This window comes from Nesoenas mayeri (genome assembly GCF_963082525.1).
Source record: "Nesoenas mayeri genome assembly, chromosome: 1".
Taxonomy (NCBI): domain Eukaryota; kingdom Metazoa; phylum Chordata; class Aves; order Columbiformes; family Columbidae; genus Nesoenas; species Nesoenas mayeri.
This window is the reverse complement of record NC_137541.1, coordinates 138,494,264-138,566,352: the sequence shown is the minus strand read 5'-3', so window position 1 is coordinate 138,566,352 and position 72,089 is coordinate 138,494,264.

Genomic DNA, 72,089 nt, shown 5'->3' with positions numbered 1-72,089 from the left:
CTCCTGACTTCAAGCTTCACATGTTTTCTTCATTTGCAAAGTGCAAAAAACAGCAGGAAAATAAATCACCAAATCATGCATACAGATGAGGAAATATCTCCTGGACCGCTATAATAAACAGTCCTGCCTTCTCCCACCCCCAGTAAAAGGGGGGGAAAATATTAGACTGACTTTCCTGATTTCTGGAATTCCTTCCCACAGAGGGTTCCCATGCATCTTTCATCCTTTCTGTCCACCCACTCATCTCTTTAAGGCATCCATCCATCTCCACCATCTCAGTGCACCGTACTGCAATTAAGATTCCACAACAGGCTTTAGTGTGGGTCTCCTCATTTCTCTTACTTTTTGGCAGCTTTGTTTGCTAAATTCTGTGTGTTTGTTTGTATGTGGGCATATAATTTCTTGTTTTCGGTTACTGCAAGCAGACTCTGACTAACAGGCAAGTCCTAAAACATACTTGGAGAAATAGTTGATCTTTGGCTCGGTCTTCTCTCTGCTATCCATCACCACTATTAGGGCTGTCTCTGTGTCACATCCTTGGCTGAACTTTCATCACAAGAAGTCCAGGATGTCAAAACTTGCCATGCAATTTTGGAATTTGTTTGTCACTTAACACCTTCTGAATACTACGATTTTTTTCCCCTCAATGGCGAGTTTGTGGACAAGATTCCTATGCTCAGGGACGTATAAATTCAGGATAAAGCTTCATCTGTTTATCTGTTCAGGAATATCAGCTAGTAGGCAGAAAAAATAAGAGATGCATGAACAGATATTAAAAGACAGGCTCTGGACTTTGTTCATACCATTTCCACTTAAGATGGTTGATCCACTCCTCACCTCATTTGAAATATCCAGTCTTCTAGTAAGCAAGAACAGAACTCTCATCAGAGCAAACGTTTTCAAGAGAAGACTTCAAATTCATCCTGCTTCTGGTTAGCTTAGAAATAACACAAGAACTGACCTTATCTGAGCATATCAGGGCTCCCTGATTCTAGTATCTCCTGACACCTGGACATTTTGAAGTGCAGTGATAATGAAAAAAAAAAATATGAAAAAGTTAATTGAAACTTCCTTAACCTCAGAAGTTGTTCAGCCTGAGATCTGGAGAAGGTTCAAATTCAATTTATATTGTAGCTGATTAACACTGTTCATCCTAAAAATATCCCTAACTATATTTCACAGTTATAAGATATCTGAAAAATAGCCCAAAGAAAATGCTCAGAAACAACTGCTTGAGTAGTTAAATGTTTGCAATTCAATTCACCCACCTTTGCACACTGTTTTAAATATCAAAATTATTTTTTCTTTTACTGGCACAAGAAATTTCAGCAACTAACTTTAAATTTCTGTAGGCAAGTATTTACACCAGGACCTCCAACCTGCTTGCTGCCCTTAAGGAAAATGTAATATTGTGAGTTAGATGATCAATCACAACTGCAGATTGAGTGAAGAGCTATGAGGTGGATGGGGAAAAAATAAAAAAAAAAAAAAAAAGAAAAAATAAAAGAGAAAAAGAAAAAAAAAAGGAGTAGCAGAATTTTCTAAACAAAGAATATGAGTTGAACAATGTCAAGTTCGGAATCAATTCCAATCTGCCAGTTTCAAAGGCAAAACAGATTTAAGAAGATTTGTAGCAACATCTACAGTTTTTGCCTCGAACTCATGAATTTCAGGTCAACCACATATACATTTTATCATGTAAACCCTTTTTAGTTCAGCAAAATCATTAACATCATTTATTGCCCCTTTAGAAATCAATAGTAAGTCACCACCTCTGCTCTCATCCTTGCTGTTCAGAAGAGCACAGGCTTTTCTCAGTGAATGGATGAGGCAGATAACCATAGTCCTTCACATGTATGCAGCCTTCTAGCTATATTAAATCCAAGGCATGCTACTACTGCTGAGTGAAAAGCTACACTCCAACGCATTAGTTATTCAATTTTGGTATGCAAACAGAGGATGCTGTTTTGCAGGGCTGTCGATCCAGCATGAAACTCACTTTGGAAAACTGTTTTTAAAGAAGAGAATATCTGCATGAGGGAGGGAAGAAGGTGGAGGGAAATAAATCTCCTGGTACTTCTGTTCATTATTTAAAGCAACTGTTACTTTCTCTCTCACTTTTGCTTTCGAATTTGATATCCAAGAGACAAGATTTCTTCTACAAGGCACCACTGGGGGAAACAGACCGTGCGATCAGAGTTTCAGAGAACACTTCATTCCAGCATTTCAGGCAGAAGGAAGGTGCAGAGGAGGTGGAACAAGAAGCAATGCGGAGTCTGAAAAGACTTTGAAATGCAGCCCTAATCCCTGCTGGTTCAAACTCCACACGACCCACTGTTTCAGGTGCCTATGTACCTTGTCTTACCAAATACAGAATGCAGGGAAGGGATAACTAGAAAGTGGGATCTGTTAACAGGAGTCAACTTATCAGGGCTCCTCCACCATTACATGCAGCCACTGTAATGAGCATCTGACCAGCACGCTCAGCTCCCTACATCTCTGAAATAGTCCTGTGGTTCACCACTGTCTGCTCTGCCCAGGTCCGGTCTCACCAGGCTGCAAAATACAAACATTACAGAAGCTACGACTCCTGACTGTATACATCAGTTTCCCCCAAGAAGGTAACAGCCCTGTTTCTCACAGGACTTCAGGTGGTGCTGGATGAGAAGCTAAAAAACTGGTCTTCACTGAAAAAATGCAGCCTGGGCTCAGACCTGAACTTAGGACCTCAGAGTCAGCCCTGATGATATTTGATGCAGTGTCAAAACTAAACTTTGCGCCTGGTCCTGTCCCTGTAATGAACCAAACAGGTACCTGATCCAAACATGCTTCTTTTGCACTTATGCATATTTATGTATTTACTTTTTTGAGAGCAGCAAGTGACCAAGGTAATTCATGCACTATAGAGAAGGCCATCAGATAAATGCAGACTGTATTACCTGGTATGCCTTTAAGAGACAGAGAAAAAACAGTGTATCATGGGATTTCAGGTAGGGAATACAGCATCAGCAAGCTCGAAGGGAGAACATTATTAACAAAGCACTTTCAGTGAGCTACTTGATAACTTTGGATGAGGTAAGATGAGTCTGGAGGATAGGCTAACTTTGTGCATACACAGAACGGGCAAGCCTCGTGACTGCTAATGACTTTGCTAAATCATTTCTCTTAGCAAGTCTGTCTGTAATAAAGGATTGCTGCAACTTCCCTCATTTTTTAAGCTGCTTTGAATCTTACACATGGAAATTGTTAAGTGTTGGCATTACATCTGTAAAATTAAGGCCCTGAAAAGGTCAAAGTCATCAGCTTAATTTTTGCAAAGAGGATTGAGCAACACTGGGATCTCAGGGTATCTGATTAGTCAGACCTTACACTTTTTTTCTGTTGTCAAATCTACCTTACTTTGACTATACTTTCTCTCCCAAAAGTCTGTGGATGTTTTAAGTTAATTTTGTAGTAGCACAATGTACCAGAATGCCAAACTTCAAGAATAAAGGGATCCTGCATATTTAGGTTTGCAAAAGCAATATCCTCACTAGCTTCTCTGTCCATTATCCCACCCCTCTTTCCATCATTCCTTTCACACCGTAAAAAAAACCAAAAAAGTAAAAAAAAAAAAAAAAAAAGAAAAGCAAACAAAACCCCCAAAGGAACAGACACCCCCCTCCCCTCCCCCCCCAAAAAAAAAAACCCACCAGCAATTACAGTGATAAGTGATTCACAGAAGGTCTGTCCCAGACCTTTCTGGCTAAATGCCCAACAGGAAGGCTATTTATATCAGCAGATTTATTTTTTTCAGGAGGTAGGTGAAGAGCTCTGCTGTATCTTATCTACCCATCTGATAGGCAACTAATCAGCCATCAAATCATAATGATTTTCAGATGTGGAGCAGGGTCAGAAACAAAAGGTGAAAAGCATTAGACATCCTACAAATTTGCACACATGTAGCCACATGAGTGCTTGAGCTCTGGAGGGTAAAAAGTAATATCCACAAAAATGAATGTGAACAATCAAAAATGTGAATAGAGAAGCCTCTGTTTTGACCATCAGCTCTCTCTCCAAATCATAGAATGGTCTGGGTGGGAAAGAACCTCATCTACTTCCAACTCCCCTACCATGGGCAGGAGTAACTTCCTCTAGATCAGGTTGCTCAAGGTTGTTTGAAGGAAGCAGAGATGTTCAGGTTGACAAGCGAAGGAGGTAACATCCACTGCAGCACTCTGTCACTGTGCCACAACCAAAAAAAAAACCAACACAGCCAAGCCCTTTTGGTGTGCTACAATTACAATACCAATAATTTTTCAGAGCACACTAAACCTGAAGCCTTTGAGAAACCTACGGACTCTGTCACCTTGGAAATCACAGCTTTATTGGATCAGTACAAGGAGCCATTGTGTTATTTATCACACAGGAAAACATTGCTCTGCAGCACCATCAATCCAGCCTGAAATTCACTGTGTTGGAAGAAAAGGAAATCTGCATGGTGAAAAACAAAGGCAAAACAGAAACCTCCCAAAGATAGTTGACTCCAGGGGGAGCAAAGACGTGGATGTTCTCTCTCAAGGCAGGAGAAAGAGTTGTCTATGGTGGGTAAAGGAGGGGAGAAATAAACATGCTGTAGAAATGGTTCTACCAAATGTATTCAAGGTTAGGTTTCAGAGAAAATAAATGAAGTCAATTAAGATGACTATGTACTCCCTAGAGATGTTTCAGGTTTCTTCCAAACTCAGGTGGACACCACTACCCATCAGAGTTGATTCCCGTGGATCTAGTTTTCACTTCCCCTTCCAGTAGGAACACTGGAAATGGAGAGGGCCTCCTATTTCAGTACCAAAATTTACCACAAATAGTGTTTTCAACAACCAGTAGGCTGTATAACCAATCCAACCACTTTCATGCTCCTTTTAGCCACATAGGGCTTCTCTCTTGGGGCCCACTGACCCACTTTCTTCAAATCCAGCTTTAGAATCTATTCCTTCTTGTAGTCTCCCAAGAAGCCAGTGTAAAAGCCTTTTCTCTTAAGCAATAAAATGTGGCAAAAGTATGTTGATACAAAAAAAACAAACAAAAAAACCTCACCTAACTCTTCTAATGAACATCACAACATTTGTCAGAGAAGGAAGAGTAATAATTTGCTTCCCACACCTGTCATACTACTAGCTCCATGAACCTGTGCAGAAGGGCTTTTCTATCCATGGCAGAAGGAGCTTATCTCTCTCCTTTCCCCAAAGAGGAGGACACAGGAGCAGAAGGCCTCCTATAGCTCCTTTCATCAGGCAGGCTGGCTGAAGCGAACTGCCCTTTGGCAATGAGAATCACAGCAACTCTCCACAGTGTAGCTAGGGTGATGACTTCAGACCTAGACATCTATACTATAGATGTTTAAAGTCTTGGCATATGATGCTCAGCCTCCATGTCCCATGAGATACGCTGTCAGCCTGCAAAAAAAACCCCACAATCTCAAGGACAGAGTTCACTTTAGGAAGCCAGCCTTCATTGACACCCAAACTACAACTTTTTTATATCCTACAGCAGCACTGTAGCATCAAACTATCCTTAATTTTAGACTAAATGTTTAGCTTTCCCTCTTCAGAAAACTGTGCTTTCTATCACTGGCCAAAAAAAAAAACCCTACCAAAACCAAACCAAACAACTATTTTTGCCATTAGATCATGGAGAAAAATCAATCTGACAGAAATCAGTAGGCATAAGGGTTACTTTGTACATCTTTATCCAGCATGTAAAGTGCTGTACACACTAACACCCACCACAGAGCAGACAACAAAAAATTCGAGGCAATTAAAGGAACAAGATGGATCTTGCAGAAAGTTGGAGACTCTCAAAAATTTCTAATACATTCAGAAAACCTTGTTCAGGAGAAAAGGGAATCAGTGACCTGTGACTCATCTATACTTGTCTCTTCTCTTGCTGTGGCTTATAGTTTGATAATACAGTGGAATTCTATTTTACTGAACTTCCCTTGAAGGGATCATTTGACTCAAGAGATGAAAGTTGACTTCCCTTCTGAAAAATAGTCTCTGTATGTGGGCAGATGTCTTTGCCCTGTTGATTACAGAGCCATCAGCTGGACCAGATTGGAGGTGATTTCTTTCTATGCTTTCCAAAGAGAGAAAAGAATTAGACATCTTTTAGGTAAGGTGCTAATTAAAGCCAATTAGGATCCGACTGACCCATGATGGTGTTAAAATACCTACAGCAGAACCAAATTATGTCCTTGCAAAATGGGGATTTTGTATTTCTGCATGCAGCTCATGGGGAGGAGAGAGGATGGAGGGAAGCTCCCTGCTGTGCAGGTCTTCCATCCTTTGCCTGAAATGATCCAGATGGGTACACCTGGATGGCATTAATCACAACAAGGGAATTCAGCTCTATAGGAACTTCAGCTGGTTTTATATTTGACTGCTTAGATGGGGGATTCCACCTGTATAGGAACTTCAGCTGTTTTTATATTTGACTGCTTAGATGGGGGATTCCACCTGATGAGCATTCCTCTCACATACCATATCACAAGTGATAAAATGACAGTCAAACAAGTAAAGGAAAATAAGAAGATCTGCCCCCCAGAACATCCATCTATTGTTTATATAATTATCTGCTTTTCACTTATTTACCTGGCCTCCAAAGCTTCATACCCACCCACCTTCCTAGAGAAAAGTCCCTTCACAGCACCTCTGGACATGCACTGGCCCCTGACTTTCAGAAGCAGTAGGGCCATGAAAAGCCACACTCTGTACTAATGCCACTTGTACACTTACAGGGGAGACACCAGGCTACAGCTCCTGCTTTAGTCCTGGCCAGAATGGCACACGTGCTATGAGCCACATGCCAAAGCATGCTTAAGTCAAGATTGTGAAATGAAGGCACAGGGTGTCTCCTCTTTTTCAAGGTCATTACAGTACTTTACAGGAGAAGCAGGACCTGACCTGGGCTCTGTTAAACCCTAGGCTGACATACCAGCCACAGGGATGTTGTTTTCCTCCACAGATTACTCAAGTTGCTACTTATATTGTTGCTGCTCTAGTTACAGAGGAGGACAAATGGTACAAAAGAGTACCTGAAAACTTTAATCTGAATAAGACCAACCCAGCCTGCTTCTAGGGATTTGTGTGCCCATATTCTTCATTTATCTTCATTTCACACTGTTGTTCATGCCAGATAGGTTGTCTCTGCCAGAAATCTCTTGGAAAGAGAAAGTGTCATGAGAACCACTGCAGTTATAGATCCAAACTCACACCAGCTGGGTCACTGCAGCCATTTCAAAACGTTTTTGTGGTTAGACCATGTGTTCATATTAATATACCTCTATTTTCCTGCATGTCAGTTTCTTCCACTTTTCTTTGCTAGGGAAAGGCTACTGCTCTCCACGAATTCATCACAGTTTGCTGCCAAACTCCAAACATTTTCAGCTTTGGGATATTTGCAGCAGACTGAAAACAAACTTGCCGTGCAAATGCTGAGTTCATGGAATGGGTGCATTTTGGTTCTCCCTGAACTCAGTGCAGGGAGGACATACAAAACAGTCTTTAGTAGGCCCATGAAATTGCACTGAGCGGTAACACACAGAAATGTGGCGGATGAAGTAAGGAGATAAAGGAGGATCCTGAAGAGCTGTAGGAAGAGCTGGGTTTTGCCATAGTGTTGTCACAGGGCTTGGTGTAAGCAGCCACTTAAATGTAGGGTTTCACTTGTTCCTTTTCAGGAGACTCAGCTTAAAAATAGACCTGGACCCAAAATGTGCCTGTTTGTCTCCACTAACTACACAGGCTGAATGGTATAGTCTAACTTTCAGTCTACCCCACATGAATCGACTAACAGCTGCTCCAGGATGGCAGAAATGACAGCACAGGGGGCAAGAATTGTTTAAAATACACCTTGTCCACATACAAGGACAGCCAAATAGCCCTGGGAAGGCACACCCTTTATTTTCTCATTTGCCTATGTCTACACATGCCTCATCATGAGGACAGAGGAGTGCAAGAGGTAGTGTGATCAGTGCGGTGCAGAGCAGTTTGCATCCTGAGCAGGGGTCAAATGGAGTCAGCAAGGCAAAAGCAGGGGGTGGGGAAAACAGCCTGTGGCTGCTCTAGGGTGAGTCTGCTCTCTGAACTACTCCACATCATCTAAGCACGGAACAAACCTTGAGGCAGTTCTGGTCTGCTGACTTAGAACATCTCAGGGGCGTTCTTCTGGAGCATGCTCTTGAGTACATACTGCCTTTACACAGCATTATGCAGGTTTGCTGTGCAGAAGCCTCCTGGATTCTATCACAAAATGGAAATTCAGGGATGAAAAAACCCAGTGCTTTCAAAAGGAGTCATACCCTGATTTATGGCTTTATGCCCAACCAATGCTACCTTGGTTGGGAAATTCAGAGCTTCTGCAAGGAGAAGGTTATTTTGAAACCTTCTGAACTTTTCTGAGTCAGAAGGTGGTCTGAAAGAAACACCCTATTTTATTTTCGTGGTGCTCTCTCTGACAGTCCCCCAATGAGACATTTGCTAGCCAGCAGGAACAGGGATTCAGTCTCTCTGCATCAGTACAAGATACAAACAGCAGTATATTCCTGCTGGGGCCAGGTCAGGGCAGGTTGTGTGGACCTATCACAGGAAAAGCCAGTTTACCAGGCATGCAATAGCTTAAGGGTGCAATAGTCCCACATTTGCAGTATTCTATCCACCTCAAACAGTGTGCCAGGGGAGATGCGGCAGTGCTGTATGCAGAATGCATGGCTGCACCCAGGACTTGATTGCACAGACCTGACAGAGAACCTCCAAGGCAAGTGAAACAGGACTAGAACCCTTGCATAGCACAACCACTTGGTGGAGGCCACTGCAGTGTCCCGCTCTGCAACAGGCTGGACTTAGAGTCCAGAGCACCTAAAAACATCCATATCAGACACAAAACACGATGGGTTACTTATTTTTACAGCTGCCTTTTTTTTCCTCCACCTGGCACACCTGTTGTCTTTGTTCTGCCTCTCCAAGATCCCCTGCTGCATGCTTGTAGGAGAAAGGATGTTGTGGTCAATCTGGCTGCCCCTTCCAGCTGCCTCTTTTGTGCATTGCTGACCACGAGGAACCCTCCCATATGAGAAGCCTTCTTCAGGACACTCAGGCATTGCAGTAGGATGTACCTTGCACACACTAAACCCTGAGAGACAGCCCTGTCTGTGCAGCATGCTGTCCTTTACCTGCACATCTCCCAGCGCATCCCAGCCCCTGCACAACATCCACTCGAGTGGTCCAGTCATTCCCATCACTCTTATAGACACTTTGACTTATGGGACGATAGACAGAATGCACCTGTGATTGTCCCCTGATGCCCACAACCCTCCCTCTCTTTGTCCCTGCCAGGCATAGATGATGTCTGGTGGTTTCAGAGCACTACTTTAAAACCTCATGAGTCAAGCCATAGTATCCCTTAATATTTGCTCCCAGCATGTAAGTGGTGCCTCATGCTATTTCCTTCCGTGACCTCAATATCCAATTCCTGTTCCCCTTGGTTGCTTCACTTGCAGGAATAATACCATCTGTAGTGAAGATAATACCCTGTAGCAGCTCCTCAGTACATGTGGTCATTCCGATTTCTTCCACAAACCCCCTACACGGCAGAGCAAGGTGCCATGTGTAACCCACATGTTCAGATATCACAAAAAGCCTTTAACAGCAGCTCTTTTAAAACCTCACACTAATCCTATTAACTCCTAGCAGCAGGTGCGAAGGGCTTGACACACCCAGTCCTATGCCTCCCACAGGTACAGAGATGCTCATGGTGTGCTCATACCCTCACAGGCAAGCACACAAATGTTCTCCCACATGCAGACTTGTTCACACACCCACACCATACAGCGCTCACACGCAGTTCTGCTCAATAGCGTTTTACTGGGAGAGATAAGCTAAACATACGTTGTTATGGTGCAAAGAGAAAGCAGAGCTCCCGGTCTCCATCAGAGGAAGGCACAGGCTTCTCAGTGCAAGGCTTCAATGCACGGCTGTGATTTTATCTTCCATGTCCATTTGCTGTTAGCATCAATTGCTGATTTGGTGGCATATGGATAGCTTGATGCCATCGCTGTTGCCTCTCTCCTTTCCCCTGGGGTTAGGCTCTGCTTTTTCTCATTACTTTTTTGCTGAAAAGTGTTTATCACGGCAGATAATCTGAAAGAAAGCTCTTTCTTGAAATCATTTGTCTTTTAGCCATGGGAGTAGGAAGTATCTCACAGTTTCAGTCTCTTCTCTCATTTCAGAGTTTGTCTTTCTTACACTACTGTACTTCAGCTCTGGCCATCCAGCTCTAAGTTGGTCTGTATTTTTGCAAGTGTAGCCAAAAAGAGAAAAAAAATAGACTGGCATAAAAATTTTGTGTGTAGGAGAAGCAGTAGAGGGGGCACATTCCTTTGTTCAGGTTCCCTAACTGCCTGTTGGACTAAGTCTATCTGCCTTCACATGGCAGGTTTGATGTTGGCAGTCACAGATGCCCTCATCCCCAAGTTGTCTGTTCCACTAGTAGTGTGGTTAGGCAAGTGGGCAGAGCTCTAGAGGAGAAGACACTGCTTTCACTCTGATTTCGGTTTTGAATAGAGCTGGCTGCTTCAAATCAAGCGACATGAAGTACAGCAGCCTTTTTTGTGCTTTAGTTAGGAGTAAGGAAGGAAAACAATTCTGTTTTGCAGATAATTTTATAGGACTCGCTGTGTAATGCAGAGAAAAACTTAGTAAGATTTTTTTAATCTCTTAGGAAACCTGAGGTTTTTTTTTCGTCATAAGCTGGTGAGGAAAAGTTGAAATTTCTTTTATTTCCCATGGAATGGAAATCCCAATTCAGAATGTTGACATTTTCGAACAAAACAAAGCTTTTTGATAATCTCAAAATCGAAGCATTTAGTTTTACAGAAGTAGCATGAAATGTTCTGTTTTAAAAGGTTTCAACAAACTAAAAGTCCTTATAACACAGCTGCTTACAGGAATTGCTTCCTGGCCTCATTACAGCTCCAGTAACACACTCTGGGACGCAGGACTCACACAAAGTGCTGCTGCCTCAAGTTCTCCAGACAAAACTCACAGCATTGCCTTATGAGTTTAGAGGTTTCTAGTTGTACCTAGCACATCTTAGAGAAGGAAGTGTTGGAGAGGCAATCTGTGAAAGCGGTGCATCCTAGGGAAATACAGCTTGGAATCAGTTCAGAACAAATCTGCATTCTTTCTGGAAAAAAAAAAATGAAAAAGCATTTGTGAGGAACATTTTTACACAGGTCTAGTACAGATGGCAGTGGGGAGGAAAGGGGAAGAGGAGGAGTATCTCGTGTAAATATATCATTATAGAATTCTACTGCTACTGTAATAGTTTGTTATCTTTAAAAATCAGCCCCACTCTGTGGCTGTGCATGGCAGAGTGGATCCACATGCCACCTCTTGTACAGGGATCCCTGTGCAACAATCTGCTTCTACATGGACAGGTGGGTCAGAGCTCACCTTGCAATAGCTCAAACACACACCACAGAGAAACTTGCAGGATTCAGACTCCTACACAAAAATCAAGAGCAGGAGCAACATACCCTGATATCTTATATACATATATATGGTCTTACACACAGCCACGCTAAGGTGCATGGAGGACTTACAACACCTTTCCCCATATTTTCGTGGAATTGTCTTAGGATCAGACGTACTTACTAGTTGGTTTCATACCAAACACACATTGCCTTCACTCCTGACACTCACAAATCATCTCAGTTTCTTTGGGATCTGACAGCCCTGTCTTAGCCGAGGCAGAGGCTGCGGTTTGTGCCAACAAGGAGAGAAATCCCGCCAAAACCTTGAGAACAGCCCTCGGCTCATTCACATTTTCTTCTGTGCCTGAGGGGAAAGAATAAAAAAAAACAGCTGTGAATTTATTGACTCTCCCTTAGGAATCCCTGGAGCGGTAAATTCCACCTTCATGGCATTGGCTAATTAGGCATTTATTTAACTCTGTTGCTGTGTTTTTTTAAATGACTCTCTGCTGTTGTTTGAAGTTCGCTGTCTATTATTTGCAATAAAAACCTCTGTCATATTTTTGCCTCATTATTCCTAACAAATAGTGCATTTCCTGCCCACTTCTCCCCTCTCCCTCCACATTGCTCCTTGCCACCCTCACCTCTCCGACGAGCACTCCCAGAGTTTCAAAGACCAGCTGTTATCATTTTGTCAGTGGAGTGCTTTTGAGAAACTTCTGTCACCGGCTCCAGCACAGCGGGGGCTGCTGAATAAAATATCAGCCCTTCAGAAGGGAATTAAGGCAGAGAACAAAAGCATCAGGGAGAACAAGGAGAGGAGAGGCTGGTCCTGTGGTCCCCTCACACCCAGCAGTTTGAAAGAGGGAGCCCTTCGGTGTCACTCCAAGGCAGTGACCTGCAGATGTATGGGACAGCTGTGGTGGTCAGTTACTCAATGATAATTGACTTAGGCAGGAGAGAGGGAAGAAGTAGTGAAATACTCTCTGTAGTTCAGTAGCATCGAGTTCTTGAGCACAAGTTTTATCTGCTCCCAACTACAGCTTACACTTGCCCAGGCTTCACTATGGAAGTGTTTCTGCCAGTCCCAGAAACGCTTTTAAAACTTCTTCATATTTCTTTCCAGGTAAAACACAAATTTTCCCGAAACAAGCAAGTAAGACAAAGGGAAGTGAATTGATGCACTTGGTTCCCACTGATCATTTTCAGATCTGCAGATGTCACTCCTATCTTCAAGAAGTGCCAGAAGAAGTAACCCCATACACCAATACTTACTAGGGTCTGACTGGTTGGAAATAATTTCTGCAGAAGAGGTCTTGGAACTCTGTTGAATAACAAGCTGATGAAGAGCCAGAAATGTGCCCTTGTGGCAAAGCCAGCCAACAGCCTCCTTGGAGGAAGAACATTGACAGCAGGCCAAGGGAGGTGATCCTTCCCCTCTATACAGTATTGGAGATACCATGTTTGGTGTGCTATGCCATGATCTCGGATCCCCAATGCAATAAAGACAGGAACATACTGAAATTAATCCAGCAATGGTCAACTAAAATTATTAAGAACTTGGAGTGTCTGATATATGAGAGGCTGACAGAGTTGGGATTGTCTAGCTTCAAAAAGAGAAGGCTCAGGATGACTCTCATCAATGTATATAAATACTTGATGGCAGGCAGTGAAGTTGACAGAGTCCTCTAGTCAGTGGTATCCAGTGAAAGAGCAAGAGGCAGCGAATGCAAATTGAAATGCAGGAAATTCCTTTCAAACATAACAAAACCAAAACCATTTCACATCGAGGGTGTTCAAACACTGGAATCAGTTCTTCAGAGAGGCCATGGAGTCTCCAGCCTGGGAGGTTTTCAAAAGCCACCTGAACACAAACTGGAGCTACATGCTGTACTTATCCTTGCATGGACAAATTTCAGAAGAGTCTGATGAGAACTAGAAATCCAGAATTTTTCATTTAACCTAAAAATAAGATGTCTGAACAAATTTGGAGTGATTCCAAGTTGAAGAAATTGTCAAAACTCACCCCTTTCACCACAGCTTCTCTGTGAAGAGTTTGTGCAATAACAGAAAAGTGATTCATTGAAACCATTCCAAGCCTGCTCTGCCTATGCTATGCCATTATGCAGCATGTTTAACTGGAAGAAGAATTATTGGCCCACTTGGAACCCTTGGCCAGTGCAGGAGAGTTTCCAGACAGAGGGTTGTGCACCCCCATTTGCTGCTGCTCTTTTTCAGGCACATTACAAAAGCCTCATGGTTCAGAACACCTTCTGTCTTACCAAGAGGACCAGTCGGGAAGTTAAGACATCTGACCATTGTGGAGTTTTCTGTCACCCATTGTGAAATTTTAGCCTAGGTGGTTATTAAGATGTCTTAATCAGGCCTATGCTTTCCAGGTTTTACAGCTCTCCGAATATCTAGATGATTAGCTTTCTTCATAACTTAGCCAAGTTTAACGTATTTAAATCCATCCTTGTAAATAAGGCCACTCCAAACCTTGATTACATTCTTGCTCTGTATTCCATTCAACCTGACAGATACTCTGGAAGTCAGGTGGCCAAACTGCAAAGCCACACTTTAAAAGTGGTTGCACCAGAGTTACGTAAAAAGGGTGTTCCTCCCACCTCTATGCGATGACACTTTGACACATGAAGTCTAAAATTGGAGCACTCTTAGATTTACGCTCTGCTTAGCAGCTGTTATAGCCACTTGGAGCATCACCAGATGCTGCTTTTTAGTTTTGTGCAAAGTAAATGCATGTCTTGGATGGGATATGTAAACTTTATATGTGTATATAGATGTATATACACATATAAAGACATGTTACATACATGTCTGCATGCACATATATATATATGTTCCTCCTACTTTTGAAAATAAGTGATTTGGAGCAGAACATTTCTGGAACTAATGTCCAGATCACCCAAGTATACTATTTAAAAAGCACTTTTAAATTTCACCACATCTCAATTCAGTGTGTTAAAAGCGGAGCAATGTACTTTGAAACAACATTTTACTTAGAGTTCTACTAAATTTTCTCAGAACTTTAAAAGCAAAACAAATCATTCCACTCAGAAACTAAGAATGTGTTGTCTCCTCCAAAAAAAATCCTGAAACTTTCATGAGCTTCTCTCATAATACCAGTAATTTCTTTAAAAAGAAGAAAAGCACAGACTTTTTTTCAGCTCTAATTCTGTATTGAGCCTTAATCAATTACAATGACTTGTATTTACCAATTAAATGTCATCTCACTAGTTTCTGTTTTCTCTAGTGATCTGGCTCTTCATTAGTGAGTTTATACCAACTTTTCCACCATATTCAGTGCTCACAAATTGTTACTTGCAATATTGTGCGTAGTTTGGCAACATGCTGCCACAAGGCAAACACAGATCAACTACAAATATTCCAGTGGAGAACAGGCATGACTGGAGGTCTGAAAATAGAGCTATGAATAAAAACAAAGGGTTGGGCTTGTTCAATAAAAGAGAAGAGACAGAGGCAAGATGACATGTAAAACTTCGTTAAAACCTTGAATTATTAAATGCTCTCTATATGTGTGGTAGACCAGCAAGAACCTCCAGGATATAACCACTGTAAAAGAGATTTGATTTAAACATTAGGGAAAGCTCTGTTGCTGGGAGGATAGATGGAGACCAAAGCTACTTAGCTGGAGGTGGAACTGAGGATATAAATCTGCAAAGCATAGTGTTGACTCAGCCTTTGAGCATGGTGGGGTAGCAAATGAAGTTGCAACATCACAGCCATGATATGAGACCTCAGAGGAGACCGTGTCTGTTTCAAAACCAAAACTGGTTTCACTCACACTCTCTTTGCTACCTGTTCACAAATTACTGAAGTATATGAGAAGAAGCAGTCTGTTCAGCATTCAGGCACCAACACGAGTTAGTTTATCTGCTTACCTTCCTGACACCATCCTTCATAACTTGAAGACTTTCATTTTTGTCTTCTCTTGACCTAAACATCCTGGGAAGCTGGAATTAGGTAGGCTGGGATCTGAATGACCTGCTGCTCCAGGTGCCAGCACCATATGCCACTCTTACAGCCCACCTTCTGCTGGTCATTCTGGTCCTTCCACATCTAGACCTTCCTATTACCTCTACATTCATACCAGGTTTGGCGTATCTATTAGTTCTCTTCAATCCTTATCAGTTATGTTACCTTTAATGCAACTTCACTACTTCTGTTCTAACATAAGTAATGCACATTGTTAGCCTTCCTCTTTCCAGTCTGCCCTGGTTCCCTCAAAACAGCTAGGGAAGTCCACAGTGAGGACATACAAAGCAAGTGTAATCATCAGGGACACACTGAGAATTTCCCAGAAGGCAGTTTCCTGGTTCCTCTGGCAGAGAAGAAAGCAAAGTACCAATCTAAGAATCCCTCTCCTAATATTAATATCTGCACAATATCAGAGCGAAAAGGCATTTTTACACCGTCACTTCTGGTTTAGTAACACAGGAGTTGAAGAGCTACACAGAGTATTTTCCTTCAAAGAAGGCTAGCTGAAGCAGGTCTGTGAATACCAAACTGTAAGGGATGCCACTCTCACATGAGCAGCTGGATGAGTGCATGGTGATTTGAAGCACCAAGTCTTGCTCCTGGACAAAGCAGACAATACGGATACAGAGTGGCATCAGCACACATGGCTCTGTGGCTAGATTTATTGACTTACTGTCTATGAAGAGATGTGTTAAAAGGTTGGGAGATGCAGCTGGACTGTGGACAGGTAAATAAACAAGAAGCTGCATTTCTGCCTAAAAGAGATAAGACCAGCATTAGGGGACATATAAACATCAAGGCAATCCACACCACAGTGAATGGATCCTTTTGTTGCAGAGCTTAAACACACAAATGGGAAAGGGAGAGTGGAAAGACCATATATTACCTCTGCCTATAGTCTAACAGTACTCTTCACCTCAGTCCTTGGAGCCCTGGTACAGACTGTTCATGGGAGAATCTGTGAAGGGTGACTGTGAGAATTAAGTTTCTTACCAATGGGGCCTAATTCACCACACCCAGATCTATGCCACCACTGGAATGAACACATCTGCAGTGTCCACGAATTGAAAGAGGCTCAAAATTGTCACTCTAATGACAACACTTAAATTGTCGATCAGGTTGGGATTCAGGAAGCTAAAATTTCAATTCCGAAATATAGCCTGAGGCCACAGCATGTCTGAAGCACAGGTTTGACAGAAGGGGCTCTCATAGTGCTTCACTGACTAATGGGATTAAAGAGTTTTCATTAAATCAGTTGTAGTTATAAGGCTTTCACCTTATTGCACTTGCATCTCAAAAAGGTGTTACTGTATGATTTGAAACATTTGACTTGGAAAAGATTAGCAGACAGTTTGAGGTTTTCTGTTCAAAGTAATCCAGTATCAAAAGCCTCACTTGAACCCCAGGAGTTGGGGAGTGAGTCTGTTTTGAATTTTGGTATTCAGACATGGACAGAGATTTTCCCTTCTGGCTTCTGATTAGTTGAAATGATTTCAAATGAGAGCAGCCCATATTTAAAGTTCCTATAGGTCCACCCATGAGGACGTTTGATTTAGGTCTGTAACCATCCCAAATTACACAAGCAGTGATAATTTTAAGAGTTTTGAGGCAAATCAGGTCACTGGCAGGAATTTGGTAAAAAAATGTAGGAAGACAGCTGATATAAAACTCTCACTTATCAGTCAAATGCTGGATTTCCTCCATTTCTGCTACACTACGCTTTCCATAATGTCTGAGAGATCATCTACTACCTGTCTGTACTCTACTACTGGAAAAAAATAATTCTGAAATTTCACAATGGATTTGATGATCAAACTCTAAGACAGACACTGAGCACAAAGAAAAGGTAACTTCACTAGTGGCTAACGATGATGAGGAATCAGAGGATGTGAGCCCAAACTTAAGAGCTCTGTCAGTCACTCAATACCATCTCAAATCTGTAGCTTCATTTCTTCATTGCACCAGAGAGGCTGAATTAGCTATGCACATTAATAAAAAAACCTCAGCATTCTGAAGTACCTCATTAGGCCAATAAAAGGCAGGGGGCAATTTATTAACATACACATGTGCATTTCCCCCAGTATATTTCCTCAGGTGGGTGGATGGCCCTGTTGTACCTACATAGCATGAAGTTTACACCTGCCATGGGAAAGATGTTCAACATGACAGCTGCAGCCTAAGCATCTCACATGGGTTGTTAGTGAGCTGCTAGCATTAACAGAATATGATACCTTTTTCACTGTAGTCTCTGCCTACTGAAGCATTTGCAAGACACATTAGAATGCAGCAAGATGTACATGGAGAAGGCTTAATGTTATATTAGAAAGTGACAAGATCTCCTCAGGCAGTCATATCAGCAACTGTATATCATCACTATACATTTAAGGAAAAACAGTAAGTACCTTTTGTCACAATTCCCCATGGTCACTGCATTAGCTGTAACTGCTAGTCAGAAACTACCCAGACTACAAACTACCAGCGATTTTAACCCCACCACCATCCTTCTTTACCCCACCCTCAAGCAGCTACAGTCCAGATTTTCTGGACACCAAGTCAGTAGGACAACAGGCTTAAGCCATTTAGGAAGAACACATATTTCAAAGTGTCAGCAGATGTTTTACTGAGCATCTTGAGCAAATTTCACGGTACATGGCTGTTACAATTAGCAGCACAGTATTAAAACAGAATATAGAAGTATGCAGAAAAAACTTACTGCATACTACAAGAGTGCTTCACACTAAGATTCTGACTGAGTGATCCATTTCAGCTGCTCTGTTTCCTGCTCAGGATGGCAGTATGGTCCTTGTGACCTGTACCATTCCTGATGAAGGCTGTATGAAGTACCCCCAGACCATGGGTCCCTGGGTCTTCATTTGCCACGGGGGCAGTTGGATACCACCTCAAGAACAGCCATAGGCGATATCCAACGCTGCAAATAAAAGTTGCCCAGGATATTCAGAAAGGTCATTTTGCAAGGGACAAGACTGCTACCTCTATGTCCTACAGACTTTTTTCTCATCTCAGGAAGACCCTCTCCCTCTCTTCACAGTAAAGACAGTTGCCTATGTTATCTCCATATTCACTGGAACAAGAGTGTATATCTGCTACAAGAGAGCTATATCAGGTAGTATGTCATGCTCTCAGAGCTCACGTAACCACAGGGAAAAGCAAGATTAGCAGTTTCTGTTGCCTGGGCCATGCTTTTCCTTCTAACCAAGAGGTTTCCAAATCATGACTTCAAACAGTTCAGTTCAGCCACTCATACATTCATTGAACTACCATGGCCTTTTTGCTACTGCCCAGTTTCTCTGGAAAAATAGCCTTTGTTGAGGCACAGAGTGAGAGACTGAGCAAGTTACTAAAGGAAAGAGGAAAGGCAGGAAAATAACATTGAGATTCTTCTACAACAACTACTTTTAGAATGGTAACCGAAAGCAAGTCATTGACAGCAGAGGTGAGAGGGAAGGAAAGCATATTTCAGTGGAGAGATTTATTGAGGCCTGTCTTTCCTTTAACTGCAGCTGTACACAAGATTGACATCTCCTGTAAGCTACCTTTGATAAAGTCCCTAGTCTTGCTGCAGCAATGCAAGGAAGGCCATTTCATCTGCAGTGCATTTACAACAGTAGTTTACAGGATTTTCTACTTTCATATCCCAGCCTCAGTTGCTAGCTGTCTCTCAGGTCAGTGTTTTACTAGCTTGTAGTTTGTCAGTGAGTGCCTGCAGTATCCACTTCCTAACAACTCTTCCAAGAGGAAAAAAAATTATAACAGAGCAAGGTAGAGTGGAGCAAGCAGACGATTCTTGAACCCTGACCTTGAATGGGAGACCTACAAGTACGTTTGTGTTACATTGATCCTGGAGACAAGCAAAAAGGTGGGCAGAGACTGTAAATTCTGGATATACCTCCAATACTAGCACCCTGGAGGACAGTCTTGGCAGCACAGCAACTGTATGGTCCCTACCCAGTGAATGCAACTTGCAAATAGAAAGGAAAAAATTGGAAACTGGCACAGGAAGGTCCCAAAGTCACTACTCATTTTTCCTGAATGGCAGTTTTGATTTAGAAATTAAGAATATCTTCTCTTGAGGTCAAATGAAGCAGTCATAATCTGATTAATCATTGACAGATCATGAACACATAGAGCTGGAAAGCCCTTTCTATCCTTGCTTTTAGAAGCAGAGAGAGGCCTGCTGTGGCTATTTCTGAAGATTCTTATCCAACCAATTAAAAAATAGTGAGGGTGATTCTAATGCCTTCTTGAGGCACCTATTAGAGTGAGTTGTCTGACCTTACTTCATATTCTCCACACTCACACAGAGTTACTTAACATTCCCTCCACTGCCCCCAAGTGTCCAGTAAATGAACCCTCTCATGTTTCCATTTCTCTGTATTCTAATGCTTCCTCCAAGAGGCTGTCCTCACAATGCTCCTTTTCCCTAGATCACATTTCTCCAAAGCTGTTACCAAGGGTCAACAAAATGCTCCAGCTAAAGCCTCCTTAGAAGTGCTCCCCTCCTTCCCTATATACAAGCATTACTCTAAACCTTCCTTCAGGACTGTTCCTCCCCTCACAGAATCACAGAATGGTTGAGGTTGGAAGGGACCTCTGGAGATCATCTAGTCCAACCCACCTGCTAAAGCAGGTTCACACAGAGCAAATCCTACAGGAATATGTCCAGGCAGGATTAGAATATGTCCAGAGAAGGAGACTCCACAACCTCTCTGGGCAGCCTGTTCCAGTGCTCTGGCACCCTCAGAGTAAAGAAGTGTCTCCTCATATTCAGATGGAACCTCCTATGTTTCAGTCTCTGTCTGTTGCCCCTCATCCTATTGTTGGGCACCACTTTGAAAACGAAATGAAACTCTTGCCATTTGCAGGCCATTTAATCTAACAGGTCTTCCTTAGCACTGCTGTTGAGAGAGTAATCCCCCATTTGTATTCATGTATTTGATTTCTCCTTCTTAAGGGCAGATCTCTACACTTGTCTTGAATTCCATCTGGTTCATTTTGGACAGTATGTCCACTCAATCAAAATCCTTTATGAATTCCCAATCAATCTTCCCAAGCCCTTGCAGTCAGTCTCAGCCAGCCAAAGTAGTGCTAAGAGTCTCAAAGTAGCATGGAAGGAACAAAGAAGGGTTGTACTGCAGTGGAACAAGTATCACTAGGCCATAGGATAAATTGTCAACATAAATAGTCATGTCTTGAGTTGCCACAAGAAAGAATGATGCTCAACCATTATAACACAAACAACAACACATTTTGTTACTATTATAGGTAGGGTTTCTGAATATTAATGTTACTTTGCTTTCAAATTGAGGTTAACCTTGTGGAAGAAATAGTACATGGACTTTCCAATTTGAAGCAGACACATGGTCAGAGTGCTGCAAAAGATTGTAGGGACTCTCCATGCATTTACACAGATGTCTTATGTCACCTACTCACAGAAAAGTGCAACCCATCTGCCTCCAAAGAACAGACAGCAAAAGTGCTTAGGATGCAGTATGAATTTCAGGAACAAACATCAGCACTGATCTAAGAGGCGTCTATTCTTTTCTCCCCACCTGCTTCATACTCAGAAGCTGTGAGATCTCTTATTTTCACGTTCCCCTTAAGCAGTTCTGGGACCTGCCTTTCTATAAGTGTCTGTAGTATATTCCATACCTTTACGATAACACAGGGAACAGTTCAAACTCAACTGCATCTAGTAAGTACCTTGACTTACACACTAGGAAATAATACTAGCTACAAGCGTAACACTGTCCTCCCATTCTGCCTTTGACTTCAAACTCCAAGCTAGTACCTGGAGCTTTCCCATTTTTCAGAGCTTGTTTCAAGGCTGCATTTTGAGATAATCGCCAAATAGGCAGGACTGGACAGGGAAGAAAGGATGAAACGGAATAAGAAAACATTTGATCTCCAAAACATTTCATACATATGGTGTCCTATCTTGTAAGCAAGGGTCAATATTCGAAGTGTACAAATAGGCTTCACACTGAATCTTAAATTCCCCGGACACAAGTAAATGGTATCATGCCCTGCAGACAGTTGACTTGTTATGGACTTAACCAAGCCCCAGAAGAAATACTTCATGATCACAGCAGGCAAGACCTGCCTCTTGTCCTGACCAAGGAACAGGCTGGTGGTAAGAGACTGGACCCCTTTCTGCTTATATTCATGAATATTAAATTAGTAGACCAGCAAGGATCTTATGCTGTCAGAGCAGATGAGGGTGTCTCTGTAGAATGAAAATGCACTTTAAAGGATGTAGAGAGAAGGAGTTTTGAAACAGGTGGAGAGAGAGCAAGGAGGCTACAGAATCAGGGACAAAAGTATCTGGATACAAGAGAGGCAGGAAAAGAAAAAGACCAGAATTTTTTAATATTCATTCAGATCAGATGAACATAGTTTGTGTGCGGAATTGTTGTGTCATCTTAAAATACTTTTAATGTTCTAAACACTTAAAAAAACCTTCACATACAAGGTAGCAATAGCAATTCAAAGATTGTCAGAGCTTTGGTAATTCAGAGAGGGATTCAGGCACATTAGATATGAGAACTAAACCCATCGCTTCGGATAATCCAGAAGTAAATCAATGTCTAAGCAGTGTTTACCTCTAGAGCAATGTAAGCCACTACAAGAGCTGGCAACAGAAGTCTTTTAATGAAGGCCAGAACTGCAATACGAAACAGAGGATCATTCTTCTGCTCCTCAGGATGGCACTGATGTTACAAATATTGGCTGCTATCTGCCAAGGTCAACCCCTTGTAAATATCCACTCTGAAGTCAGAACTAAGACAGACACTCTATTATGGGAGGACTTCCAGTTACTTCACTCACTTGAATCTAAAAAAGGAGAGCCCTTGTAATAACAGCCCATCCAGACTTATAATAAGGAACTTGCAAGTTAATCCCAGGTATCAAGCTTTTCAAACTCCATATCTTGCAGGAACTTCAGGAAGAACACAAGAAATTGAAGAGATCATTAAATGATCCTGTGTTAAGTGATAGGGTAGGCCAAAGTTTCTATAAGATGGACTTAGATCCTGATGTGAAATAGGAGGCAGAATACAGATGGGCTCAGCCGTTCTTCTCCTTCAGGTTAGTTATTTAGGAGCCTATCCTCAAAAAGGACCAATGAAACTCACTAATTAGTTAAGCTCTTCTGTTTATATACAAGGCTTTGCAAGTGCCCATGGCTTTCCATGCCATTTCACATTTTAGACTGAATGGGCTTTAATGCTATTTCATTCTCAAAAGATAGAGTGGTTGCCTAAAAATCAGTACAACTTCACATCTGGTCTTCAACCACAGAGGCTTCAGAAAATTCAGAGAAACTTCCTGGAAGGTTATTACAAGTACACAGATACATAGATAACCTTCAGCTTTTTACACTGAATGGCTTAAGAAATCCCTGCACCGATTTGCGTGCATCCACAGTCTGATGTGGTACCCTATTCTTTCAGGTAAACAAGGCATTTGAAGCCACACCACTATAGAAAAAAGTGTTGGTGACACCTGTTTTGGCACTATAAAAAAAAAAAAAAAGAGCTTTTACCTCTCAGGAGGTCAGTGAGGTATGCAGGATTTCATAGCATCTGCGACACAGGCTGATGCACTACAGTGAAAGTAAACCTAGGAGGGAAGAAGTAGGAACTGAAGTGAATCCACACGGGCTGTTAGCCCCACATTAACTCTTAAATAGCACATTATTTCATCATTTGCCAAATCTCAGATGAGCCCTAACCTTTAGCAGATAACTCAGGAGGAACTAATATTGTGGGGGTAGCTGGGATAGGTTTAGACATTTGAAACACTGATGTGAAAACAGCAAAGTCTGGATCAGTAGATAGTTCAAGGATAGACCTAAAGACCTAATTTTAAAATTAGGAAATACCTCATTCTGTTTTCAACCCAGAGCTCCACAGAACTTCTGCAGAGGAGTTTGGTGCATCTCTGTGATATCACAAAAGTGACGTAAAAGCAGAGCTATGTCTAGAGCTGTGCCACTTCGCTCAGGGTAAAAAATTGTTACGTAGACATCAGAGGGTTCCACTAAACACCCTCAGTTTCTGTCTGTGTTTTCTTTACAACCTGAGCAGCGAGCTTTATGCAGGTAGTGAAGGAATTTCACACTAGACAGAGTGAAACGTTTCAAAAGCTTATCAGTCCATTAAGAGCCTGCTGGAAGGTAGAATCCGCCAAAGTGATAACAATTAAGCACTTTTCAGAAGAAACTTGCAGAGAAAAGAATTTGTCAAGTCACCTATACTCTTTATATCCCCAGAAGGGTTAGGTTCATCTATCATTAATGCCTCTCCTATACAAAACTTCCAATAAGTTATCTGAAAATGCTATGGTGTGTCACAGTCCCAATGTTCTGGCTTCTCACATTGCTGTCTGCCACCAGCTGTTTCTCATATCCTGTGGTCTTCAGCCTCTTGCACAGGAGGAAGCAGAAATAAGCATTACAGAATTGTCAAAAAGGCATAACTTCAGATGGAAATTCAAACCCCCTCATGAGCATCCATCTCTGAATGTCTAGTGACATGGGGAGGGTGTGGGAAGAAAAATGAAAGAGGATGCTTTCATGACAGTCTCACTAGAGGAGTCCAAGACAAACTTAAGGAAAAAAAATGCATTTCCATTTAAGTCAAGGAGTACAGCTGCAAAAGATAAAGGTGATTCTACTAAATTTCTTTCACTCATCTGATTTTTATATCTTAAATATCTGAAAGAGGCAAGAATCTATATTGATGCCTTTCTCAATGGAGGCTGATAGTATTTTATATGACTTACCCCAATCCTAGATTACCTTGAAAATAAGAGTTAAGGTTTTATAGAGAAACCTCCACCGATCCCTTCCTATCCAGAATATGGTTCCACCAGCAGAGAGTGGGAATTCTTACTGAACAAAGGCATTATTTTTGATTGCTGGTTAGCAGCAATCACCATGCCTCCTGGTTAGAGGCAACAAATCCAGGTTAGTGGTGGCACATCCATCACTCTGGAGGCCACAGAGTGGTGGCCATCAGGTATATACTCTGGATTGTCACAGGACAGCAGGCACTCTTTCTAAGTTATTTGAGAGTTGCCATCTGTTCTCTCCTCATAGTTCCCTTTGGTCAAGAAAAAGGAAAGCAGAGCCAATTCTGGTTTCCCTTTTGCTCAAGGACCTGTTCTACACAAATGTCCCTTTCCCTCAAACAATTTACTGTTTCCTACTACTAGCCAGCAAGCAATCAGGCTACATTCCTATAGCGGGTTTCAAGAGACAGGATGTTAATTGCCTGCAGCTCTTCAGGACAGAAATTGGGTTCTATTAGGATAAGTTATACAACATAGGACCAGGAGTTTAACTAGCAGCTGTAGCCAACAACATACTGAGGCTGCCAAGTCTGGCACATGTTAAAGAAATCTCTTGCTCATCTTCCCCAAAGCCTGCAGTTGCTGCCAGTGCCCAGTAGCAAAAGGCAAGGTGGTATTAGGACTACCACAGCTGGTTCTGATAAAATTGTTTCACTTAATGGAGTAAGGGCTGGAAAGCTGTCAGAAAGATGACAGATTTTTTTGCCAAAAAAATTGAATTGCATATGTGATATACATCATTTTCGACAGGAGAATACTTCTGTGGTTTAGAAGACAAGACAGAGGTGAGGGGAAGATCACACCAAAATAACCAACATCCCAGGGACTACACTTTGTGTATTATAGTTAAGTGCCCCTGCCCTAAGCCCCTGCTCTACCAAGTTCAGAACCTAACAGACTCAGTAATGCATCATTGCCTTATGGCAAATGCAAGCCTATAGGTCTTCTGCCTGGACTGTTTCATTACAGGGTCAACATGAGGTGAGCAACTCACTCAGTTGCTTATCTGACCTTTCCAGAAATGGCCATACCCAGCCAGGGCTGGTTTGAGGTTTTGTGTTTTGGTTTTTTGTGTTGTTTTTGTTTGTTTGTTTGTGGTGGTTTGTGGTTTTTTTTGTGTGTGTGTGTGTTTTTTTGTTTGTTTGTTTTGTTTGGGTTTTTTTGTTTTGTTTTGTTTGTTGTTTTGTGGGTTGTTTTTTTTTTTAATGACAGTTTATTCTATTACTTCTCCATTTTAGAGAGTCTTGAAATTACTCCACTCAAGTTATGTGCTTTCTTGCACAATTCCAATCACTGGATATTATATTTAATACTACCTCCCTCCCAGCAGGATATTGAATCAGCTGCTTTCTGAATCAACATGAAGTTCATAGGAAAGGAGGTCTCTGCATTTCAAATCCTAGTTGCAAGCCTGCTTGGGGCAGAAGGGGGAAAGAATATATGAAAAGCTATAGGTTGCTTTCCATAGAAGACATGTTTTTCAGGAATTAATCCCGAAGGGTTTTTTGGTTTTGTTTTTAAAGTACATTATGACAACTGTCTAGCTGCAGCCATCACAAGGGTCACACAGTTGTCTAAAATAAGAAAAGATCACTACAGAAATGGTACAAACAAGTCAGTTTAATTCATGAACTCTTTAGGGATGTTCTAGAGCTATCTGGGAGCGATCTGCTAATGATGAAGGTGGCAAACTATGAATGAATTTTTGAGCAAATGGGATTCTTTTTTTTTAAAGCACAAACTACTAAATTAGGGACAAATGGTACCATCAAATGTTCCGCTCAAAGTGACACTATCTCTACATCAAGATGTCTGTAGAACTATTGCAAAGACTGAAGATCTCTCATGGTTGGGCCTTGGTATCACGCTCCACAGGACCATATAAATAGCTAATTATGAAACTCATTTAGCTCTTCCCCATTACTGACAGTCCATACCATTGTCATTCCAACCCACTCATGTTTCTATAGCAATCCAGAGAAACCCAGTCCCTTGGGTCATACCAGAATCATTTCCTCCACGTCCTCCTCAAGAGGAAAAACAAAGCACGGCAAGGCAGCTTATCAGGGGCAGAACAGCATTGCCGAGGCTGCTCTTTACAGCATCCTCAGCCAGAGAGAGGCAACAAGGGTTTACACCAGCTTGATTTCCACTATGAAGTATGCATGTGGTTTGCAAAGAACTATAGACCATCCTTGTTCTAATCATCTTTACCCTGAGAAGAATTTATTGTACATTGTTTGTTTCAAGTGAAAAGGAGGTCTTTACAGAAGCCCCTCACAACATTTGCAAGTGTTTCTCTGCTACAGGTGTTCTAGCTACATACCACAAGGTAAGCTCAGAAAGCATTTCAGTTCCTCTTCATGGAAATGTATCCTTTCCTTTGATCCGAACGTTATCCTAAGATATTCCAGAGAAGTGAAAAATACCTTAGGCAGCTGTGTGTGTCCTGCCTAACCCTCACCTTATTTCTAAGATAATATGGCTACCATCTACAGGTCCTTTACCTGCTTTGAAGACATCTGTTGCTAGATGTCCCCACCTACCTCGAATTAAACCCAAAGAAGGTACCTTTCTCCATCAGAGCTTTCCCCTTGCATGAACCATCACAGCTATCTCTTCAATTTAGGAGCTGGCAGCTTTTCTCTGAGGTAGTACCTTGTCTTCACACACCAAAAATCACACTGAAGTTAGTCAGTCATGCTGCTTCCACACTGATCTCCACTTCTCAAAGGAGGAAGCAGCAGTTCTGTTCGTCCGGAACAGGGAGCATAGGAAGAGCTAGAATTACTCGCTACAAGTATTTGTGCTGACCAGGGAGCTGCCAACTACTTTTTATTCCTGCCATCAATTCCATTCCTCCAGTATAGAGGTATACATAGCTTTTTTGGCTCTCAGTGGCCACAGCTGGTTTCTATTCCCTCACCCTGGCTGTTGAGTTCTTATCTTCGGAGAAACAGTGAGTTACTTAACAGCAGCTGAGACCACCTTTATTTTTTTTTTCTGAGATTCCCAGGAGTCTTACTAGCCAGGCAACATTATATGATAGCATTCGTGATGTTTCTAAGGCAAAAAAAGCCAAAGCCATAATTCCATGTTTTATAGGCTTTCATTTTCAATGTAAATGAGTATGGAGTTAAACTGCGACCAAGCAACAGAGTCAGCCAGAAGGTTAAGAGCCAGCTCCACAAAGGAGACTTAACACCTGTTTTCTCCATACCTTAAGAGATTTGGTTTGTACCTCCTTTCGCTCCAAATGCTCTAGGAAGAGGCAATGGGCACTGGTGAGACTAACCTAAGCAGCTCCTCTGCCACCACAGCTGATCGCTTATCTGCCCCAACCCAACGCTCAGAGAATGCCAAAGCAGCATGAACAATTCAAGTCAGCATTGCCAAACACTGTCATCCCAGCCATTGACAATGAATTAATAGCATTTGAGATAGTCTAATGTACAAGCCTGGTAGTCATGAGGAAAAGGCTATAATTTTCTCTAGCTTAAAAAGCAGGAAAGATGAAAACATCTTGACAGGGTCTTGAAGCTTTGCTTCAGCTTCAGAAGTTGCAACCTCTCCTTTCCATCTCACAGTCTAGTAGCTAACGAGTAGTGTGTCATGTCACACTAGGCAGTGGCAGAAGGTCTCCTAGCTCAAGAAAAGGTCTACCTTCTAGGTCACTTAGCATGTAGGAAGCAGAACAGCAACTGTTACAGTCCCCCTGCTGCTGAGATCAGATCACTACCAGCAGCATTACGCAGAGGATGAGGCTGCCCTAGAATATCCAGGCAGAGAAAGTGCAGTTAAAATGCCTCAGACTCACAGGTGATGACTACAAGACAACAGCCAAGTTATCCACCTTCCCATCCATGTTCCAAGGGAAGCACTTATAAAGCCATTTCATACATCTAATAATATTTTTAGAAAGCAATTACTGTTTCTCACTCAGGTTTTTGCAATCAGCTAGCTCTGTGCAGAGAGCAGGTTCTTTAGCATCGACTGCAGGTTTCAGTTTTATCATTTCTACCACATGAGCTCAGAAAAGACACCTGCAGAAGAATCCCAAAGCCTGCATTTACAAATGCTGTGCAGTCAGACAGCAAGGATGGTTTTAGAAGCTTGTGCTTGTCCCAGACCTTTCTTCCTTTCACCCAGAAAGGTCACATGCTACTGCCCCCTGTCAGGCCAGTTTTAACTGCTCACATACCGTGCTTGAAAATTGATCTCTGGAGTGAGAGCATGAGAGTTGTTTCAGAAGAGTCTTCGCAGGCAAACTAAAAATTGTATTACAGTCCTGGATTGGAAAGAGGTCATTTTTCTGACCTCCACGGTTAGGGTGGTTTTACTGCTGAAGCCTCTACGACATAGAAACTTGTTACAAACCTACACTTACCTACTATGGAAGCAGAGGCTTAGTTTAGCAAGTTGGCACGCTACTCCAGATCCCCATGCTCCTCTATGTTTACTCCTCTAGCCACATAGCAATCATAGGCTCTTTCCTTATAAGCTTTAGCTCATTTCTGATGCTGGCTCAATGACCTCTAGAGTAACTGGGTGAGAGATAGACAGCTTTTATTCCTAGCTGCTAATGTGATGTACATCCCACCGATTGCCCTTCTGTTAGGAGAAGAATCAGACCTTAAAAGCAGGTAGGATCAGGTCTTAGGGAAGCTTACAGCAATCACAAGCTTAGCTGCTTTCACCAGACAGGGGCTGTTTGCTGATATGGAGCCTGAACACAGATGTGAAGTGGGTACCAAGAGCACATGGACCTTGTGGAAGGAGCCAGATGCTTCACAGCTTTGTCCATGTGCATTATGGGCTCAGTCTTCCCCTTAGAGAAAGCATTAGGAGACCTGCTGCACCAATGAAATGGAAAGAATAACAAGGTCAGAAAAAACTGCAGCCCTTTGGGCTACAGCTTTAGCAAGCAGCAGCCCTCTCCATGGGACAGCCAATTCACACTAAGGAGATAGTAGTCACTTTTTTACCTTGTCCTCACACCATTTTAAACTGCAGTGAAACAGGCTCCACAGGTATGCAGCAGAGAGGACTAAGGGAGGGCAATAACAGATTGGGAAAGCAAAGTTCTCTCAATTTTATACTCAGTCACCCAGCTTTATCTAGAGACAAGAGGAAATCTCATTTCATGTAATTCATTTACCCGCAGCACTCAAAAGGGAAATCGTTGCAATGCTGTTTGTGGGAAGGGTGAGAGGCATGCTTTTCCAGCAGCAGCAAAGGACGTGATGGTCTCCCAGCGTAACCACGTCTTTAAAGCAATTAGCAGCCCCTAAGATCAAAGAACAGAAGCATCAGAGCATCCAAAACGTACTTCCCAAAGAAATGTCTTTTTACTTTACTAACTCCATCCTGTTCTTGCTGCCCAATAGTTCATAAAAAAACCCACCTGCTTGCAGGAGAGCACTTTTATACTCTTAATTGAGCTGCAATTGGACAGAACTAAGCCTTGTGTCCCGTCCCTTTCAGGTGAGGCTGCTACATCCTACATGGGATGGACAGTGAGAAAATCTATTTGTACCTTGCAGCCAGGCCTCCCAGTTTAAATCGTCAGCACCTGCTCTCCATTTGTCCACTTTTATTTGTTCTTAAATTAGTTTCTTAAATCCATCCCTATTTCTTAAAGAAAAATGAACAGATTTCAGAATGGAAACAGAGGAGGCAGCATTTGTAAAATATTCTCCAGTACCATTACTAGGTAAGAATAAGCGTGCAGGGGGAAGGGAAAGGTCTGAATCACACACAAGGCAAAAGTTTTTTATTGCCTTCTCACACAGTGCTGAGCAATAAAACATACTGCCTGACAAATAATGCAAATGCGTCCTAATAGTATCTTATATGCACACATATACAGCATTTTTAGGTTTCTATATAAACAGAACGATTTGTGATCACATCTCAAGAAGAACTTAATGCAGTGTGCTTGTGAATACATAGACGTATGCATGAAGCACAGTGCATAAGGAAATCAGATGCATTCATTGTAAGAATCTGGGAAGTAACTCCACTACCACAGATGCACAGGCAAACATCTACAATCCCTCTGAGCCTCTGTGGCTCCAAGGTCAAAGAGGTGCAAAGAAAGGGAGGTAGTTACCACACTGGGACTTTGGGTGCTTTCACTTTGAGACTGAACACAGAAGGGAAGAAGCAGATTAAAACTTTGAAAGCTCACCTGAAGAGAAAAACAGTCCGATGCAAAAAAAAAAGACCCAACTGAAACAGAGAAAGCCTGAGATACCAGAGAAGGCTTGAGGAAGAGAAAGAAACAAAGAGCAGATCTCAGCATATAAATACTGGCTTCAGCCCTACTGAGGTTGCTTTGCTTCTCAACCCCTTCCCGTCCAATGGGTAGCTGGTCTAGCTACCTGGAGTGGCTTAATACTGTGGGAGCCAATTCGTGGTTGCCTCCAAGTGCACACTCTTACTTCAGTTTCTGGATCACATCTACAATGAGGTAAGTGCAAGCAAAAAAACCAAAAAAGCTGCCACAGAGCAGTTAACACACATTTACAGCATAGCTTACCACACAGTGATTCATGTCTGTTGTTGTACTACATAGCCAGCTCAACTAGATGCAAGAATTGAAAATACAAAAAGGTGCTTGTTTATACAGCCAGCCTACTAAATTGTCTTGCTTATGGTATGTTTTGGGTTTCCAAGGTGTATCTCTGCCTACAGAACCACAGTCATTCTGTGAGGCAGAGCCGAGTAGATGTCACAGAGGACACAGATGTTTTGATCTCTTCAGCTGAGACCCTTTTACATTTTTTTTTTCTATGTTAATGTAAAATAGAAACATTTTACATTGAAAGGGCATGGAAAAGTCAAATAAAAATATGATTACCTTGGTTATATTGTGCAGAGGAGGGGAATACAACAAATAAACAAATGACAGATAGGAAATAGTGGGAATAAGCTTGTTCAAAAAAGAGGTTTCTAGTTTTAGTTACATGAGATATCTTTTGTTTATTTAAATAGTTCATTTTGTGTCTGAGCTGCCTTTCTTGTGTGAATAAAATCTTCACCTTGGGAATCTACTACTACAGATTTTTTTTGCATAGCGAGTGGTATCTTTGAAACACTTTAACATTAAGTCAGTTCTGTTTCCCCTTGAAGTCAAGAAGTGGCATTTTATCGTCAATGGCAATGAAAAGAAAATAATCTAGAGTACTTCTGAAAATCACCTGCCTACACGTAGTTTTCCTCATCTGATGGTTTGCACCCATGAATGTGTGTGAACCAAACACGCTGAGGTGCTTAGGAATTTGGGACACAAAAGTAACATTTGTGGTTCAGATCCATGTTAGAAATACATTTCAAGGAGAAAAAATATAGGAATTGCACATGAACAAAAAAGAAATGAAGAGGTTTTGTTCAGAACTGCAGAAAGTGTCTCCATGTGAAAAGCTAAAGTAGGAATAGACTGACCCAAGACAGACTACTTAAGGATAATACGATAAAATTAAACCAGAAGACATTTAGTCTGAATGAAGGCAAAATATCCCTCACTGATATTTGTAAGCTAGATTTTGGTATTTTTTACAAGAAGGAATAAAATAAACATAGTTCTGTCCAGTTTGACAGTTGCATCCAAAGACAGTGGCACAAAATTTATTATCTGTAGTTACAATTCTGCATCAGCAAACAATGTGCTGCGGTGTGCAGGAGCCTCAGAGTTGCTTTAAACTTTGCTGGCTTCTTGCAGAGACGATGCTCAGCATCAAGAAATAAAGGAATATTATGAATGATGGTAAATTCCTTATTTTATGTCCAAGAAAGCTGGTACAGAAAAGGAAAACGATATGTCCAGCAGTCTAAACCAGATCCCAGGTTCACAGATTTTTTTCTGCTCTCAGTAATGAGCAGGACATTTGGTCCTTTCAGATTTGCATGAAGTGACTGGTTCTTGGGTACTGTGATTTTTAATTCCTGCATTCCTGTGCCTGGTGCGGTGGAGAAGAGGCAAGGGACAAGATAAAGCTGTCTCTAAGCTTGTGCCTGAGAAGACAAACTCAGCTTTGTTGCAGTGTGCTCCTGTCCCAATCCCCCACAGCTCAATTTATGCGGGCAGCATCCTGAGGGGATGGTTATTTCTCATTGTAAACTCTCTTTATGCTGCCTGAGCAGCACTGGGGGCCATGGTATGACAGCGAGTTGCACTTGTCATCAACATTGATGCAGGACGAGGAAAAGCCCCTGCCACTCTGACCATGAAGGAACAGGGCAGCAGAGATCCAGCCCTACAAGCCTGACAGGCTCTTTTGTACATTAGCAGTGGCTGTGCGTCTGGAGCAGTGACAGAGCCAGGCCACAGTGCTGGGGCTTGTTTGATAATGTGTCTTTGTGCTACAAGCTGTGCATTTGAATAGGGCACTTCCAAGGCAAAGGGGATGAGCTGGAAACACATCTCACCTTTCCTGTTGGAGATCTAAGCCAGGGAATAAGAGTAGGAAAAAGCAGGAAGCATTTTCTGACAACCCAAAAGAAAATCCTGAGTGCCTTGGTGACCAGAGAGAGTCATGGTCAGCACTGCAGAACATTGGGACATGCTGTCAGGAGACAGGAATAGGGAGAGGCGGAAAGAGGCCAGAGAGACATTTGCTGGTGTTGCAAGTATCTCCTGGGCATGTGTGTTTGCCTCTCTGCTGTGAAGAGAGCAGTCCCTGCCCCATCTCTGTTCCTACCTCTGATCGTGGAATATTCATCAGCTTCCTTTCCCCATCTGCATGTGGAGACTCCAATGGCAGCAGCACCACCACAGCACCTCCAGAACTGAGGCTGGCCGAGCACTCGCTCAGTAGTGCATGAAAGGGAGCCAAAACCGAGAGGACTGGGAAAAGCCCAAATATTGAGGACATGCTTCATTTAAAGGACACAGTATCATCTTCTGCATTGGGCCTCCTGGAGCATGTCTCCTCCATGGCTTTACGCTGGGTTCATCACAAGGGCTGCTTCCCCAATTTTACTCCATTTGGGAGCAGACCACAGGCATGCAGCATTGCACAGGACAGCTCTGCCAGCACCCCTGGAGTTGCTCAGGGCTTTTCTTCAGCTGCCCGAGGCTGCAGACAGCAGTGTTATGAAGGGGCATAGCTCCCAACCCTTTTACTGCACAGCTTTACAGAGAAAGAAAAGTGTAGGTTTTCCTTGGGGCTGCAAACATGTATGCTCTATCCTCAAGCTAAAGCACAGCTAAAACAGGGCCCTTTGGTTTTGCAGTGGGACAAACCTGCTGCATACAGAGTGATGCTTTTGCCTGGGTTCACTGAGGTAAAGTGGAAGCACTGCATTTCATTGTTTTCCTCTTACTCATGTGCATTATTACAATGAGGTTAAAAATCCTTTCACAAATCTATTTTTGACTCTGTGTGTGTGTGTATGCGTGTGTAGACACACAAATTTAAACCTGGGGTTGCTCATCCTCTCCCATTTCCTCCTCCCCATGGCATCTGTTTTCCCACTTCCTAAGGCAGGAAGATATTAATTTTTTGCTCTGCTAGTCAGAAGATTAGAAGTATTAAGATGTATGCAGCATAACAGTGTTTATTTAGTGGGGTTTTTTTATCTGAAGGCCAAAGAGAACTTAATTTAATTGGTGGGAAGATAAAATAGGGCTGCATTTACAAACAGGTTATCTTTCTACTGTCAACTCATCTCGCCTGCTCTGTCAATCGGTTGAATTTAATTGTTCCAGGCCTCCCAGTTTCATAAAGCTCTCCCTCTCCTCTCAGTTCTGATTACCCTGCCTCTGCATAATACATTCTCTTTGCAGGTGACTGCGGGTCTGTAGGAGAGCCTTGAAGGAGGGCATGATTAAAAAAAGACATGTTAAGCAATGCTAGAAAAGCCTAGGGCCAAATACTTGCACGTACTATGCTAATATTTTACTTGGAAGGTATAGCACATTATCCATCTGCAGCTATCATGTCTTGAGACTGGTTATTTTTTTAGAGAGCTACTCACAATGACTGAGAGAAGAGGTGATGGTTTTTAAGACAGCCTGGTTTTGGACATGGCTAGTTCAGTTGGACCACAATGGTCCATTCTGTCCCTAACTCTGTAATGCTGTGGGTAGAGAAGTGTAGGCAAGATGCAAGCAGTTACTGGAACACTGGAAGCCCTGGAACAGGCTGCCCAGGGAAGTGGTTGAGTCACTATCCCTGGAGTTATTTAAAAGATATATAGATGAGGCTCTTAGGGACATGGTTTAGTGCCAAAGTTAGGTTAATAGTTGGACTCAATGATCTTGAGGGTCTCTTCCAACCAAAATGATTCTATGATTCTATCATCCTCCAGCAAAACGAAGAAACAAAGCACTCTGGCATGACTAAGTGACAGAAATGTCAAAAACTCTTTTTAGTCTAAATTCCCTGGAGTATTTGATGCATAGTGGATTGAATTCTGTCTGTAGCAGAGTCATGGCAGCACAGAGCTGAGCGTGCACAGTTTCATGGGCAGGTTTTGCAGCCTGGCCTGGTCTCTGTGTTGCAACAGCTAAAGCTAGCTGTATGTGAGCCAGCAAATGCATATCTAATTCATGTACAGCTGTAGGAGCTACAGCCACATCTCGATTAAAATTAGATTAGCCTACCCTACACTAGGTAGGCTTCAGCCAACTCACATATTCTTCAGATAGCTGTTTCCCCTGTCTCTTTTTAAGCCAGCACCACCACCATATTCAGGTTTTTCAGCACTTTTAAAAGATTTTTCTAAATTTTTAATGACTGTACCCACATTATCCAAGGGGAGATGCAGCATGGGCTGGCAAAGAAATTCTTCAAGTCTTCAGATGAAATAAAATAACTCACCAATGGACTTTTTAAGGCCTGGTTGAGATTATACATACTAGGAAGTCAAACTGATACTTCAAACGGTATTTTAAACGTACTACAGTCACAACAGAGGACAAAACAGCAGCACACTGGGACTTTCTCTCTGCTTTCCTCCCTGTACTTTCATTTAAAAATCATCACATCAATCTTGTTCACAAATCTTGTTTGGGGCAATAGAATATATTCGTGATTACACAAGCAATTACACCTTAGTTTAAGTCTTACATTAGAGGCTGATTTCACCATCCTGTACTCCTGATGGGTTCTTTCCCCATACTCAAATCTTGAAACGCAAACAACTTTTGTGTTCCTTTCCCTTCTCATATCACTCCTTCTCTACCACTAAAACAACAGATGTTCACAAAGAGGGTCTTACCTGCCAGTGAAGAGTGAAAGCAATCTTCAACATTTAAATGGGATTGGTGGCTGAGAGAGGCGTGAAAGCTGAAAAAATCCAATGTGTTAGAGAATGTCAGATGTGATAGATAGAGCATGAACTAGTCAAAGCAATTCTTAAGAGTTCAGCAATACTCTGCTTATGAGCATGCAACATCTTGATCTCCATCTCTCAAACTGAAATTAAGATGTATGTTGTATGCCTTTCTGACCCACTTGGCTCATCTTACCTGGGATTATTTACCACAAGGAATGTACCTGGAATCTGCTGTGACAGTTAAATTCTTCTTTTTCTCCCTTTTCTCTATTTCCTTCTCTTCCTAAATCAAATTAGCCTAAATGAGATCAGAGGAGTCCTGCCTGTGTTCTCCCAGTGATTCAGTCATGTTACAAGCACAATGCAGAGACCAATGATTCTGTGGGAAATGAAAAGGAAAATGACCTACTCTTTTTCTTACTATCTCTGTCTCCCAACTCTCCTTTCTCATGAAGAAGCCACAGCTCTCTCAAGAAATCCATTCAGTGGCAGAGTTGTTTACCCCATTGTCAAAAAAGAAAAGACGTAAGCAGGGGGGAAAGGAGGAAGCACAGAAGTAAATACATCCGTCTGAAACACAGCAACTATATAGTGTAGTTTCACTTGCTGTAATGAAGTTGAAATATAACACTAAAAATGAGAAAAAGTGAGGATTCCTTTCCATCCTGGTGATAAAGAAGGCTTCAGAACATCATACTACAGGGGTATAGAAGCCAGTCTCTCCCATTGCGGGCACCATGTTAAAGAAATACCTTTCTCAAGTGGTCAAAAAACAACCTAGACATAGTTAGAGTATTTGCTTCCACTGTAGCAAGAGGAGTCAAACCCTAATAATGATGGTGTGTGGGCAGACAGAGAGAGGGAGAAATCTCAAGTTGTCTCTCAAACACAAGTCCCAAGCACAGTCTCGAACTGTGGGAGCCCTCACCCGTCACCAGTGGGAGACACAGGCACTCCTCAGGCCTCCTTCCACCTTTATAAATGTATGCCTTATCTGTTCCAGTTGTCTAGGCTGCTGTAGAGCCCAGTTCCTCTTATGGTTAGTCACTCTCCTCTAATTTTCTGCTTATTTTTATTCATGCCCAGTTTATATCCATTTGCTCTTGTGCCAGCATTGTATTTTAGCTTAAATAGCTCTTCTCCCTCCTTGACGTTTATCCCCTTAATGTGTTTATAGAGAATAATCATATCCCTTCTCAGCCTTTGTTTTGTTAGACAAGTGGAGCACTTTTGTAGTTTCCTCACATAAGACAGGCTTTCCATTCTCCTGGACACCCCCACAACCTTCTTCAGCATCTGTTCCTGCTGGAGCTCATCTAGTCACATGACTGACTGGTGCTGAAGACGATGTTCCCGATAATGCCTCAGCAAAGCCTCATAAAATGACATTAAAAATTCCCTCTCTGTTTCAGAAATCCTTCTCATCCTAAGATTGCATTTGATTGTTTCTCACCTGCATCCCAGAGGTGCTCACAGTTGTACTAGCTGATCACAGGATGACTAATACCTTGGTCCTTTCCTCCTTCTGTCATTTCCAATTTACAAACTTATTTATTCTGGTACATAGAAGAAATTCTCATGTTAATCCCCAAAATGTAACCTTTCACTCTGCACTATACAATTTCATCCTGTTTCTGTTTCCTCAAGGTCACCTATTGCTTCCTTCATGATATCTCTTTTGCCTTGAAAGTCCCTTAGTTTTGTTTCATCAGCTAATTTCATCAGCACACTCCTTTGCAATTTTATTCCTAATCCCTGTCTTCTCCAACCTTCAGTAATAATTTCCCATGTTGTATCACCTTCCTGAAGTCCAAGATAAATTAAATTGGACACAGTTCTTTTCTCTCTAGAAAGCTTCCCCAAAGGAAGTACCTGGTTAGCTTGTGATGGTTCTACCTTGGCAAACCTGGGCTGCATTGTGCCTGCTGACCTTCCTGCCTGTAATTATTTTTACCTTCATAACTTCCTTTGAATCTTTTAAAAATGGACCTACACAGATATAAACATCTGCACACTGTTAGAAAGAAAAATAGTTTTAAAAACAGCAAATAACTGAAAACAGACAAAAAAAAATGGTTTCAAGAAGAGTCGGGATATTTTTATCTTTTTTGTGTGTTATTGTTTTGGCCCCCTTCCCCACACTCTCAAATCATAGAAATTCTTATTATGATTCAACCCAAATGAATGATTTCCTATTCCACTCTAAAATATTGCACATTGTTAACCTGACGCCGCTGTAAAACCTTAGGATTTTCACAAAGGGGCCCTTGAGCAGATACACATTGCTCATCAAGAGGGTTGCTGGAAAGGGCCATGTTGGAAGGGTGGGCATTGTTGGTTAGGAAAGGGCCGAGGCGGGTGGGTTATCTGCATACAGCAGGTAGTTCCATCTCCTTTGAAACAGTGGGAATCCACACACTTCATATGAGCCAGGACTGTGTTCTCATAAATAATGACTTGCATTAATAATGTTGTCAACCCCCAAGTGCTGGTGGCCTCTTTCCAGGTGCTAGTGGCTGAATTCAAAACAGGTGATTCACATGAGGCCTGGAAAATAAAAATAAAAATCAAGAGGCTTATCGGAAGCTTTACCATCCCTTTTCAGCAACCTCATTAAGCTAGCCAAAAGAAAAATGCTTAAAATCCCAGCCGCCACTGGAGACATGTAAAATCAGCTAGACAACACAGAGGTGAACAGGCTACAAAGACCGAGTGTACATGGCCTGGTGGGGAACAACAGGAAGAAACAGCTTAGCCCTAAAACTAGTGGTCCCATACATTAATTAATTAAATAAATACTAAATTCTAGGCAAGGTGTGGTGTGCCTCGCCTATTGAGGATATACTCTCCTGGGCAACAAGGACTGCAAGGTGAACCTGCAGTGTAACCTCTGCAATCTTGTGTGTCCTACCAGCACGACCTCTCCCAATGTTGCCATCCCAAAGATCATAAAGCACTTCCCACCACAAGAGGTGATTGGTGAAAAATGATCCTGGTCATCTACAGACAGAATCTATTTCTGTTTAATTTTATTCTGGTTTTCTTTGATTCATGTGGTCATGCTGTCTGTATGTGAGTCTCTCTAAACAGCCACTGAGTCAATTGTCTAGTTTCAACACAGCTTGTCAGAGGAGCACAAGTCTCAAAGATGTTAAGCTCTGAACAGTTTTGTCAAAAAGCCAGACAGGTAGAGGGGAGCCTTTTAATGTCTTTATGGACATAACAGCTGTCATGTGTGCTTGCCACTTAAACACTGGGAGACCTACATGGGGGCTCAGTCTTGAGACACAGATCTACAGGAGACTAAGATTCTTTGTTTCACAGACTGAGGTTTACATTAGATATTCAGGTCTCATCTGCCCTGAAAAGCTAAAGAAGTGGATGAGTTACATCTTTATAAGACAATAAATCAAAATTCAAATGACAGCAATAAAGAAAGAATTTTTGGGCAGGGGTGAGACTATCAATGAACCCCAAGTCATTACTTCTTCCCTTTCATACCCATCTATAGGTATAGTTCTATGTTGGATGCTATAGGACAGGGAGAACAGAAGCCAGATGACAGCTGTTAATTTTTTTTTGCAAGTCCTCGTATAAAAGGTGCATTGGGTTGCCCCAGATTTTGCTGTCAAGATACTGGATGGGAAAGTGCTGAAAAAGTTGCCATAAGTCTGGTATCCAGACTACAGCCTTCACAACACAAATATTTCTCTTGGCCAGAAATAAAGCTTCTACTTACCTCCCAGCTTCAGCCTGTTTCTGTCCTCCACACAGCCAGAAGGTGCTTGAGAGACCCTGCTGTTGAAAGAAAGAAATGCCCCCGTATTCATGCTGTGAGCTATATGGCTGACTCCTGGAATCAAATGAAAACAAATGGGCCTTGATTTACCTAAACACTACCCTGTGTTCTGCTAGTTCTTCTAGGCTGTGTACAAACATCTTACTTTTTCTACATGCTCTTTTTTCCTAAACAAGTATTGACAAAATCACGTTTAATTTCAGGAGCTAGTTAACATCTTGGTAAAAGGAGAATCTTCCTTAAAGAATTCACATCCATATCCTGCAATGCTTACAATAAACATCCTTGAGGTTTTTCTCTACTGAAATGGGGCAATACTAACCAGAACATCTCTGACATATCTAAATATTTGCTCACACTACCATATACATTGCTTTAATGCTGGAAAAAAAAACAAAACAGCCCCTTAAGGCATGCTCATTTCTATTTGCATCCAAGTAATAGTCCAGTTTGACTAAGCTACACAGCTTTCCAGCACTTTTACATTAGTGTGACTGCATCCACAGTAAGGGTGGCTGATAAAACAGCATAAAATCACTTTTCTAAATGAACAATTAGAAATGGACACAAAATTTGCATAGAGATAGCAAGCTAGGGAGAGATGAAACCCTTCTCCCCTTTGGGTTATCTTTGTATAGCAAGAAATGAAAATTGGTGCTAATGTTTGTACAATTGTATAGGCATATGAAGTGGTATAAAAGTATTACTAAAAAGTCAGGTATCAGTGTTAATATTATGGCATATAAGTAAAAAATCATTGTGGATTCAGGTGTATTGTAAAGCAAGAGGGCTGTCATGAGTACCAAAGTACAGAGACACTCACTGGAGTAAAGTTGGAGTCTGTCTCTACCCTGACAATTTCCTTCCTTATTCAAAGTGATTGTTTCTGCCTCTCATTTGCATAAGCACTTTCCTCATTAACATGCTGCAAAAGGATAAATGAGCTGGGGGTGGGGAGGAAGAACAGACCACTGATAGAATAAAAAACCTTTTAAACCAAGGAAGCAAGAAGGTCACATCATCTCCAGGATGATAAGAGCTGAGGTCAGCAAAGGCCGTGGTGCCTCGCTGTCAAAATCCCTCAGAAAAAGGAGATGGAGCTGATGCTCATTCCTCACTCTTCTACATACACGTGACTATCTCCCCCCTCCAGTTCTCCTTCTCTCTCCTACCCCCTCCCACCACTTTCTCTCCATGCTGCTGCCTCTTCTAAGCCAGGGCGGTTTGGGCCAATTCTGCTCTCATCCCAGCTGGTTCCATGTGCTGAGTCCATTTTCATCTCCCCCAGCAGAAAAAGAACCAGCCTTCCAGGCTTATTGGTAACTGCCCTTGAGGGACAAAACCACAGCTGGTGTAGAGTGGAGCTGAGGACCCACCCCCAAAATAGCCCCTGAGGGGGAGACAGAAGAGGCAGTTCGGTCTGGAACAGACGCTTTGCTGTGGTGTGTGTTAAGATCTGTGCTGGATTTGTGACAGCCATGGCAAGCACGCCCAAGGGGGTCAAAGACAACAGAAGCTTCCGCCTGATGCTGCAGGCAGGACACATGGACAGCTCACGCTCTCAGCCAGTGGGTATTGGCTCATGTCACTGGCTTGAGACAACATCTGGCTTCCTCACTCTTGCTCCTTCCCACTGGCTCTTTCCTATTACAAGGACAGTTTGCTGCTAAAATGGCTTCAGCCCAGGAAATAACTCCATTTTCTGGGCTGGCCAAACTCAGACTGAACAGCAAGGAAGCAATCAAAGGAACAAAAAAAAAGAACAGAATAAACAGAAAGGTGGGATGAAGCACTAAGTAGTGCCTAGTGCCACAAATAATGAGGCTGAAAGGGACGTTGCAAGGATACAGTCTTTTCCGATGTCCTAACTATTCCCACCAGACTTGTGTAACCATGTTCTTAAGAACACCAGCAGCAGAGACTGGGCTCCCTCCATACATGATATACTCCAGGAAGCTCCTTCCCTTAGCGTTGGAGAATCTATCCCAGTGAACCTCCCTTGTAACAAAAAATCTACTAATATTTGTCATTATCAACAGACAAGGAGAAGACAGTTGCCTTTGATTTTGCACCAGCTTTCAAAATTTTGAAGGCTATTTTCACTGGCATTCATTGACATGCATTAAAGGTGCAAGATTGCTAACTGTAGCATAGGCAGGACTCAGACATAATTGGTCACCTAAGTGCAACTGACAGCAAATACTCGAGCCAGGAACACACATTCATGTATTGTTTATATTAGACTATAGGAAAAAGTGAATACTATATGCCAACTAGCACACGGTGAGAAAAAACTCGTAACTGCTTTGTGTGCTCTTACAGTGTGAATGGTAGAAATGGAGCCAGTGTTGATGAGGAGCTAAACCAGGGAGCCTAAGCCTCCTGTGCTCTCTCTCCCCTGTCTTTCCCACGCATTTTGGGTCCATTATGCTCCTCCTGGAACTCACCATGTAACACAGGTCAGGTGAAGGCTCTTGATCTGATATCTCAGCAGTCTTTCAGTAGCCAGTATAAGAATGAAGAAAGATTCCATTTCAACCATTATCAGCATCCACAGAAGCAGCATCTCCTAGAACCAGACAAGAGTGTCCAGTGCAGGGTGACTTCCAAAATGTATGAATAAAGGCTTCATGTTGAACTCAGAAACATACCGCTTCAATTTATAAGTTTGGAAGGAATCAAAGGAACGTGATTACCATCTTCATGGGTGGCATTATTAGCATAAATGTAGCAGTGACAGTTCCCACCTCCATGAAATTTCCATGCTGGAGCAAAGCATAATTGGTTCAGGGGTCAGTATGATCTATATACTTCCCTAACCTTGCAGCTTAGAGCCCAGTCTGCATGGAAATGGTGATTTGGCCTTCGGCTGATTAACATAGTTAATCTACACCAGGTGTGAATGACAGAAAACCTCCATCTACAGCAACACTGGTTTAAATATACTCCCTTGTAGGTGTGATTATGTCATTATCACATCCCTGAAGGTGTAGTAACAGCACATACAGACATGCTCATGACAGCTTTCGAGGAACAATAAAGCCAGTGCAACATGGAGCTCATCGAGACCCAAATACCCCCCAAAATACCCAAGTGTTTAGAAGGTGGCACTGAAGACTATGCTGTACTATGGCTTTTTATAGGAAAGACAGTTCAGTAATGAGCAAACCTAACCAAGTAGCTGTCAGATATCTGTGGAGACACAATAACCTTCTAACTTTCAGTTAAACTGATGCAGGTTCTCAAGGCCTTAGGAACTGATGCCCACATTGCTTAACTTAGCGAAGCTCCACTGCGCTCAATTATTTTCAGCACAAATCCATTCTGTGCTGGAGAACCAAAGCCAGATATTTATTGAACAATATAGAGCAAGAGTATCACCCTACAGTAGACAGAGAATTACTTCATTTCTATAGGCCACATTATTATGCAAATAATCATCTTTGCTGTCATAAAACTTGATAAATCAGGACATAAAATTTAGGAGGTGATGAGCTTAGCATGTGATTCTCCATAAGTGCAGGTGTAGCTGGTCTGCCTGTGGTTTGTCAAGGCCATGGGAACTGCTTCTCATACCTCCATGAGAGGATTTCAGTGCTGCCCTGCAGCTTTGTTTTTTAGGCACTGCCTCTTCATTTTGTTTTGCAAAGGGTCAGCAGCACACTATGCTCACAACAGCAGCCTTCAGGCAGCACATCACCACAGTGCTGCTGATGTTTCTGTGTAGAGTGCTTTGAAGCTAAGGAAGGATTTTTATGGGGTGTTAATAGTCCCAAGCAGTTGACTTCCCCAGTGACCCAGGCAAGGTGTAGCAAATGAACTGAGTTGTTTTACTAGACACCACCAATTGTGATAGAGACAGTGTCTAAATCTTCAGAAGTGTTCGATTGCAGAGAAATCTTATTTGGCATGTAGTCAATAGCCCGGTGAAAGAATAGAGTGTTGTCCAGCAACATCCCCAGAGATATCTGGCACACATAACAGAGGCTAGGGATAATAAAAAAGAACCCACAACTTAGATTTTCAGAATGCTAATCAGGTTTACATTTCACTGGAGGAAAACAACACTTTCTGGTTTTGTCTATTTCCTAAGGCTATTGAGACACAAAATCTGTCAACTAGCCACAACAAATAAATTGAGAAGTGTGATGTTGCAGAGGAAGGATCTTATCCTATGTTGGGCAGAAAAGGCACCATAAAAGAGATTAAACAAACTCTTCAAGTGGAGCTAAACAATACGGGGTATCTGTTCAGTGGGCTGAACAACGTTTGACACAGGTAGCCCGTTAAATTACCAATCCCTGGAGGTTATAAGCACATCCCAAAGAAATAATTTCTCTGTATTTGCCTGTTTCCAATATGCTTCCTGGAAAAGACTTAATATTGGCTTATTTTTTCTATTTAAAGATATTTTATTTTAAGATGTCATGTTTCAAGTTTTTCCATTTCAGGTCCTTAATTGGGCCTAAATGAATGATCGTTGTGTTCCTTGAAAAGAAGCTCCCTCAACAATCTCAGTTTTATTGATAGATTAGTTGTGGCTCAAAAATAATGGCATCACTTTCTTTCATGGCTTTCTCAAATACCTAGATCAAGTCACAAGAACATACCCAGTGATGTTCCCACGGGATAACAGCTTTAAAGTTTGTAGAGTTGGTACCACTTTCCAAAGAGCATTGTACACATACACATAAACTCTTGACTAAGACACATCTCTCATTTCCCCTTGTGTCCACTTCAGGTTTGTGACTGGCTGTAGCTGATGTGTGATGAAGATTTGCTCCAGATTTCTGATACTTCCCAGCTGCAGCAGCGAGGAAAAGGCAGCTAGGTGCTTACGAGAACAGGGAGCAGATTTCACAGCAAAACGTTCCCAAAAGAGCTTAAAGACAGGGCCATGTGGGCATTTTACTGTTCAATGGACTAGCAGCACTACAGTCTTTCAAGCTATAAAAAAAATCTCTGTGCAAGCTTGGACAGAAAGAGGGGAGCCATCTACCAGACACAGCAGAACTGTATGCAGAGGAGCCGTAAAGAAAGGAATGGAGCAGCTGGAGAGCACATCCAGAGGGAGGGCAGGCAGTAAAATAACACATGAAGGGAAAGACTGCTTTGCCTTGTCCCTGAATATGGTGTGCCATCCTCTAAGAATTAAAAGAACAGATATGGCTGCAATCATATACTTCTTGAGCAGTGTTCAGTAAAAAAATGGAAGCAAAAGTGAAGGAATTTGAGGCAATTTCCTGGAATCCCTCAGGAGAGATTGAATTTAGCATGGCCGACTCACCCCCTGCTGAGAAAAAAATATTCTTCACTGAGAATTATAATTCTAATTATTATTTTTACGACTGCTTACATAAGAGCATTACCTTTCAGTCACCACCAATATCCAAAACTTGTCATGTGCACATTTTACATAGAGTGGAAATCCTTTTCCATCTCCATGAGACAAGATGGGATAGGGGAAATGTTACCATGACTCATGATGCAAGAGAGGTAGTAGAGCCTGTCACGGAAATCTCTTCCTTTGGTATCTCGCAGTGCAATTATTTATCTTCTCTGTTCTTCTCTCTGTTTGGCTGGTCAAACTCCAAGCCACATTGAATTATTTTTCACCTCTTTATTCACTGAGTCATAAAGTTGAAGGAAATGCATAAGGCAATGGCAAGCTTTCAGTTTATCCTTCCATTAATTTCACTCTTTTGTTACCCTGCACCCTGAAGTTGACAGTAACAGGTTTAGTTTTGACCTAGTGTGAAGAGAACATAAGGTGTTGTTGAAGGCACAGAGAAATACCCACTATGGTTTGAGTAACCAGGTTTAGCTCTGTTACTCCTTTTTAGTAGATGATACAGTCCCCTCAGATGGGACATGGGAGCTGATCAGTGGTATCACCCTGCTCCAAATACTTCACAGGAAAAGCTTTATTAAAGCTGCCTGACTTTGCACTGAAACAGAGAAGGAGTGCACTTGAGCCCTGCTGCATAAATTCCAAATAACAGCTGGAAGCTGTTATATCTCTAACCTTCCAGGGCAGATACATTAGACATCTTCCTCTCTCCTTTGAAACACCTGGACTTTCAGCTGAGTAGTTCTGAGTCTGATGATTCTATGGGTTGAGCAAAAAAGTCAGTGGGAGTTTCCAATATTAACTGAAGCTGTTTGTTCACCAACAGTGTATGATGTGCATTACACATGACAGACATCAGGGCCTGAAGATGTAGAGCTATAAGAATCAGTTCACAGTCCAGACATTGAAAAAGCATGCAGACCCTGAAGAAGTTAAGAAAAAATTCCCACTGGTTCCATTTCTTTGTTCCCTGGAGGGGCATCCTCTCCATTTTTAATTTGTGGTGTGCTTTGTGGCTGGCCAGAGGGTGTCACAAGGCATTCAAGAGAGTAATCTTTCTAATAAAATATTTCCTTCTGGATACAGAAAGTGCCAGCAGTTTAAAAAGAAAAAAAGAGAGAGAAAAAGAGCAATCTCAAAATCAACTTGCAACTGATAAGAAAAGAAAGGTCAAGTTCTTTTCAGCACAGCTGATATTTGTTTTCATATTCACATCTCATTGCCTAGCACCAAGAATAAGAAGTGAAAATCTAGTCTCACAGATCAACAAGCATGACCTGCAAAAGAAAGAAGGTTCTGGGATGGGAGTCCAGGTCTGTGAGCCAAGACAATTGGGTTACCCAACTGCATCTGTCACTGACTTGTAAATCACCTCCTCTAGCAATGTCCTGAGTTTTCAAGCTCTGAAACAGAGCCAGCAATGCTCACCGAGATCAGGAGGCAAATACTAGTTGCAGGAAGCAGAACCAAGAGCTTCGGGTGGCTTCAGCATCCAACTCCACCATGCAATACACAGCCAAAACCTCAGTGGCCTTTTATAACTTTCCATAAAGGTGTGGCTAAACAACAGTAGTCAACAAAAGAGACAGGAGGAGCAGCAAACTGATTAGAGCACAAGTCCCTGTGGGTCTCAGGAAAGTGTCTCTGTGGGTTACCCTCTTTTGCCCAAGACTTCCAACTTCAAGTGGAAACTGTGGAGAGCAACTTTTCTGGAAATCAGATCCAGAGTGCCTCAAATGAAAGATGTGCTGCCTCAACCCACCCACCACCTCTAAATGAAAATGTCAGCCTTAATTCATGAATGGTTTTTAAACCCTTTGATGGAAAGGACTTGAAAAGCCGTGAATATTATCACAAACGTTCAGTGCTGGTATCAGGCGCATGGCTATTTTATGAGCATGCAATGCTCTCCCCTATCCTCCCACCCTGGAAAGTTATAATGTATCTCTGGGGCAGGTTGATATTTGCACTTTGTTGACACCCAATAAATAATAATCCAAATATTTGCACACATGGAATATTTTGTGACATTATAGAGCTGACAGACCCTGATTATTCGGGAGCTGCTTTGTGCACAGAGCTCCCATTGGTTTCAAAGTGAGTGCGGAGTTCAGAACAGCTGCAGAGTAAGACCCGTGACATTTATGTTTATGAAATAGGAGAGACCTTATCATTTGCTGGTTCTGTAGTCACAAAGCCAGAATAGCTGATGAGGGGCCTTTGCTGGTATCTTCAGTATAATCGCAATGTACACAACTGAGGTGTCTTGGCAAGTAGTAAGTGAGCCTAAGGAAAACAAAGGGAGATTAGCAAGAGGTGCTGCAGAGCTCGGGGTTGGGGGCGGACACTGGCAAAACAGGTGGGGAGAGCCCCGGGTTTGGGAGAGCTGCGTGGGGCTGGGAGAATCAAGAGAGCAGCATTGGCGTGGGGAGCCCAGGGCTGGGAGCTATGGGGGGCTGTACGGCAGGAGGGGGCACTGGGGGATCTGGGTGTGGGGCTCTTGATGGAAACAGCAGGGATGCTTTGTGGGGGGCACAAGCACAGCCAGCGCAGACGCTAACAGAGCTCGTATGCCATCTGCTGCTATGCTATTAACTGCTATTAGTCACCGAGCTTCACGAGCATGAAATTTCCTTAGTTGCTGAAAAAGAAGGAGAAAAGCCTAGAATGTGGCTTAACTTTGATTAAGCACCAACAAATTTGGGACAATTTAAACAAGAGGGATTTCGAACATCTCATTGAAGCATGTTGAAAAATTCCTTCCTTGCCTGGGGGAGGTATACACATTGAGTATGTCCCATTGTACTTCTCCTTCCACAGCACTTTTGTCAGCAAGATAAGGAGAAAGTATTTGCATGTGGTTAGGGAAGGAGCTATGGATTTGCTAAACGGATTTGTATCCTGTTCGGTTAGAGTGATATGGTTCAGCACATTCCAGAAAAGATGGAAGTAGACAGTAGTACGAATAGAAACAGCTTTCTCAATTATGCTAGTTAAGATAGATGTCGGTAGACTTATTAATCCTCATACTTCAGGGATTTTGCCGATCAGCAGCTTGAGTCAGGAGGAAACATCCTACCCGTTGTCATGGTGTAACGCCACACAATTACAATTGATGTCTCCTTCTCACACACTAGCTTTGGCTATTTGCTAGGGTAGGACACAGGGCCTTTTGTGACCGACCACACAAGGGAATGTTTAGCTCCCAGAACTGCTCTGAGGATACAAAGGTTAACTTAATGTACATGAGGGCTAATGCGAAATCGAATTGTGGATTTTCTCCCTGTGAGCGCTCATCCTATAAACTGGACTTGCCCTCCTCCAGTTGAGTGTGGAGGGAGACGGGTGGGAGCAGAGGCAATTTAACATGACTGTCACCCAGCCACAACACAGTGACACAGCTGGATTTAAACAGTGGGCTGGAGAAATAATGCATTTGCAAATAAAGGCTGAAGGCACTGCTTTGAGAAAATTATAATCTCTTTCCCCAGGCAGATAGAGAAGTGAAATGCATCTGCCAGATTATTAGCTGTGAACGATTTGCTCAATCTTACTGAGAATACAGTACATACACCAAGATTTGGCCACAATATAGGACCAATCAGCATCCAGCAGTCCTGTGCAAGTATTATAGCAGACCAGAATTTGGTGACAGCCACATCAGCCCACCTGGGTGCCAGGCAAAGACCATTTTGTGCATGTGGAAGTCGTAGGTCATGGTTGGACTATGTGGTAAATCTGATCCTGGGGCTATTAGGACTGGATCAAAGGCTCTGCAGCTGTGTCAGGTGAAGTGCTGAAATGGTGTAAATTCACCCTGCTGGAACAAATTTGTCCAAAGCATTTTGACAAGTTTGCACTTTGGTTTTCTGTCATATCAGGTACCATCTTTCTGTACCTCTTTAACTTCACAGTGGATTAAGTGTCATCTACTCTCTTGTCATTGGCATAAAAGCATAAATCCTCTGGGAGATCTGTATCCTACACCCTAATCCAGTAGAACTACGATGGTGTGCCTGTGCTGCACCAAAATTGTGCTGGTGGGTGATCTGGCTGTACCAAGCTCCAGTACAGACCACCATCAAACAGGTCCTCAACCAGTGCTCCCCAATCCTGTACCATAAGAAACCCTGTGTCTCCCAGCAGCACCTTGTGTCTTTCTCACCTGTGCCATTCAGGAACAAACTCCCTTTACCTGGCAGCCAGGTACCGGTGGTTTTCAGTGCCTGGGGAAGACTGGGAATTCAGGCTATCCCAACTAACCACATCCTAGCTGAGGTGCTGAAGGAAGCTGTTCTCTCTTCGTGACCATACATTACAGCCATTGTTAGTCAGTCATTGTAAAGTGCTCTTGGAGCAGTGGCAGATGTCCTATTACATTGAGAGAAGAAAGACACCTGGGTTCGTTACCACCTAATTAGGTTCTCCATGTGATTAACTACTTGTGCTGCAGACAAAGAAGCAAACTACCCAAACAAATGCCAACAGAAGACAGGCTGGCATAGCAGCAGCAGGCACCTGACAGGCACACGCAGATCTGTAACTCATCTGGCTTCCTGATGGAGAGCAAAGGATTTTTAGTGAAAGTTGTAAAACTATAATGAGAAACTCTGGTAGCATATGTTTCACCCGAGTCACAGTTAGGTCTTTTGTGGCTCCCACAATCTCCTGTCATCCCACATGCAGAGCCCATCTTGATACCACACTCTGGCCCAGGTGACCTACTTAAACCTTTATGTCTCCTCTGCAGAGCCAGCAGCATCTCCTCCTCAGAGCCTTCTCTGCCTTCTCGGCAGGAGACACTTCTCTATATCTCTTTGTACTCCTCTCCTCGAAGCTGGTGCTGTCCCTCTACATAAGACCAATTTTGTACCTTTGTCCATAAGAAGACCTTCCATTGAGAAAGCCCGTTTACTTAGTCCCAAAATTTGGCTGTCTTCCTCTTTCCCTCAGTTGCAAGGTAACAAAGCAAGTCTGCAAAACCATCTCTCTTTGTTGAATGCTTCCCAGCCTGCTAGAGCTGAGGCTGCAGTATTCCTGCACAAGCCTGAAGGCAGCAGGCTGGATTTCCTCTTGAGTGTCTGATCCAGCCCAAACACAGATCCACATTCAAACTGTCTGAAGCCTCCAATCAATCAGTGAATTGCACTGAATGCCCTTAGGAAAAAAAGATCTTTGATGAGGCTTTGCTGCTAGCAACCAATCCAAATCCATTAGCTTTCACATCTGGAGTTCCAACGAACAATAAAAATGAGCTTGATGGCCTCAATCTTGTCCTCATTTTTCAGCATCACAATAACCTGGCTCCACTAAACACAATTCAGCATGATTGCCTGACTCTGCTCAGACTTCGGGGATACCCAGAACCGCTATAGCTGCCAGAGAAGAGGGTCAGGACAGAGGGTGCTTTGGCAAAGCTATTTGTGTGTGTGCACATATGCATATTAGGGAAAGATAAGAAGAACTGGAATTAGAGAGGATGCTGCAGGGTAGGATCAGCGGTATTGGGCAGAGCTTTACAACATAAATCCCCAAAATATTTTCTCAGTCATACGTGAGTATCGGTGCAGAACTATTGTTTTCATAATGTGGCCACATCTTGCCCGATTTCCAACACTTTTTGAAGCGTAACTGTTAAACCTTCCCTTGTGGACAGTGCTGCTGCTCCCTCATATGCCCACCCAAACCTGCATCTCTGCCCCTAGGCAGCAGAACTGTCCTTGCCTTGCAATTAGGTTGTAACGAAGGAGAGATACCCACGGAGAGAATCCAGCCAGTTCTGGGTGATCTGAAATGCAAAAAGGTGGCAGCGCAGAGACGACAGAAGCTGGAATAATTGTGTGATTTGTGCACATGATGAGAGCTATTCTGACACTAGCCTGGGCTGCCTGTGTTTGGACTAGTCCCAGTGCTGCAAAGAGCCCAGCATGGCCCTGCAGCTGTCGAGGCAGTTGCCTGGCAGGCAGGCAGAGCCTGTGATCGGAAGTACCAGATTTTAGATGCTTTCTCCAGGAGCATCCTATACCATAAACTGTTATTCTGGTTTACTGTTTTTAGTGGCATTTCTGAGGTGAGGTTGGTGCCAAAGTGAGGAACAGCCACACATGTGGAGAACCTGATGGCAGTCATTATGAGAGGGACTCTGGGTCCTTCCACTGCTGCGTGAGCAACCAGCCCTGACCCAGGCTTTACCCACTTCAGCCTTATTTCCAATTACCTCGCCCCAGTCACATAGTCTCCAAGAGCCCTGACCCTCTTGCATGAAGGGCAGTTGGTGGTAGCAGTGATTTTCCTGCTTCCCCTTCTTCTTTCATATCACAGCCCTGGTCCAGGCTCCCTAATCCCACCTCTCTCCTTGCCTTTTACAAAGAAGGAGCCCCTGTTGAGACCTCTGTGTGAAACCATCAACAGCATCTGCTAATGGGCAGCCTAATAGCCATTTAATGGGCTTGGTGAAGCTAATAGATTTGTAAAGAAAACATGAGCTACAATAGCCAAAGAGGATGGCTCAAAAGCAGGCAAAACTGGCAGGGTCTTTCCCATTTGGACTCAAGCAGCTGAAACAGTGCCTGCAGTCAGGCAGGAGCTTCACTGGCTTTCCAAAGCTGCCATACGTTCTTGGGGAGGAAACTTCATCTAAGAATGACACTGTCTGCCTGGCCTGCAAGGTCAAATGAAGGGTCTCCAGGTGACTTGTAAACAGCTCTGCCAGATGCTGCCACCTCTGGGGTGGAGCAGACCCAGCAAGCAGGAGGTCAGCCTCTCCCAGGCTGGAGGTCAGGTCATCGCTGGAGTAATTGCTTTTAATCTACTCGCAATGTGGAGCCTGTTAAGGCCTCATGCCACAGGCAACTCTTCCCCAACCACAGCAGAGTCTACCTATCAGAAGCTGCCAGATTTATTTGATCCTGCCAAAATTTCTACCCAAATCTTTTAATGTTCATTTTCCTTATGTGTAGCCAAAAGTTTTATGAGACACACTAACCCCTGGCTCAAGAAACGAACGACATATTTTGAAGGATATCATCTATAGCTGACATATCATATACATTTCCTTTGCTACCCTGGTGCCCACCTCTAGTCGTACAAATACTGTGGAGTGAACACCAGTTCATATCTCTCTGGGGCTCCTCTAAAGGCTCTTATCACTCCACACATGTGCTGCCTGTGCAGGATGCCCACTCCTGGAAATAAAAGCTGAGCTGAAATGAGTAAGGTTGTTGTCAGATGATCTTGCAGTTTTGATGTCACTGATAGTGGCACCAATGGGATGGGATATGTATGATCTTGACAGACTTTTCAACACCTCTGGAAGATGTGTGAGGTCAGCGAGGGATCCACATGGTCAGCATGAGGACAGCATGCCCTGGTGTTATGCAATGGGATGTCTTGGCACTGCAGCCTGACTGGGCTGGGTATGCAGCAGTGACAGGAGATGCTCTCACACCATAGGTGTCAGCTTGAAATATACACTAGAGTTTATAAAAAATGTCAGGTACTCTCTCAGTACAGCATCATTATATTAGTCTTATGCACAACCCTGACTGTTCACTTGCCCCCCTATCCCAACCCACCTCAGGGCCAGCTCTGTTCCAAAACAGGATATAGAAGAAAAGCAGGCTGTGTTTCCCCTCATGTTTCACCAGCCAGGGGCTCTCTATCCTCTCTTCAGGCAAACCCATCAGCACAGCAGAGACGTGGCTGAGACTGGTGTGGTCTCACACACTTTGATCCTGCAGTGGCTATGGGTAAGGAGTATGAGATAAGGATACCACCCCTCACAGTATAAGGGAGAAAAAAAATCATTTTTTTCACTCCTTTTCATCATAACGTGAAATCTCTGAATGACAGGTCCTGGCCCTCAGCAAGATCGAATTGATTGCCACATGGGGAATTATTGACAGGAGAGAGGAAGAAAAAAAAAACACAAAACACAAAAACCAACAAGAATAACCACTTCTCTCCTATCACTGCATCCTAAAAGCTCTTATACAAGAAGTGCAAGAACATAGCAATGGTGTGACAGCTGTGCCGGTTTGGCCCATTACTAATAAAGAAGCAAACTGAAAGTGATTGCACTTCCTTTTGTAGTTGAATTTATCAAACTACAGGGAGTTTTGAAAAGACGGACCCAGTTTCAAAGCAATGTGTTTCACGATGACAATATGTCACAATTACACAAAAATTTATCAACAGATATGAGTTATCAAGTTTGTGTGCTGGGAGAGGCATATAGCAGTAATAGTTTGAAACTTTATGGCCCGCCATTTCAAGTGGTAAGAACTTAATTCATGGGCAGTTTGTGGTTGCAGAGATATAGTGATTTCAAATTGGGTCCATTTTTTTGAAACACCCTGTATAATTGCCCTCTGGTTAAAATAACACTTCACTGTTTTAATGGGCAAAAACCATGTGTTTAGGCCCTGTTAAACGTGAGATGTGGGGTTTACTAGTAACTTCAGCAGGCTACTAGGACCTGATGATTCCCTCCTTGTAGTCCTGGGGGAGGGAATTTGAGTTGCCATTACAAATATTAAATGCATGACCCAAAGCAGATCCTACAGAAAGGAGCGCAGAAGCTATGAGCACCCAGGAGACTGCCTGCACATTGGTGCTTGAGCCATACAACCTCCCCATACACCTGTACTGCCCAGCCCCAAGCAGCAGCACTGCTGGTCTGGGCCTCAGGCAGCCTCTGCTGCACCCAGCTGGGGTGGCATTGAGACCTAGAGGACAAGGAGCTGGAAGACAGGGAGGCAGTCTTCAGCATCGAGAGGGAATGCAGCAGCAAGGGTGCCCTTTTCCCGTGGAGAAGCAGAGGCTACCTTTGCCTTGGCAACCCCACAAAGAAGACCAGGATTCATAACTGCAGGAGCTCCCTGCAGCCAGGAGTTTGAATAATTCACTTCCCAGCAAGCGATATCAATCCTTTCTCCGCAGCCCCTTCTACCACCTCATAAGATGTATGAGGGGAAGGCGGGAGGCATTTTTATTATTTTTATTTAGTTTGTGGACATTTAGTGTTCCTCACTGTGGGCTATATTCAGTCCTCATGTGCACGATATTCTCAAGACCTTTATCAGTTAACTATCCTTGCTTTAATTTCCCCCCTGCTCTTACCCTTACTTTTCCCTCTTTATAAATTACAACATTCAGGCCTTTGCTGGCGGTAGAGAGCACTACATTGTTCTGGAATAAAATGGACTTTATTCCATTATAATGACTCTACTTCCAAAGGGGAGTAGTTATACTGGAATAAAAGTATTTTTTATGCTCCAGTCTGGAGCATAATTCAATCATAAATTACATCAGAAAAAAATAAACCATAATAATAAAATGGCAGTTTGTGCATTGATTAAAGTGAAAACACTCTTCATTCTAGAATATTCTGTGTATAAAGTGAAGTTAGTGTGCAATAAGAAAGGGTGTGATTTTTTATAGCACACTAACTACCCTTCATTCATTCCCTAATGGATACCCTGCCAGAAAACACGAGTGCCTTTAGGTGAGGCAGGTTTGCAAGTAGAATAAACTATTGTGCATTAATGTGCACTAGGAGTATTGATAAGGGAGGGCAGGCAAGTAACTAGTGAGGCAAAAATCCACCACTAACTACTCCCCTAGTGGCAGTCCAGGCAGGTCCCAAGGCTGGGACAGCTCTGGTAGAAATAATTCTTCACATTTTCCCATGGTAGGAGATTTTTCAGGTCTATTGGTCCTCACTGTCTGGGTCTTGAAACAAGGCGTAGAACCTTGTGGAGAGAGGCATTTGAAGCTATTCCCTTTTTGGGAATGGGATTATGCTACCAGGAGACATGCACTGCCAAAACCGTCCCTCCTAACCCTGTATCAGAATGCAGGATGCATTTCAGCTCCCTCAGAGCAGCTGACCAACCAACTCAATGAAGACAAGGCTTTGTATCTGTGCTGGTACCTCAGAAGAATCGAGCAGCCAACATCACACATATACAGCCAGGGGCTATACTTAGGGCAGTTCCTGTTCGCTTCTCTTGTCAGACATTAATACAGCATTTGTACCCAGCATCAGTTTGTATCAGCCAAGAGCTCTTGATCAGACTTCAATGTACCCCACAAAGCAATCATTTGTAGGGAGCAAAAGTGATCTCCTGGCTAGGAGACTTCCCAGGGAGTCTGTCGTTCTCTTTGATTCTGCTTAATATTTTTCTTTGTATGAATTTACAGACTCAGAGAGTTAAAGAGTATTCAGCTCTGCTGGTTTTACCTGAACAGAGATATGCTATAAACGTTCCCCATTTATAGAGGAGCTAGACAATTACATCCAGGTATACTCAGCAGGGAGTCATGGGCCTATCCCAGCTCTGCCAGGGAGCCACTGCCTGCTGTCCTTACCAATAAGAAAGAATGGGTCTGAGTACAGTAAGAAATTTGGGGTCCCCCTAAGAATGGCCCTCTTAGGCCTTTGACAACATCTGGATACAATTTACTCATAGTTCAAAACCGAAATAGCCTGCCGTTTGGGAAGCATGAACATTGAAAATGCCCTTATTTTGTTACCCAGGACTTGGGTTGCCCATAACCAGCCCTGCCATTGCTCCTGCCTTGCAGCACCCCAGCTGAGGGCTCCCCCCACTAGCTCTGCATTTCTTGCTAAGAATGCTAAATCACTGCCACATCAAGAGCTGGCTTCATCTATGTCTCCACCGGTAAAAAAATATCCTCAAAGCCTCATTACTTAACACATTTTCACTAATGTGATGTTTGAGTATCACTCAATGCCTCATACAGAAAAATGATATTCTAACACTTTAGCTACTCATAGCTAATGTTAAGGTGCCTTGACAAAATGGCATATTTAGAAACATCATTACCTGTATGTAAGCTAAAGGGAACATTGCCTTCAAGATCATGTCACTTACAATTTCCACAGACTTCAGGAGGAGGTAGACACCAAAAGACTTCTGAGCAACCTGAACTTCAGGGCACAGGCAAAGAAAGTCATGAAACTACCTATTTCTGCATTACTGGCTTCTATGCTGAAAAGTAATTTAACTTCTTTTGCACTGAACAGGGTCTGGAGAGCTCACACAGTCTCCTGATGAAGCTCGGCTATCTGGATGGTGACATTTAATGGGGGGAATAAAATTAAGGTGGAGGGAGAGGTTGGTTAGCGTGTTCGACTACCAAAGTGGATTCTCAAAAGCTCATGATCTTAAAGGTCTTTTCCAACCTAAATGATTCTACCATCTTTTCCCTTTTCAGCATGTGATTTCTAGTGTGACTCATGGAGAAAGGAACCTGTAGAAATGGCACAGGCCTCTACAGGTAGATCAGCCTGTGGGCATCAAATGCATTTCTCTAGTACTCAGATAAAGACTTGACTCAGTGCTGCACAATGACTTGCTCACTGTACTACTCGGACCCCTCACCAGAAGGTTACGGTGAAACACTAAGCAGACATGGAATTCGAGGTGTGGATTATATCAACAATTACAGCCTGGAGCATAATTGAATTATAAATTAAATTGGAGTTAAAAAAAACACACACACACACTACAGAATAATAATAATAAAAAGGCGATTTGTGTGTTGATTAAAGTGAAAACATGCAGTCATTAGCCTGTGTTTAAATCTTGTTAGCTGTGAGCAGAGCTGCATATTGCCATTAACCTGGTGAGTGCCTGTGGGGAACTGACACTTCTCTAGGTGTTTAAAGCATAGATGTGCATCAGGAGAGCTGCTGCCCTCTGGGACCTCAGCACTGGAGGTCAGGCAGGGGACTGGAAAGTATTCACTGGTAATAACAAACATTTTCACTATATATATATATATATATATATGTTTTACAATGCACATCTGTTTTCATTGGACAAAAGCTAGCATAAGATTGTCACTTCTGAGTGGGAGGCATGAAACTGAGACCAGGGCAGATAATGGGAGCTGCTTTCTCCTTAGATCAGCCTTGCTGTGACTTTGGGTCTACACGTAGAAAGGGGAGGGAATTTCAGTCAATGTGTGGGGAAAATCCTGAGGTATTCACCCATTCCTGGTGAATCTCAATAGGGCAATAGGGGCCCTAAGTGAAAGGCATGTCCTCTGACAGTGTTTCTGCAGCCCAGAGAAGCATTTAAGTGGCATAAGCTAGGAAATTCTGCTCCTCTGCATTTCTCTCAAAGGCCTGCAGGGAGCTTTGAGGGCTGCAGAAAGCTCTGCCTCATAATCCTGTCAACTTCTTGCCCACTCTGATCAGATTTCTGGACAGGGCAGAGACCTCAAACAAGCCAGATGCATCCTAGACCTCCTTCACATTCACTATTAAAACATAAAGGCACTTCCCTCCCACACAGTGCTGTATGTCCTTCCTCAGGCATCTGTTTTGCCCCACTGGGCTCAGGAGCTTGTGTCTTCCCTGCACATTTTGAATAACCTTCCTGAGTAAGCCTGCTGGGACACATAAAGGCTCCTTGCAGCCCTTTCTTTCCCCTGTATTTCATACCTCTCCTGAGCCAGGCACACTGTGTTCCCATATTATGAGAGAATAATTGCTTTTGCCCAGCTCACATCCATACTATTTTTTTCTCTTTTGTTTTACAAACTCCTTTCCCCAAGAAATATGTCCCCGCACGAGAGCATTAGATCGAATTTTTAGATCAAATTATCCTTCTGTTCTATAATACTATCCGTAATTACTCCCTGTAACTTTGCTTTTGCTGGTGATCTCAACCATCAGGCAATTTTCACACATCTCACCAATAGAATTCAAGAACAAGCAAATATTAGAGTGTGAATTTATTTTTATTTATAAATTACTTAACATGGAAAAAAGAGACAAGCTCTGAGCACTTAGCAAATTACTGACTTGAAATAGATTCTGCAAAATTTGCCTGTGTTGTTTTCTCCTGTGCCTTGCAAAGGGGAAAAATAAAAAAGCATACGTGCTTAGATACTGCAAAGAAAAGAAAAGAGCTGCACAAAACATGGCATAATTCACAGTGTAAGGATGCATACAGAAGTCTTGAGTTTTCGATACAGTGAGATTCCTCAGCCTCTCATAAACTTAGGCACAGACTCAAGACACCTACATGAGAAAGGCAAGCTTAGGGTTTCACCTATTCATGTATGTCTGAACTGAATCTCATTTAGGTTCTCAGTAGCTTCACCTGGGAGCTACTCAGTTATACCTTACCTTCATTTGGTTTGGAAATTATATTTCCCTAGATTCATGTTGCTTTCTGCAAAATTCCACCCAGAGATCTGGCCAACAGGGAGCTCAGCTCTAAATTAGCCCAAGTTCAGTTGAAAGTGTAGCAGAAGAGGAAAAGAAAGATTCGAAAAAAACCTTGATTTTGACTCCAGCTCAAAGTGTTCATTTCCGGAACAGAATCCAAAACCAAACTTTGTGGTTCAGACCCATCTGCCGTGAGCCCTCAGCTGACAGGTGTAAGCCTCTAACCTGCTGCCAATGAGGGCATGTTTCATGAGATTGCAGCGGGAAGACTTGGCTGAAGGAAAATATCACCGTCTGCATTCTCCAGGGGCAATAAGCACTGGCTTGCTCATACAAACACTGGGGCAAGTAGGAAAAAAATAAAGACCATTACAAAGAAACAATGCTTTTTTTTTTTTTTTTTGTCATTTTGAACAGGCTTTTCCAAGCCCAAGGGGAGCAAGAGCCCAGCTGTCTTAAATGTGCTTCTCCTCCTATCACCAGCAAGCAATAATTCCCTTCAGCATGGATTATCAAGGCTAATCTTAGATTTGAACTGGGAAGTCACAGGGAGGTTGCAGGAAGGAGGGCTTTTGGCTAAGCAAAGGCTCCCGCAGTGGACTTTGTTCAAATTAAATGTCAAAACCAAAGCATGTTTAGTGACTTTTGCCAAGCCTTCTTCCAGCAACCAAGCTGCAAAACAGATCAGGTTGTGGGACCACGGTTCCTAGAGGTTTTCAATACTCAGCTCAACAAAGCTGTGGCTGATCTGATCTAGTGTTCGTAGTGTTTGAAGCTGGATAATGTGATCTCCCAGAGGTCCCTTCCAATCAACCTTTCTACGACTCTGTAGCACAGATATAGCTTCCTTGATTTGGTTCTCTGTATAAATATAAGAGGTAGAACTGAGTCTGTATCACCCAGACTTCCCAGCAGAAAAGTGACTCATAGAATAATTTGGGTTAGAAGGAACCACTGCAGGTCATTTGGTCCAACACACTGCACCAAGCATGTCCACCTTAGAATGAGTAATACCACAGCAGATGAAGGAGAGATCAGAGACTACTTCCAAAGGCCCACCACAGGGTACTAAGAAAGCCACCTTTATTTAAAAGGTTTGCTTATTCTACTAGCTAAGCTTGTCAAACATGGTTCCTAAAGGAGCTCATGCCTCCCCTTAAAATATTTTTTGACTCCACAAATAAAAAAAAACTTTTGAAAAAACACTGTCATAGTTCACTTCTAGAAGGAATCCCTGTGGTCACCAAGCATTGAAATGGAGCTGGAGGACATTCAGGAAGAGATCTAGTCTCCCCCTCACCCATCATCCAGGAGCAGAATCCCCTGCAGCTGTGGCAGTTCAGACAGAAATTGTTCTTCAAGCCCTGTGGGGAGAGAGACCCCATGGTACCTCCAAGCAGCCTTTTCCAGTGCTTCATACTCCTTCCTATCATAATGCTTCCCAGTGTTTTAACTTAGTCTCACCTCCTGCGGTACAAAGGAATGACTTCTTTCCCTCTTCTTTATACAGCTTTGGGAGGTTACTGTGACATTCACCTGCAAGCCCTACAAGGCATGGACAGAGCCTCACAGGTACCTGTACAGCATCTAACGCAAGTGGGCATGAATCAGAGCCTTTCCCTTAGTATGGTATTTGTAATACCCAACCTGTGCCAATAAATGCACTGACCCTGTAAAGCAGGGAAGTGTCATTTCAGAGATGGGAACAATGAAGCAGAAAGACAGGCCACATAGCAGCATGCCAAAGTTCACACGGAAAGTCTGTGCCAGGCCTGAGAATCAGTCCTTAGCCGAGCATCTTAATGTTCTCTCCTTTCCTTTTGGCACTGCTGAGATATGAAATAATAATAATCATCAAATGTGCCTAGACACTAAGAAGATCATCACCTTAATGCAGATAATAGGAATAGCCAGCATCTGCGTAATGCAGAATCAAAATGGTTTATAATGGCGAGAACAAGATGTAGCTTAGAGTTTAAAAGTAATTAAAATTTCCTACCTAAGTTTCTTTTGCTTAATGTACTTCCAAAAAAATGTTCATCTGCTTGCAAATGCCTGACCCTAGGAGATCGGGTTTCAGTGCAATGGAAAAGCATACATTCGCAGAATGACAGCAACTGAATGGTATCTCATCTGGATCCAAAATGTAAAGAAAGTGAAATACTCATTATTCTAGAGGCTCAAAGACAATTTCAATCCATTTTAACTCTAACAGGTCCCCCTGTGGCCTCTTAAAACCTACTGAATTGGAGCAAAGTAGTGTAAGCGGCAGAGTTTCATCTTCAAAGGTGCAGTGAAAATATCCAGGTTGACAAGAGGGCTCAGATCAGGAGGTTTTGTGGGGTTTCGCTGTGGACTTTTAACAATGCCCTTCCGTAGCACCTTTTATCCGTGTATCTCACTGCACTTTAAAGATATTGATTGATCTTTCATCACATTGGACCTGTGAGAGGTGTATTATTAGCTCCCTTTACTTAACAGGGAAACTGAGGCACAGCAAAAGGAACTGATTTGCTTGGACCCTCACAGCACAATCGTGAATGAGCTGGGATTAGGTATGAGCTCTCCTGATGGTTTAGATGTCCATACTAATTTTGTCCTGCCCTGTTCCTGCTTGCCTCTTCAGTCGCAGACTTCAAGTCCTGAGTTACCAGGAGCCCTGGGGAACAGGAGAGGTGCACTGAGCCAGACAGCAGTCACAGCAAGACAAGCAGCAACCCTGTCTGCTCATTCAGAGCAGTTCTGAGCGTGTACGGATTAATCTCATTGGCCCAGATGAGATTTCAGCTCAAACAGTCCTATTCCTGGCCCACCAGTCTTCATTGGCAAAGGTATGCAGCAAAGTGAGAGAAAAACTCCTCATTCCTCCCCTATTACTCTAGCGCTGCACAGTGTAACTGCTGTGCTAGAGAAGTATAGAACTTTCCCTGAAATCAAGAAAAAATGTTTCTGAGGCCTAGACCAGAAACTTCAGTCATACTGGAAGCTCTTGGCATTCACTGTGCACCTCTGAAGAGCTACTTTCTCAGCCCACAGTCACATCTGTTTTATAAAGCTGTATGTGCTCTCTATGCACATACACACATATATATACACACACGTGCGTATATGTGTATGCATACATATAGGCATATTGTTTCAAGCAGTTGTGACTGGCAGGAGTGCAACAGATGCCAAAATAAATGTTTATGTGACTCTCCAGAGAACAGTGAGGAGCAGCCCTGAGAAGAGAGAATTACTACTGTCACCTAAGCAAGGTCTTCCACGTAACATACTGACATGATTATTCAAATATCAGCATTGCAAATCATGGTAAGATCAGCATGTTGATGTCCACATATTCCCCTTTCCTGCTGAGACAGCCCTGGCAGGAGCCAGCAGTTTGCCGGACATATTAAAACATATTATCTCATGTTTAGTGCTACACTTGCACAGAAATTATGGTTTCTAGCTCAGATTCAACAAGGTCAGAGAGTTTTTTTCTGATTGCACTTTAACATAAACATGTCTGTTCATAGGAAAAACGAAGTGAAAGGAATGCCCCCTCAATTTACCTTCATCCTATTGTTCTCCTCATAGCATGTGGGGGATATAACTATAGGCAGGCAACGGAGCCTACACTGTGCTCGCAATGTGGGGTTGATACAATTTAATGGTGTCCTTTTGAAGACAATCCCAGTGTAGAGGTTGGGCAGCTCTAGCACAAGAGCTCTGGAGAAGCTGGATCTAAGCTGAGGGGAAGCAGAGGGTTAGGGTAGGGCTGGTCTCTGACTGAAGCGGGTTGCCAAGCAGGACATTACACATTATTTACACATGCTTAACAGAGCATCTAACATAGATGTAATTCAGAGGACCAAAACTGAGAGTCTACTCTCTCTGTTTCAGCATAGGGGAGAAGCAGGTGCATCCAGAAGGGAATTCAGGACTCCTGAGATAATAGTGTAAGTGTTTTATAGCTCACTAACAGCAAGTACAACCCAAGAATTCATGTTTGAAAGATACCTCTGTTTTTGTTTTGCTTTCTTAAGAGAAGCCAAACTCAAAGAGACCTTGACCCTATTTCAGGGAACAAGAAGTCTCCTCTTCCCACACATGGCTTCTTCTGAGGTAAGGCAAGTCCAGTTCCCTCACAGGGCTGCATAGGAGATGATGCCAGTAGACACTGGAGACTGCTAAAACATTCCAGCTACACCAGCAAACTGTTGCATCCTGCCTGTTGGTTAGACTCAGTATTTGCTAAACAAGATGTATAGTCTCCACATTGGTCAGAATTATTTGAGATGCTACGGGGTTTTTTTAAGTAATAAGTGCCTGTTCTTTTGGAACAAGAGGACCTGAGTTATATCACTGGTGCTGCAATGAAGACAGAAGTCACCATGATGTACAGTGTAGAGACAACAAAAGATTATTCCTATGACCATGGATTCATTAAATTACTTAATTTAATTACTTCACACAGAACTCTGGTGTTTAATAACACTAATGGGGTACTTTGATATCCATATATAGAAGAACTAAAGGTGGAAAATGATCATTATGTTCTCCTACTGTCATCCGCATGTTTCAAAATATATTACAGTCCTTCACTAATTATCACAATGTCCCACTGAGTCAATATTATTATAATAATTTCTTAAGTTCTGAGAGACTGATTCTGATTTCACTCATGTGGGTTCAGTCACGACACCATACCCAGTTAGAGGACTGTCTCTTGCATTTCAGAGCTGTGGGAACATCATGGATTGGAAATCTCTACTACAGAAAATAAACTAGTTTTGATCATGAAGGGTCAGATTAGAGGACTATAATGTTGCCTTTTGTACATGGCAATTCTGGTCCACTGGCTCCATTGCCTTTACGATGTTTTACAACACAGGTTCTGTCTCACAGGAGAAATTTGGCAATTCTAGGCATGGTTCTGGGGTTCTTTCAGATGAGGACCTGGTTGCTGACCGAGGGGCTCACACCTTAAGACAGAACTCCCCATTTACATCACTGCAAATGACAACAAAATCCAAAACACTAGTTCAAGATCGCACAGTGGTATCAGTGAAACTGCTCAGAGTGAAAGCTGAGAGTCGTCACCTTTAACCAGCAGATAACCCCTCTCTGTAGTTTTGGACTGCTGACAGTGCATTAGACAAGATGCTACATAGCTGTAGGCAGGGACACTAAGTTAAGAATTCGATTTCTAAGAATTACAAGAGGTCCCCTGTCAAAACACTCACCTCTTTGGGTGACCTCAGTATTCGTTTCCATAAAATGGGGAGATGAAAACAATCCTGCTTTATGCGTTGCTTTGAGATTCACAGATAAAACATATTTTCTAGCTCTGATTCTTGGTTAAAAAATCCATGGCAACATTTTCTCTCCTGCTCTCCATTCCACTAACCAAATCTCTGGATCTTGTGGGTTATTCCAGGAGAATCAGGAGCTGGAAAGATGTCTTTCATTTATGATATCTTGTTTATTTGCAAAGAATGCATGAAGCCATATTTTCTTCCATGCAGGAGAAATCAAATAAGTCAGAGACAGTTTCTTTTCTTACAGCATCAAAGTCTAAGCTTTTCCTTAGGGTCAGGGTACCAGCTGCTTAAACAGCCTGTGCTTCAACTCCCTTCTTTCTCCATATTTTTGTTGAAGTTCTGTTCTCTTTCTTTCACATGCATACACACCCTTCCTATTTTTTCACTGCCCATTGAAGTTGTCTTTCTTGAGTGCCTGAAGTGCCTGTATGGCCTCTGTCTTGGATAGCAGCCTGCTCTCATTTCATAGGAGAGTTTAACCATTTATCTAGTGTGAAAAATGAAATTTATCTAAAGCCACAGTAGCATTTGGTGATCCACAAGCCTCAACAGCACTGGGAAAAGCTACATGCTTCTGAGTGTGTATACTCAATAATATCAACACTCTGCACTTGACTCACTGTGAACCTTCTTAGGAGAATTTCTTCACAGCAGTTCAAATGTTTCTCTACATGGCTCTGGCAGATGCCCAGGGAATTTCCCTGAGATGATCCGTACTGAGGCTCCTCTGTTAACTTGCAGGGCATGCTTTTTCTCCCAACAACACAACTAAAAATTCAGTTATGGCAGGAAGAAGGATACAGAAAAGAGAAAGAGTTTGGAGTTGTTTAGGTTTCTTTAGTGCAAGGTGACTAAGAGTGAAGAAGAAGCCAAGAGGCAAGATCTGAGAATTTGAGAGGTAAAAGGAAGAAAATTATCTTAAGGGTCTGTTATGAATTGCTGGGACTGGACTCTACAGCTAGGATTGTGAGCTCTAGAGGGAGCACCATAGGAGAAAAGGAGAGGGAAGGAAAGCAGAGAAATGCTAATAGAAGCAGTAAGATACATTTGGGAGACATGGGAGGGGCTTCGGGGAAAGAGCAAAGGTGAAAGCAACGTGAAGGAAATAGAACCTGAAAGGTGAGACAAAAAATCAATTAAAAAACAATAAAGGTAGGAAGTGAAAGAAAATAGTTTGGCCAAATATGACAAAAATAAGCCAGATAAGATAAAAGGAAATAGAAAAAGAACAAGCAGGCTTTTACCCTAACAGGTAAGAATTTAGCATGCTGCTTCCTACATCACAGGCAAAAAAGCTATCACCTTGTTTAGAGAAGGGTTTGAACTTAGTTTTGGATTAGGACTGAGCTCCAGGATAATCAAGCTCCTCAGATCTAGCGGCCAATTTTGAAGACATTGGCTGCACTGGCCCCTCTTGCAGCACGATAAAGAATTGGTGTGTCCAAGAGCACCATCAAGTGGTGACGAGAAGACGATATTACAGCCGCCAAACGGCTCCCTTGGTGCAGTAAATTTGCGTAACAGAAAACTACACAGCACCGTTTATTTCCGTGTAGCATCCTTCACACAGGGAATCCTGAAACTCATTGCAGAGGAGAGCAAAAGAGCAAATAAAGGTCTACATCGCCAGCTACACACCCAGTACATAGATGGTGTTTCTGATTGCAGGCGGTGAGGTGGGGGAAACAAAGTGGGAATGGCCCAGAGGTAAAGCAGAAGGGGCAGTGATGGAGGAGGAAAGCAGTGTTAGCAGGGAATAGAGAGGGAAGGAACAAGCAGGAGGTGGTGCCTGTGGTCAAGGGTGACAGTGAAGGAAAGGGTGGGAAGGAGCAGCAATTGGGCAGCGGGGGAGGAAATAATTGATCGAAACCGATACAGTCACATATATGCTACGTATAGAGGGCTTGGGAAAATCAGAAAAGCAGCTCGGATCTGGGCACCTCACTGGGGAATTACCATTCCTTAACACTAATCAACCTCCTTTCAAATTGCAGTATTCCTGACTGCTAGTGCTGTGCTCAGCATGGCTCCAGAAAGAATAATGTAAGAGATAATTGTGAATAGGTCAGAGTGTGATGAGTCAATAATGATGGATTTTAACAAAGAAGTGGATGTGGCAAAAGCAGCTTGTGTGTGTACCTGGGATGCTGGAGCATGAACCTGACAGAAGATGTCGATAAGGAAAGAGTGACTAATGTAAATGTGAAATCTCAGTAAAAGGTGTCACCAGAAGAAGCATATTGACAATTGTCCCTGAGACTTAGCTACCAGTTTTCACTCACAGTTCTAAAAACTTTTTAAAAGGCAGATCACCATCACATTCTTTATTTTTCACTTTGAGAAACAGAGACATGGAGAAACAAGTCATTTGGCCAAGAAGCATAAGCAAAAGCATAACATCAATGCCTTTGGTCCTCTGATGAGTACCCTGCAAAATGATCCATGCTGCCTCCACACAAGGAGGAAGAAGAACATTTCACCCAGGCACAGAGAACTCTTTGTGTGAAAGCCTACAAAGGTGGGAAGTTACAGTGGAGCCGAGATGTGGTAGAGTCCAGGCAGACAAACAAGAGAGATGAAAGTGTAAGCTGAAGGAGATGTGAGAGTTGAGTGTGGCTCACACAGGACTGACAACACCAGCCTTACAGCTAGCACTGCCATGGGAAAAGGGAGCAGTGCTAATGATGGGACTTGTCTGAAAGGGGGAGAGAGGAGGAAAGAGGGCTCAAACAGCAGGTAAAGAGCAGCAGCTGGTGAGGCACAATTCATACCAGGAGGTAAAAGAGAGCACCTGAGGAGGACTGCCTTGATCAATAGCACTGAGAACCATGGGGAGGTCACAGAAAATGAGGAGCAAAAAAGGGAGGATTTAATCTTACAAGAAAGGAAGAAAAAGAAATTGAAACAGGCAGCCTGTTACTGAAGGACCAGTATGATCATTATGAGAGACTGATTTTCACTGGGCAAGACCCATCTCACATCACCACCGAGCACAGCTACCTCAGTCAGGTGTGAGCTTTGAGAAATACTCTGACATCTATTATAGCTTTAAATTTGTGGGCACCTTAAATTCACTGTGTTTTGGGGGTTTGTTTTTCCTTCAAGTGGCTTCCATTTAGATACATCTCTTCCTAGACCCTGCCTTTGAGCCTATCACTTACTTTGGCAAGGAAGAGTCAAAGCCTCAGGGAAGCTTTGGCCTTTCATCCATGCAGGAGTTCTGCCATGGTGACCTACTAGACAAAGCAGACTTCTCTGAAGGACTGTGGGACATACGGAGGACTTTTTGTCTCATTAACCTGAACGCCTTTGTAGCTTCCAGCTGCCTCAGACTTGTGCTGAGGTTGGAAAGGGGACCAAATAGAGATTTCCAGCATGTGCTTGCATATGGCAGGTGAAGGAAGGGGAGAAATCCTTTCTCCAGTGGGCTTCAGAGCCTATTTAAAATGCAGTAATTAACAAGTCAAATATTTCCTCATATCAGACTCTAGAGTCTCAACTTCCTATCAGACATTTTTCTACCTCTTCCCGTCATGTCTATTCCACACAGTACCAGTAATTCTCCTTTCCCTCCTCTTCTGTTGGGGTGATTAATAATTAATTATTTTTAAAAGGAAAAGGCTGAGGGTGCTGACTTCCAGTTTTGCAACCAAAAGACCCAAACTGACACTAATTATAATCCTAGTCACTTTGCATCCTGCTAGGCAAAGTCTGAGTTAATGCCAAAAGGTTGTGTGCTTGCTCCTGCCTGCATCTAAAGCTAATGGGGTGGAGAGGGATGAGGAAATGCATCACATTCTCATGAGCATTAGAGGGAGCTCATATGAGGCAAGGCAGAAATGAAGAGGTCTCAGCTGTCAGAAACCCCTTTTGAGAGCTTGTCTGAGGAACCATAGCAGAACTGACTGCTTCTGACTTCTGCTAATACCCCATGCTGAATATTAATGATAAACATAATAAAATATGTATATAATGTAATAGGAATAAAAACGTGCATGTAGCACCACAGATTTATAATTCTGCTTTACATACACATTCAGACAGTTGAGTAGCTGTGGTGAACATGGAGCCTGCTGTGAGGAATGAAAACAAGCTGCCTGCTCTAGATACTTGTTCATGATTATGCTGGTCTTTTCCCATATCTGCTGCATAGCTTTTGGGTCCCTTTTCCAGTTCCCAGTGTGGTTACACTGTCCAGACAAACTTTATAGCTTCGTCTGTATACCCACTCTAGCACTAGGAAGTATTTAAAGCTAAGGAGAAACTGGGGGCGGGGAAGAGTAGGGTTGCTAGTGTTCAGTGACCCTGTCCCACGAGAGGTTTCAAAATCAAACCAATGTATTGTAATGGCATAAATCTCTCCAGCAGATGACCTACCTTCAACTCCTGCCCTACAGCTGTGTACTTTCTAGCCTTTTCACCATTGTGGATCTGCACAGAGCAGTTCCTGACAGCTGGGGATTCCCCACAGCACCAGAGAGGTGTTTCTTCATGTACAATGTGATGAATAAGAATATGTCCAGTTATAAGCCCTAAGCAGTCACCTATGGGAATCAGCATTAGAGGTGCCTGAAAAGTCTGAAAATAGACCAGAGTTAAAATAGATCATAGTCACTTTCTCCTGTGGTCTCCAGCAGGGACCACAACAGGTTTTTGACTGTTGTGCCAAAAACCTCACACTTTTATTCCCAGCTGTAACACTTAGTCTGACAAAAGAAGTTGCCTCTTTCTACAAACTACCTTTCTTACTTTACATAACATTCTTTATTCTCTTTCAATTCGCATCCCTTTCTGCTGCTCTTTTTCCGACATCCTTCATGCTTCACCCATTCTTTTTCCTCCTTTCACTAATTCGCATTGCCAAGACTGAAGACGACTGCCTATTTTGTGTGGCCTAGAAGTAGTGATGTTTACAATTAGGATTGGTCAGTTTTGAATAGGGATCTGGTCTTGTTGATATATGACTATCTGTCCTTAGATGCTGCAAAATCATGTACCACATAGAGTTCCTCCATGGTGTGGGCAGGACTGGACTTTGGCCTCCATCTGTGACAGCAGTTCCTCTATGAGGGAAATATGGATTTTAAGTATTGCTGGAAGAGGAAAAAAAAAAAACAAAAACACAAACAAAAACAAACAACAAAAAACTCCACCACAACATAAACAAACAAACCTCAGAATGTTTTCTACCATGCCTCTCTCACCCAGCTGCTTCCTAACTCTTCTTCCTTACCACACCAATCTCTTGGGTTTCTTGCAATGCAAGCTGTTTGCACACTGCTTTTGTTATCCATACCATTACCTTCCCCACTAAAGGCAGAGGGAACAAGAGTGATTCTGGAATTAAATCAGACACTGTACATAAAATGAAAAGAAAACATACAGTCTAACTTACTGAGAGGAAAAGAGCCATGGTTCTAAAGTGTTGTGAGCTCAGCAATTTCCCTGTCTTTAGAGGAAAGTCTCGTTAGACAAGGTGTGCAGTCCCAGGGAGTGGGCTTGATGGTTCTGGATGAAAGCAACTGTGGGTACTGCACCAGGACAAGTCCCTTCACTCTCTACTCTCTGTTTTTCTCTTATCTCATGATTTATTGAAATACAACTGGCCTCTTATATAAATGAGAACTGTTAAGCAAAACCTGCAAGGTAATAGTAAAAGTAAAGGTTATGGTAAAGATGAAATATATGCAGGCAAACTATCTTAACATGTGTTTACAAATAACAACACTATCCTTTTAGTTGCTTGAGACATCCCCTGTCATGTAGGGTGAACCTATTCATCAGATAGGCTGTCTCCTGGTGTCTGACTTGAACAACTGAGCAGATTCAACTTGGAATTAGATCCCCTCTGGGACTTAGAGCTCTGGAAATTATTTAAAGTGCTTGCAAGCAAATCCACTGTGCCTATCAAACAGTTCCCCAGAGACAGCAGAAACAGGGGAAAAATTCTTCCTGTGGAGACTCTGACAGTGATCTTGAGAGAGCACCACAGGAAGCAAACAAGTCCTCACCTAAACACAGCTACAGTTGTCTATTTCCATTTTCTGCTCTGATCTTCAGCACCTTTGCCTGCTACCTCTCCAAAGAGCTGTCAGCAGAGGTAGTACACAAGGGAGACGGGTTTTTTTAACTAAGTCTGTCCACAGACTTGGCCAACTCAACACTCTTTAGAGTAATTTTGTTCTGAACAGCTCCTAAGTGATTTACACTGGGGAAATACGGTACCATCCTCCAAAGCATTTAAGTTACTGGGGCCCAATGAGGGACCACACATTAATGTGGCAGCTGCCCAAACACAAGATTAAGACTGCATACAGGATTTTCTGCTGTATCCAGTAAATCAATGAAAGAGTTACTGCCTAGTCTACTCTGCCAGCTTTGGGACTTACTATTTTAACTCTTTAAGCCAACCTAGCTCATTTAGACTGAAACAGAAGGGAGCACTGAGACAAGCAGCTCAACTGGCAAGTCTTTGAGGGATGGTACCACCAGCACTAGGTGGGCCATGATCAGTAGCTGCGGTATCTTCCACTGACTCAGCTGTTTGCAGAACCATCTGCTGCTCCGTGCTCTCAGCCCAGCCACTAAGTAAAATCTGTGTTCACTGAAAAAAGAGTCACAGCAATAACTTAGCCTCTTAGCATGAGTCATTTAAACTATTTTTTTTAATTCCTTTAGATATCTCTGAGTTGACTCAGTGAAGTCCCACCCCTTGTGTAGACTGGCTTGTTTAGCCATCTCATAAGAATGTCTCCCCAAGACAACATGAAAAAGCAGTTTCCACAAAAGAGGGGGAAGAACCTGTTTATCTCACTGGCCTGCAAATCATTTTCACTCAACTGAAACAGGTTTCATGTGCAAGGCAGATGATAGAAAAACAAGCCTTGCTCTTAATTAGCAAAGATGAATTCAAACTGCAAGAACAGGTGAGTTTGGCATCTAAGCTGGTAAGATCAGACAAGTTCGACAGAAAATCTATGCACACAACATATACCCAGCAGGATACAGGCAAAGCCCCCAGAACGTAAGATGGAAGAATTTCCACCATCAAAGCAGAACATCACAGGCAGCTGCAGGCAGCCGGAGGGCAGGACACAGTTGCTAAGCAACTCTTCCCTGGGTTGGATGTCGCTTACTCTCCCAACCCCAATAATGCCAGGCACATAGAGGATATTTTGCACTGGGGTTTCAATAGGAAGGGAGCTATTGAGGAGCTTGTTTTCCCACGCTTTCCATTAGCACCTTCTGTGCTTCACTTCAAGCAACTCCACAGGCTCTCTAACCAATAGTCCTCTTCCAAAAACAGGACTGGCCTTTGGTAGTTGGAAGTGACATTTAACTGAACCAGTCACTCATGGCAAAAATATTGACATCAGGACAAAGTGGGTATGGAACATTCCCACTGGTGAAAACAGTGAGGTATTTCAGCCTGGTAATGTTTTAAATTTTGGTGTGCCCAAGACCAAGAAGTTCAGAAATAGATTGGGTAAATAACTGAGTAGAGGACATGGCTAGAGGTAGTCAGAAAAAATAGTTCTCTTTCCCACCCACATCCCAGGAGAATTGTAAGCATTATTTTTTTTTCTAAGAAATCATAGAATCATACAATTTCCTGAGTTGGAAGGGACCCACAAAGAACATCGAGTCCAACTCCTGTCCCTGCATGTGACAACTCCACAGTTCACACCATGTGTCTGAGGGCCTTGTCCAGTTTCTTCTTGAACACTGTCAGGCTTGAGGCCGTGACACCTCTCTGGGGAACCTATTCCAGTGCTCCATCACACTCTGTGTGAAGAACCTTTTCCTGGTGTCCAACCTAAACCTCCACTGGCACATCTTCCTGACATCCCCTTGGGTTCCATACTTCTCCTGGGTAGCAAGTGATAGGATGAGAGGAAATGGCTTCAAGTTGTGCCAGGGAAGGTTCAGATTGGATATTAGGAAACTCTTCTTCACAGAAAGGGTTGTGAAGCACTGGAACAGGCTTCCAAGGGAAGTAGTTAAGTCACCATCCCTGGAGGTATTTGAAAACATATAGATGAAGTTCTTAGGGACATGGTTTAGTGCTAGAGTTAGGTTATGCTTGAACTCGATGATCTTAAGGGTCTCTTCCGACCAAAATAATTATATGATTTTTAAACAGGTCTTGCCATACATGGAAGTTCTTAGTGTTGCTACAGCCTAAGTTATGGAAGGTTCCTTTGGTTACGACATTATCTTTAGGCTAAATCAAAACATTTCAAGGTACTTAAAAATGCCTTCTGGCTTTGTGGAGCAACTGAGACTCAAGTGATCAAATTTCTGACAGCACTATCTTTGTTCTTTTAGGAAGAGGGAAGAGGTGGCTTCCCATGCAAGCCACAAATATTAGCATTCATTTCCTCTGCCCTGGCAGAACTGAGCTGTCTTTTCTGACAGGTATTTATATTTCCATAGATCAAGTTTTATCTAGTGTTCTGTAACCACCATAAATTTTTTCAGACCAGCCCTAACCTACTTTTACTAGAACATTTCTCTGTAATTATTCATCAGTGCTCACAGGTCCTTTGTATTAGGCATGACATAAGCACACACAGAAACACTCCTGGGTCATTAAAGACAGAGATACAAGTATTTGGTATTATTAATTTTATTCTATAGATGAACAGCTGAGGTTCTGGGATCCTTAATCAGGTACCCAAGGTCTTTTGGGATGCTCACGGAGGAGGTAGACACATTCCCCACATTGCCTGAATGGCAGA